This window comes from Giraffa tippelskirchi, chromosome 2, assembly GCF_054371585.1.
Source record: "Giraffa tippelskirchi isolate mGirTip1 chromosome 2, T2T-mGirTip1v1.2.pri, whole genome shotgun sequence".
Taxonomy (NCBI): Eukaryota; Metazoa; Chordata; class Mammalia; order Artiodactyla; family Giraffidae; genus Giraffa; species Giraffa tippelskirchi.
In genome coordinates this window covers 231,406,416-231,478,504 of record NC_137276.1, presented here as the reverse complement: position 1 = coordinate 231,478,504, position 72,089 = coordinate 231,406,416, and the positions used below count along the sequence as shown (strand labels likewise).

The window sequence follows — 72,089 nt, the reverse complement described above, 5'->3', positions numbered from 1 at the left end:
CTACCCACTCCAGTATTCTGGCCTGGAGAACTCCATGGACTATATAGTTCACGGGGTCGCAAAGAGTCAGACGCGACTGAGCAGCTTTCACTTTCACTATCAACCTCCTGGCAACACAAGGGTCTTGAAACAGGAAGCAAATTTGCTCTCGGGGTTTATGTGAATTTATTTTCAACTCCACTTAATTTTTAATGTATTTGTCATGCTGAATTACTTCTAGTTCATGCTATGCTATGATCTGTCCTCTTAATAATGAAAAAGTGAGTTGGCTAAGGACCATTTGTAACTAGATTAATCGGGAGGGCAGAACCACACAGCGCGAATCTCCAGATGCATTTTCTCATACAGAACAATAAGAACCGCTTAATTAAGCATTGAGAAGAGCTCTATTATCGACCAGCAGCTGAGTGTGCCATTCCTGGACCGACCTGCCTTCCATCCATCCATTGCCTGGATGCCTCCTTTTCACAGGAACCAGTGAGCACTGCTCATTAATTTGCCTACTGCTTCTTGAAAATGTGTTTATGCTTTTAGTATTTGTATGCCCTTGAATTAATGATTTTCTACATTTTGTGTGAAATAGTACTATGAAGGTGAACAAAAATTTTTTTTTTTTAAAAAGGGTCTTGCTCTTTCCAGACATTGGTTCTGTTACTGCATCATACCTGCTCTTAAACTGTATTCTCGGGAAGACGGCTTTGTGTGCGTGCGTGCTCTGCATTCCACAGTAATGGATTACCAGATAAAGTTGTTATTTTTTGAATTGAAGTATAGTTGATTTACAATATGGTTTTAGTTTCATATGTACAACATAGTGATTCAATATATTTATAGATTATACTCCATTTAAAGTTATTACAAAATAATGTCTCATTTCCATGTGCTGTACAATATGTCTTTGTTATTTATTTTATACATAGTAATTTGTGTCTCCTAATCCCATATCCCTATCTCTCACTTCCTTCTTCTCACTGGAAAACAATAGTTCTCTATATCTGTGAGTCTGTTTCTACTTTGTTACACACATATATTTTTTAGATTTCACATATAAGTGATAACAGAGTATTTGTCTTTGTCTGACTTATTTCAGTAAACTTAATACTCTCTAGGTTCATCCACATAATTGCAAATGGCAGAATTCCATTCACTTTTATGCCTGAGTAATACTCATGTATAAATATGAATATACCACATTTTCTTTATCCTCTCACCTTTTGATGGGCGCTTAGGATGCTCCTGTATCTTGGCTGTTGTAAATAATGCTGCTAAAAACTTCAGGGTGCACGTATGTCTCCATATTTGTGTTTTGTTTTCTCCGGGCGCACGCACAGCAGTGGAATTGCTGGAGAATATCGTAGTCCTGCTTTCAGTTTTCTGAGGAACCTCCACATGGATTTTCCACAACAGCTGCACCAATTAGGAATCCCATCAACAGTGTACTAGGGCTCCCTTTTCTCCACATCCTTGCCAACATTTGTGATTTTTAGACATTTTGATGATAGCCATTTTGACAGATGTGAGGTGAAGTCTCATTGTGGCTGTGATTTGCGCTTCTCTTATGATTAAGAGCATCTTTTTCTTATGTGCCTGTTGGCCATGTGTGTATCTTCTTTTTGAAAATGTCTGTTTAGCTATCATGCTAATTTTTTAAATTGGGGTTTTTTTTTGATATTGAGTATCAGCTCTTTGATATGAGCTTTTTTGATATTGAGTATGAACTATACAAAAAAGATCTTCATGACACAGATAACCACGATGCTGTGATCACTCACCTAGAACAAGACATCTGGAGTCTGAAGTCAAGTGGGCCTTAGGAAGCATCACTAAGAACAGAGTTAGTGGAGGTGATGCAATTCCAATTGAGCTATTCAAGTCATAAAAGATGATGCTGTGAAAGTGTTGCACTCAATATGCCAGGAAAAGTCAGCAGTGGCCACAGGACTGGAAAAGGTCACTTTTCATTACAATGCCAAAGAAAGGCAATGGCAAAGAATGTTCCAACTACCGCACAATTGCACTCATCTCACACGCTAACAAAGTAGTGCTCAAAATTCTCCAAGTGAGGCTTCAGCAGTAGGTGAACTAAGAACTTCCATATATTCAAACTGGATTTTGAAAAGGCAGAGGAACCAGAGATCAAATTGCCAACATCCATTGGATCATCAAAAAAGCAAGAGAGTTCCAGAAAAACATCTATTTCTGCTTCATTGACTACACAAAAGCCTTTGTATGGATCACAAAAAACTGTGGAAAATTCTTAAAGAGATGGGAACAACAGACCACCTTATCTGCCTCCTATAAACCTGTATGCAGGTCAAGAAGCAACAGTTAGAACCAGACATGAAACAACAGACTGGTTCCAAATAGGGAAAGGAGTACGTCAAGGCTGTATATTTTCACCCTGCTTATTTAACTTATATGCAGAGTACACCATGAGAAACGCAGGACTGGATGAAGCACAAGCTGGAATCAAGATTGCCAGAAGAAATATCAATAACCTCAGATATGCAGATGACACCATCCTTATGGCAGAAAGAAAAGAGGAACTGAAGAGCCTCTTGATGAAAGTGAAAGAGGAGAGTGAAAAAGCTGGCTTAAAACTCAACATTCAAAAAGCTGAGATTATGGCATCTGGTCCCATCTCTTCATGGCACTGACAGACTTTATTGTCTTGGGTTCCAAAATCACTGCAGATGGTGGTTGCAGCCATGAAGTTAAAAGATGCTTGCTCTTTGGAAGAAAAGCTATGACCAACCTAGACAGCATATTAAAAAGCAGAGACATTACTTTGCCAACAAAGGTCCATCTAGTCAAAGCTATGGTTTTTCCAGTGGTCATGTATGGATATGAGAATTAGACTGTAAAGAAAGCTGAGCACCAAAGAATTGATGCTTTTGAACTGTGGTGTTGGAGAAGACTCTTGAGAGTCCCTTGGACTGCAAGGAGATACAGCCAGTCCATCCTAAAGGAAATCAGTCCTAAATATTCATTAGAAGGACTGATGGTGAAGCTGAAACTCCAATCCTTTGGCCACCTGATGCGAAGAACTGACTCCTTGGAAAAGACTCTGATGCTGGGAAACATAGAAGGCAGGAGAAGGGGATGACAGAGGATGAGATGGTTGGATGGCATCACCAACTCGATGGACATGAGTTTGAGCAAGCTTTGGGAGTTGGTGATGGACAGGGAGGCCCAGAGTATTACAGTCCATGGGGCCACAAAGAGTCAGACATGACTTAGAGACTGAACTGAAGGAGCTCTTTATGTGTTTTGGATCTTCATGCCTTATTGGTCATACCAATAGTTTCTTGCATTCAGAAGGTTGTCTTTTTATTTTGTGGGTGGTTTTCTTTGCTATGCAAAAGCTTTTAAGTTTAATTAGGTCTGATTTTTCATTTTTGCTTTTATTTCTTTTGCTTTTGGAAGATACAAAAAATTATTGGTAAGATAAATGTCGAAAGGTGTTCCACCTATGATCTCTTCTAGGAGTTTTATGGTTTCTGGTCTTACTTTTAGGCCTTTAATCCATTTTGAGTTTATTGTCAAATATAATGTGAGGAAATATTCTAATCTCATTTTTTTACAAGTAGCTGTAGTGTGTACATGTATGTGTGTGTGTGTGTGTATACATAAAATGGAATATCACTTAGCCATGATATATATATATATATATACACACACACATGACTTCCCAGGTGGCACTAGTGGTAAAGAACCCTCCTGTTAATGGGGGAGACATAAGAAATGAGGTTCAATTTCTTGTTTGGGAAGATCCCATGAAGAAGAAAATGGCAACCCATTTTAGAATTCTTGCCTGGAGAATCCCATGGACAGAGGAGTCTAGCTGGCTACAGTCCACAGGGTCGCAAAGAGTCAGATACAACTGAAGCCACTTAGCACGTATGTATATCACTTCTGCTTATTTATTTATCTGTGGATGAATACTTAGATTGCATTCATATCTTGGCTATTATAAATAAAGCTGCCATGAATCTTGGGATGCATGTATCTTTTTGAGTTAGTGTTTCTCTTTTGTTCAGATATATACCCAGGAGTGGCTTCTCCTTGGCTCAGCAGGTAAAGAATCTGCCTGCAATGCAGGAGACATTGGAGACGTGAGTTCGATCCTTGGGTCAGGAAAATCCTCCAGAGAAGGTAGGTGGCAACCCACTCTAGTATTCTTGCCTGAAAAACTCCATGAACAGAGGAGTCTGGCTGGCCACAGTCCAAATAGTCACAGAGAGTCAGACACAGCTGAGTGACTAACCACACACACATATTTATATCTACTCTTGTTTTTATTCTTTTCCCATATAGATCATTACAGAGTATTGAGAAGAGTTCCCTGTACTATATAGGAGATCTTTATTAGTTATCTATTTTATATATAGTAGTGTGTATACTTTGGCCACCTGATGTGAAGAACTGACTCATTGGAAAAGACCGTGATGCTGGGAAAGATGGAAGGCAAGAGGAGAAGGGGACGACAGAGGATGAGATGGTTGGATGGCATCACCAACTCGATGGACATGAGTCTGAGCAAGCTCAAGATAGTGAAGGACAGGGAAGCCTGGCGTGCTGCAGTCCACGGGTCCCAAAGAGTCAGACAAGACTTAGTGACTGAACAACAAGTATGTATACGTCAATCCCAATCTCCCGATTTAATCATCCCCCCACCTTGCTTTCTCACCTGGTACCGTAAGTTTGTTTTCTGTGGGAGTTTTGCTGGAAGAAAGCTTCTAGGAGGTTTCACATGGCACGAAGATAAAGATATGGCTCCTGAAAAGTAATACTAATAGTAGCAAACAATTTTTCAGTTTGGGTCTACCATGAAGCTGATGCTAAAACAGGATTAGCAAGGATTATGCAAGAGATGTATTAGGGGAAAGAATAGGAAAAGGTGGAGATGTAACATAGAAACCAGGTTGCAAGTTTGACACTAAGGAAGGAGAGCAGGAAGAAGAAGGAGTGAGTCAGGAGGAGTCTTGGACTGTAGCACAGTTCAAAAACATTTTGGCCAGGCCCGTGGGGTTCTCCTGTCTTACCCAGTGAGGATGCATCACCACCTGGGACCTGCCTGCAGGAGCATGGCTTCAGGGTGAACACTCCCAGTGGCAGGAGATCTCAACAGTGCATTTCTACAGTGGACACTTATGGTAGTAAGCATTTATACAATGCTTACTACATACTAGGCTGTTAATCCTCAATCTTTCCAACAGCCCTGTGACACAGGCACTAGTGATAGGCTCATTTTACAGGCGATTATATAACAGAGAATATAAATGGACTCTTCCTTACTCATTATAGAGTTTATTTTAATTTTGTTCTAACGTTGTTTCTTAATCCTAAAGTTCTTTTCTTTATCATTATCATTTTGTTTCATTTGTCCCTTTCCAATGCTCTTTTTAAGATGCTTTTTTCCCCCCTGAATCAGTATTATCCAGTAGAACTTTTGAAATAAAGGCAAATTTCTGTATCTGTATTGCTCCAGACAGTAGACGCTGGCCACACGTGGCTACCAAGTAGTTGAAATACGGCAGCTTTTAGGTGAGTTGAAAATTCAGAATCTGATTTGCCAACACCTCAAGAGCAAATATGGGCTTCTCAGGGAGTGTAGTGGTGAAGAATCTGCCTGCCAATGCAAGAGACAGGGTTTGATCCCTGGGTCAGGAAGATCCCCTAAAGAAGGACATGGCAACCCACTCCAGTATTCTTACCTGGAGAATCCCATGGACAGAGGAGCCTGGTGGGCTACAGTCGAAAGGATCACGAAGAGTCAGACACGACTGAAGCCACCTAGCAAGCAGGCATGCACACAGTCATGCTCACAAGCTGTGTGCATCTCCCAGGTGTGAACTCACAATGATCAGACTCAGAAGAGTGAAGTACAAAACCACAGGGCCATTTTAATTTATAACAGAAAACATCGCCATGGGGTAAGTGAAGCTTCTTGAGTTAACATGTTCAGCACAGTCCTTCTCTAAGCTGTCAGTGCTGCGTGCTCAGTCACTCAGCTGTGTCTGACTCTCTGCAACCCCATGGACTGTAACCCATCAGGCTCCTCTGTTTATGGGATTTCCTGGTGAGAATACTAGGGTGGGTTGCCATTTCCTACTCTGGGGACAGGGAAGCCTAGTGTGCTGCTGTCCATGGGGTCGCAAAGAGTCAGACACGACTGAGTGACTGAACCCCAACCCTCCAGGGGACCTTCCCGATCTAGGGATCGAACCCCATGTCTCCTGCATTTGCAGGTGGATTCTTTACCACTGAGCCACTTGGGAAGCCCTGCACAGCCAAGCAACTGCCCAGGAATTAAATAATTAAAAAGAACTTATGAAACCCAATCCAACCTCAGTACTCCAACCCTGAATCAATCCTTGGATACAGAGTTTTGGATGAAATAAAAAGGAATAGCTTTACTGCTTTGGCAGGTGAAGGGGGCCACGGTGGGCTAATGCCCTCAGAGCTGTGCGTCCTGACCTGGAGGGAGTTGTGAGGATCAGGGTTCAGCTTGTGGACGTTCTTCTGATTGATGGGTGGTGAGATAAGTGACAGTCAGCATCATCAACCTTCTGGTTCCAGCGGGTCTGGGGTCTCCCTGCGTATGGGCGGTATACTTCTCCCAGCTGGTGGGCGTTTCTGTATCTGCAAAACAGCTCAAAGATATTGATATGTGTATCCCTTGAGGGGGCAGGAGACTCTGCTCCAGCTCTGCACTATTGTTTCCCTTGACTGTTCCTCCCCTTGTCTCCGTATCCCCTCCCTTCCCTAATTAACCTCTTCCCTAATTAACTTGCCCTTTGGAACTCAGGGAATGTTTTGGAGCCTGAATGAAGCCTGTCTCCTGTAATTAAGAAAATGGGGGACACAGAAAGGCTTTTTGTACCCCGGAGGCCCATGGGGTCCTGCTCAGTATCACTTACACAAATCTACATTAAGAAATTTAAAAGATCAAAAAGGGAACAGACATTCCTCCAAAGAGAACATGCATATGTGCTCAGTCGTGTTAGACTCTTTGTGAACCCTGGACTGTGCAGCCCCTAGGGTTCTCTGTAGCATTTTCCAGGCAAGAACACTGGAGAGAGTTGCCATTTCCTTCTCCAAGGGATCTTCCTATTCCTAGTCCAGGGATCAAACCCATGCCTCCTGCGTCTCCTGCTTTGTTACCATTGAGCCCACAGCCAATAAGCACATGAAAAGGTGTTCAAGTTCACTAACCATTAGGGAAACAAAAAGAAAAACCGCAATGAGATACCACTTCACATATATTGAGATGGCTATTACCAAAATAAATCAATAAACAAACAAAGGAAAAAGAACAAGTACTGGTGAGCATGTAGACAAATTGGTATCCTTCTGCACTAGTGGTGAGAATGTAAAATGATATCGGTGCTGTAAGACATTTTGGTGGTTGATCAGAAGTTAAACGTAAAATTATCATGTGATCCAGCCATCCTAAGTGTATACCCCAGTGAACTGAAAGCACGGACTCAAACAGAGGACACCAGTGCTCTTACAGCATTGTTCACAATCGCCAGAGGGTGGAAATAGCCCAAATGCCATCAACAGATGAGTGAATTAACAAAATGTTACTTGTACATACAATAGAATGGTATTCCGCCTTAAGAAGGAAGTTCTGATACATGCTCCATAAAGGATAAACACTGAAAATATTATCCTAAATGAAAGAAGTCAGAGATGAAAAGATATATGTATTGCATCTTCCTACTTACCTGGGATATCTAGAAGAGGCAAGTGGCTTCCCTGGTGGCTCAGACGGTAAAGAATCCACCTGCAAGGGGGGAGACCTGGCTTCAATCCCCAGGCTGGGAAGATCCCCTGGAGGAGGGCATGGCAACCCACTCCAGTATTCTTGCCTGGAGAATCCCCATGGACAGAGGAGCCTGGCGGGCTACAGTCCCTGGGGTCACAAAGAGTCAAACAGGACTGAGTGTCTAAGCACAGCACAAAGAAACAGAATGTAGAGTAGCGGGTACCTGAGGCTGAGAGGCAAGGGAATCAGAATTAGTGCTTGATGGGCACAGAGTTCCTGTTTGAGAAGATGAAGATGCTCTGGGGATGGATGGGGATGATGGTAGCACAACCCTGTATACTTACTGCCACTTAAAAAAAAAGTTGAAGTGTTAGTCACTGAGTCCTGTCCAATTCTTAGTGACCCTGTGGACCATAGCCCACCAGGCTCCTCTCTCCATGGCATTCTCCAGGCAAGAATACTGGACTAGGTTGCCATTTCCTTCTCCAGGGGATCTTCCTGACCCAGGGATCAAACCCACATCTTCTGTGTCTCCTGCATTTTGCAGATGGATTCTTGACTGCTGAGCCACCAGGGAAGCTCCCACCCAGCAGATCAGCCTATCTCTTTAAAGAGATTTGCCTCTCTGCCTTGATCTGTTTATTGCTTACTTCATCAATTATAATTCCTTGTTTAGGGGGTCAGAGGATGAGTTTCTACAAACCCTTTTAAGAGCAGGAACCACAAGAATCTGTTGCCCTCATGATACGATTCTAAGGAGTCAGAGCCACCTGCAACTTTGCTTCTGTGGGAAAAGAAGAAAAGAAGTCAAAGAAATCATTTGAAGAGCTTTGCCTATCACATAATTGATAAAGTACCGTACAAAAGATAAGAACAGAATTATTGCCATTAATAAATAAAGATAAAACAACAGGGACAGACCTAATTTGCTCAGCCCTGCTCCATACATCTTTCAGATCACTTATGCCTTATCTTCTAATCAATTTATGATTCTAATGGTTTGAGCATTGTTCTTGCCACTTATCATGGACTGTTACACAGAGCCTGGGGAAGGAAGAGCTTGAATAGGAGAAAGTTCTTGTATTTGAAAAAAAAATGTATTTTCCTCTCAGGACTTTGCATAGATAGATTAAATCTAGAGTAAGCTCCAGAACTCTGATTTTTTTTTAAGCCAGAAGGCAAATGTGGTATCATTTACAGCAGAAGGATGTATATACTTTCATATATATTGTCATTTTTACTTAAAATGACTCTTTCCCATACTTGTGCAACCAGTAGTGCCAAAGTATAATCTGTGGTTTGAACTTCTAGAAAAACCCTTAGACTTCCTGTGTATGATGATTAATTTTTTATACACTGTGAGAATGAAGTGAAAAGTTACACTTATATCCTCAACTAACTCTTTATATTAGTTGAAAGAATGACTGTGCTATTAGTGTACTTTTTAAAGTATAATGAAAAGACTGTTCTATTTTTAATTAAGGTCATTGGTGATGACTGCAAGTAATTGGTTCTATGCAAACATTACAGGGGACTGAAGTTTTTTGGTGTTTTATCATTTCACACTCTTTCGAGTTTTGTAGCCTCTGTTCATTAACAGTTTCACGCAATGAGACAGCCAGTGACATGACTCTGCAAATACCTGTTGATGTTGTTGACACAAAGCCCTTAGAGAGCTCAAATCCTTTCTGAATACAAGTGGGGAATCGAGGGCTGTAACCGCTGCTAGGAATTTTAATGACATTTGACAGAACAGCGGTCCTTTGTACTTATGAGGGATTGGGTCCAGAACCCCCATAGATACCCAAATCCAAGGGTGCTCAAGTTCATTATACAAAATGGCATATTGTTTGCATATAACCTACATTCTCCCATATACTTAAAGATTACTTATAATATTTAATACAATATAAATGCTGTGCAAATAATTACCTTTTCATACTGTCAATGGGGTTCTCTAGGCAAGAATACTGGAGTGAATTGTTGATGCTTTCAAATTGTGGTGTTGGAGAAGACTCTTAAGAGTCCCTTGGACTGCAAGGAGATCCAACCAGTCCATCCTAAAGGAAATCAGTCCTGAATATTTATTGGTAGGACTGATGCTGAAGCTGAAACTCCAATACTTTGGCCACCTGATGAGAAGAGATGACTCATTTGAAAAGACCCTGATGCTGGGAAAGATTGAGGGCAGGAGGAGAAGGGAATGACAGAGTAAAATATGGTTGGATGGCATCACCCACTCAATGGGCATGGGTTTGGGTGGACTCCGGGAGTTGGTGATGGACAGGGAGGCCTGGTGCGCTGCAGTCCATGGAGTCGCAAAGAGTCGGACACTACTGAGCAACTGAACAACAACAAATAGTACTAGGACACAGCAAATTCAAATTTTGCTTTTTGGAATCTTCTGGACCTCTTTTTCTTAAATATCTCTGATACAAATTTGGTTGAATCCACAGATGTGAAACCAGATGATATGAAGGGCCAACTATATAATGATAGAGATTACAACCAAACACCTAAGATGTCTGGCTCCTAACCTGTCCTTCACCCCTCTTCCAATGGCTCCCCAAAGAAGCTCTTCATCCAAGAATAATAGCCGGTGAAAATCAGAGCATCGTGTTATTAACAGCTGCTGAAGCTATTCCTGATGACCAAGGGTGAAGATGTGTTGGAGATTTGGGGGATCTATGTCTGCAGATCCTGGTCTAGCCTAGGATGCAAAATTATAACTGAGGCTTGTCCATATATGCCTTTTGCTTTTCTTTCTTCTAGGTCAGCTTCATGCTCAGCCAGCTTTCTGCTGTTGGAGGCCAGTAGAATCAGGTGTACATATCACCTGCTTAACAATCATAAAAGAAAGCATTCTTTTTCCATACGTCCAATGAATGGTCTGGGAGTAATGCTGATCTGGATCACATGCCCCTTCCAAACCTTTCACTGGACAAGACTGTGGAGTATGCTCAAGGTATGGCCATATTAAAAAGCAGAAACATTATTTTGCCAACAAAGGTCCATTTAGTCAAAGCTATGTTTTTTCCAGTAGTCATGTATGGATGTGAGAGTTGGACTATAAAGAAAGCTGAGTGCCAAAAGAATTGATGCTTTTGAACTATGGTGTTGGAGAAGACTCTTGAGAGTCCCTTGGACTGCAAGGAGATCCAACCAGTCAACCCTAAAGGAAATCAGTCCTGAATATTCATTGAAAGGACTGATGCTGAAGCTGAAACTCCAATACTTTGGCCACCTCATGCAAAGAACTGACTCACTGGAAATGACCCTGATGCTGGGCAAGATTGAAGGTGGGAGGATAAAGGGACGACAGAGGATGAGATGATTGGATGGTATCACCAACTTGATGGACATGAGTTTGAGCAAGCTCTGGGAGTTGGTGATGGACAGGGAAGCTTGGTGTGTTGCAGTCCATGGGATCGCAAAGAGTCGGACATGACTGAGTGACTGAACTGAACAGCCTTGTTTATGTGTCCATACCAGGGTCAAGCAACACTTAGAAGAGTCAGGTGGTCCAGGAGTGGAGAAAGGATGGCTCCTCAGGGGGAAAAAAAATGTGATGTAGTTCCAGGAAAAGCATGGGGGTTGGGGGACAGGAAAAAAACAGGTGATATCCCCTTTCTCAAAATCCAAATGAGGCAAGCATGCAAGAGAGACACTAAGAAAGGCAGAGAGAGACAGAGAGAGGAGAGAGAGTCAGAGGCACAGGAAGCGCTCAAAAAACACTTGTGGAAGGTATGATGTCCTTTCTCGGTTCTGGTGCTTCGCCTGCACCCCTGCACTCATAGGCATGGTGTGTTCTATCATCTCTAAGAACCTCACATAGAAACTGATCCTAGTGGGCACTCAGGAAGGGCTGTGGAATGGAGTTTCAAGGAGATGTGAGGTCTGCATGAAATACTCTTCAAGATGTTTGCCTTAAAATGTAGAAAGGGATCCTGGGAAAAGTTAGCAATTCTGGGCTCTCTCTCAAAGTAGAAACTGACAAGCATCTTAGCACAGTGTAACACCATGCAGTATTATAGGCATGTTTTCCTGCTGCAGCTTCAGTTCAGTTCATTGCTCAGTCGTGTCCGACTCTTTGCAACCCCGTGAACCACAGCACATCAGGCCTCGCTGTCCATCACCAACTCCCGGAGTCCACCCAAACCCATGTCCATTGAGTCGGTGATGCCATCCAACCATCTCATCCTCTGTCATTCCCTTCTCCTCCTGCCCTCAATCTTTCCCAGCATCACGGTCTTTTCAAATGAGTCAGCTCTTCTCATCATGTGGCCAAAGTATTGGAGTTTCAGCTTCAGCATCAGTCCTATCAATGAATATTCAGGACTGATTTCTTTTAGGATGGGCTGATTGGATAACCTTGCAGTCCAAGGGACTCTCAAGAGTCTTCTCTAACACCACAGTTTAAAAGCATCAATTATTCGGCACTCAACTTTCTTTATAGTCCAACTCTCACATCCATACATGACCACTGGAAAAACCATAGCCTTGACTAGACAGACTTTTGTTGGCAAAGTAATGTCTCTGCTCTTTAATATGCTGTCTAGGTTGGTCATAACTTTTCTTCCAAGTAGTAAGCATCTTTTAATTTCATGGCTGCAATCACCATCTGCAGTGATGTTGGAGCCCAGAAAAATAAAGTCAGCCACTGTTTCCCCATCTATTTGCCATGAAGTGATGGGACTGGATGCCACTATCTTCGTTTTCTGAATGTTGAGCTTTAAGCCAACTTTTTCACTCTCCTCTTTCACTTTCATCAAGAGACTCTTTAGTTCTTCACTTTCTGCCATAAGGGTGGTGTCATCTGAATATCTGAGGTTATTGATAATTCTCCTGGCAATCTTGATTCCAGCTTGTGCTTCCTCCAGTCCAGTGTTTCTCATGATATACTCTGCATATAAGTTAAATAAGCAGCTACACACTCTGAATAAAGCCTCATCGTGTGAAGGAGACAGTGTGTCTCAGTGGGAAGAATGCGAGTTTGGGCATCAGATGGCCTCTGATCCCAGCTTCACCATTTAGCAGACCTTGGGAAAATCACTTCACTCTGTCACCTTGTGGTCTCCTCTGTGAAGATTAGTATTAATAGCATCTTCCCTGGTGGCTCCGTGGTATAAGAAAAGAGTGGGGTAGCTATATATATACTTTTCAAGCCAGGCAATCTAATGGGGAAAGAAGAATCTGACAACCAGTCTCTTCTACGGGAAAAGAGCAAAACAAAACAATGAAACCAACCAGTGAACTAAAGCAGTTGGACACTTGATCTCACAAAACAAAACTTTTTATTCCATTTATCCATGACTCATATGCCAGTGCTAATCCCCACCTAGACCTCTTATTCTCTGTGATAGCTTCCTTGGGGGATCGTCTCCCCATTCTACCTCCTCTATTAATTCAGACTCATCATCACAGCCCTTTTATTCCCCTATTACCTTTGTGTGATTTCACCCCCCTAGCTTCTCCTGCCTAATTTTTTTCCATTTTTTTTCCAATTTATTTTGTGCTCCTTCCATATGAGTCATATAGTGGAGTATAATTAATACGAAATTGGGCTTTGTTTCAAGTACTGACTGGCTGACACTTCCAGAGATGTCCAGAATTTGGTAGAAAAGTGTTCATTATGCTTTCACGTGTAGAAGCTCTGCCCTAGGTGTTTGTGGAGAGAACACGCTGAAAATGGAAACAGGATATGAATGGACCCCATTGCCACAGGAAGATCTGATTACAGGAGTGTGGTCAAGCCACAGATGTGGGTATGTCTGCGAGGAGATGAAAAACTTTCTGAAAGACCCGAAGCCTTCCCTCTCACATTTATTGGTCTTATCTAGATAAAGGACAAGGCTTCTCGGGTGGCCCAGTGGTAAAGAATCTGCCTCCAATGCAGGAGATGCAGGTTCAGTCCCTGGGTCGGGAAGATCTCCTGGAGAAGGAAAGGGCAACCATTCACTCCACTATTTTTGCCTGGGAAATCCCAGGGACAGAGAAGCCTTGGGGGCTACAGTCCATGAGGTCTCAAAGAGTCAGACATGACTGAGCAACTAAACAGAAAGAGCAACATGAAGGACTGTATTGGAATGAGCGAGTGGCTCTAATTCCAGTGATCTTTGTGCATGAGAAAATGAAGGTACAATTTAGGAGATCAGGTTGGGTGGGAGGAGGTTGCTTCACCCCCTTAGAACTCAATCAAGGGTGTTACAGAGCCCAGAGGGTGGACCTGGGTACAACACAAGCTTTCTCAGAGCTGCTGGGCTAGCTGTCTAATTCTCACAAAGCTCCACCTCAGTCTCCCCAGAAAATTCTCTGTGATTTTGCTTAAAGAGGTGAAAGTGAAAGTGAAGTCTCTCAGTCATGTCCAACTCTTTGCAACCCCATGGACTGTAGCCTACCAGGCTCCTCAGTCCATGGACTTTTCCAGGCAAGAATACTGGAGTGGGTTGCCATTTACTTCTCCAGGAGATCTTCCCAACCCAAAGATTGAACCTGGGTCTCCTGCATTGCAGGCAGATGCTTTACCATCTGAGCCATGAGGTCACTGCAAACATTCAGCTAGCTCACTCTGTAGCCGCAGCCCTCTCTTCCTCTCTGCCATCTGACCGGTGGCTGGTTGTACAGTCTGATCCCAAATTGAGCACCTGCTAAGAATTCCCAATGATCCTTAGAGTGAACCCATTCAGACTACAACTGAGAAGCTCTAGGTCTTTTTCATCATCATTATCTTCTCTCCTGAATTTTCAGAGTGAATCAAGTGGTAAGTTCAGTATGAAGTTCATGAAAACCTAAATCTTAGGTCCTGTTGGCTTAGACATTAACGTGACCAGCACTTTTGCATAAAGTGTGCAAAATCTCCTCTATTATCCATTCACAAGGGTTACCCCTGACCTAGAGAGAGGTAGTGATGAGGGCCAGTCAAGGAATATCAGGAAAAGCAAGATACAGAAGGCCTTTCTTCTACAGCACACACTGGGATAAACTACAGACCCCACCACACACGTTGACTTTTCCTGCAAAATTTGCTACAGCTCATGTAGAGTGCTTTGGGTAAAACCATACTTGTTTCCAAGAAGCAACAGTTTGGACCCAGGCTCAGAACTTACCTGAAGCAAGGGTGTGGTCCACGTAGGAAGGAGAAGCAGCCCCCTTCTCAGGGGACGTGTATGGTTTCTGCCCAGTAGGATATTTGTAGGTTAATATTTGCATGTGCAGAGATGCGACATGTATTTCTCCATAGCAGAACACAGCACACTCAAGAGCCCTTGTTCCCTCTGGTGATAGGAAAAACATGTGATCCTGACTCTCCCAGGAAGCTAGGTCCCTTCTGGTTTAAAACTTCTGGGCAAATGCTCAGACAATTCAGAATCTTGGTACTTAACCAATAGCTGCCTATCATCAAGCCTGTTTTGATAAAGGAATCTGCTGTTTCCAGGGGACTCACTACCTCATTAAGCAAAGCCCTTTCACATCAGTACATACTGGAAAAGGATGCACCAAGCCACTGGTGCTGAGGTGGGGGCTGGGAGGGGCTGCTCTGTGAAGATCACACCTGAGGGAGGAGAGTAGAAGGAGCAGAAAGGGAGTCCCTCGGCCTTACTTAAGCTGTCGCAGGGTGGTCTTCCCTCCAGAGGCCCCAGGAGAGGGTCTGTCCCTGGCCTTTTCTAGCCCTGTGGCCACAACTCTCCAAGTTTCGAGGCCAGCACTGTCAAAGCTGTCTCTGTGTTCTTTCTTCCTCAAGTCCCCTTCTCCTCCGCTCATTGTCAAATCTCCCCTCTCCCTCTCTTTTAAGAAGAATACGCTTGATCACATTTAGGACCAACCTTGACAGTCCAGGATAGCATGCCCTTATCAATATCCTTAACTTCATCATATCTGCAAAGACCCCCTCCCACACACTTTGTTACACATGGCAACATTCACAGGGGTTAAGATATAGATACCTTTGGGGGAGCTATTTTTCAGAGGCTCCACCCTGAGGTCAAGCCTATGTTTATTCAAAGTTTCCCAGAGGCCATGTATTTGAGTGGGCATCAGTCCCTTTCTTAATCCGTTAATAGTATTTTAGCCTCAATTTGGAAAGTTCAGTTCAGTTCAGTCGCTTAGTCGTGTCCAACACTTTGTGGCCCCATGGACTGCAGCACGCCAGGCATCCCTGTCCTTCACCAACTCCCAAGCCTATTTAAACTCATGTCCATCAAATCGGTGATGCCATCAAATCATCTCATCCTCTGTCATCCCCTTCTCCTGCCTTCAATCTTTCCCAGCATCAGGGTCTTTTCAAATGAGTCAGTTCTACACATCAGGTGGCCAAAGTATTGGAGTTTCAGTTTCAGCATCAGTCCTTCCAATGAATGTTCAGGACTGATATCATTTAGGATGGACTGGTTGGATCTCCTTGCAGTCCAAGGGACTCTCAAGAATCTTTTCCAACACCACAGTTCAAAAGTATCAATTCTTCAGCACTCAGCTTTCTTTATAGTCCAACTCTCACATTCATACATGACTACTGAAAAAACCATAGCCTTGACTAGACAGACCTTTGTTGGCAAATTTGGAAAGTAATCTGTGTCTATACTATGCTGACCAAAATCCTAGCTTGAGGGAAAATCTTAGGCCTAGAATTCTTTATCTGATTTACTTGGCTGAACCACAGAAGGCTCTACCTATTAGAAATGGCCATCGGCTGTAAATAAAGTTAGTTTTAAGAACTGTCAGGTTATTGGTGCATTCCTAAGATGTGTGTCATAAGAAGTGATAACTGAAAGACCACTGCTAGAATTGTTTTCAAACTTTCACTCCAATGACCTAGAAATGAATTTTTCTGGAACAGGGTCCCTCTGAATGTTGAGGGCTGTGAGTATTCCAGAAATGAACTTGCCCTAGTTAGGGTAGAAAGGAATTCTGACGACATTTAGAACAAGGTAACAGTTCTCCAAGAGCCAAGTCAAACTGAAAGTGGGAACAGTCTTTTATGAGCTCAGAGAATGCCAGGTGGTAGACTAAGGACACTAGTTGTCAAGTCTTTGTAGGTGATATTCTCAGTGTCAACTTGTCTGTGAAATCCCTGTTTTATCTCACTGGATCTCTGACGTCTGAAGCACATGTCTGAGTGTCTCTCGTTAAAATCGGTGAGACAAACACATAACATCTTTCCTCAGAACTTTCCATTACAGAAACCCCAGTTGACCAATGCTTTCAATTTTTTTTGCCATTTGTCTAACTCTTAAAAAATTTTTTTTGGTTAAAAATGCATAATAAATTCTACAATAGCCAGGACATGGAAGCAACCTAGATGTCCATCAGCAGACGAATGGATAAGGAAGCTGTGGTACATATACACAATGGAATATTACTCAGCCATTAAAAAAAATACATTTGAATCAGTTCTACTGAGATGGATGAAACTGGAGCCCATTATACAGAGTGAAGTAAGCCAGAAAGAAAAACAACAATACAGTATACTAATGCATATATATGGAATTTGAAAGATGGTAACGATAACCCTATATGCGAGACAGAATAAGAGACACAGATGCATGGAACAGTCTTATGGACTCTGAGGGAGAAGGTGAGGGTGGGACGTTCTGGGAGAATAGCATTGAAACATGTATATTATCATATGTGAAACAGAACACCATTCCATGTTCGATGCATGTGACAAGGGCTCAGGGCCGGGGCAATGGGATGATCCAGAAGGATGGGATGGGGAGGGAGGTGGGTGGGGGGTCCAGGAAGGGGAACACATGTAAACCCATGGCTGATTCATGTCAATGTATGGCAAAAACTATTACAATATTGTAAAGTAATTAGCCCCCAACTAAAATAAATAAATTTATTAAAAAAAAATGCATAATAAATTCTACCATCTCAATTATTTCTAAGCATACGGTTCAGTAACGTTGAGAGTATTCAAACTGTTGTGCAATCATTCTCCAGAACTTTCTCATCTTGCAAAACTGAAACTCTGTCCCCATAAAACAGCAACTCTACATTCTCACCCTCCCTCTCATGGTCCCTGGCACCCACTGTTCTATTTTCTGTCTCTACAGATTTGACTATTCCCTGGAGGCTTAGATGGTAAAGACTCTGCCTGTAATGTAGGAGACATGGGTTCGATCCCTGGGTCTGTAAGATCCCCTGGAGAAGGGAATGGCAACCCATTCGAGTATTCTTGCCTAGAGAATCCCATGGTTGAGGAGCCTGGCAGGCTACAGCCTATGGGGGTCACAGAGTTGGACATGATTGAGTGACTAACAGTTTCACTTCCATATACCCTATCTAGGTGGAATTATGCAGTATATTTGTCCTTTTGTGAAGGGCTTATTTTACTTAGCATATTGTCCTGAGGTTCATCCATGTTGTAGCATGTGTCAGAATACCCTTCCTTTTTAGGCTGAATAATATTCCACTGCATGTTTTTTATTCATTCATCCATCCGTGAACACCTGAGATGCTGCCCTATCTTGGCTGTGAACATGGGTGTACATATATTTATTTGAGTGCCTGCTTTCAATTTGTTTCATTAAATATTTAAAAGTGGCATTCTGGATCATATGGTAATTTCATGTTCAATTTTTTGAGGAACTGCCAGACTACTTTTCAGAGAGGCTACACCATTTTGGGGCTTCCCAGGTGGTGCATTGCTAAAGAATTCTCCTGCCAATGCAGGAGACACAAGAGATGCAGGTAGGATCCCTGGGTCAGGAATATTTCCTGGAGGAGGAAATGGCAACCCACTCCAGTATTCTTGTCTGGCAAATTTCATGTACAGAGGAGCCTGGCAGGCTACAGTCCATGGGGTCACAAAGCGTCAGACATGACTGAGCAACTAAGCACAGCCTCATAACCTTTTTTAGGTTGGCTTCTTTCATTTAGTAGGATGCATCAAGATTCCTTCATGTCTTTTCATGGTTTGATAGATTTTTTTTCCTTTTCATTGCTGAATAATATTCTATTGTCTGGATATACTACAGTTCCATTCACCTACTGAAGGACATCTCAACTGCTTCCAGTTTTGGCAACTATGAATAAAATTGCTATAAACACCATGTTCAGGTTTTGTGTGGACATAAGTCTTCAGCTCCTTTGGATAAATACCAAAGAGTGGAGTTGCTAGATTGAGTGGTAAGAGTATGTTTAGTTTTGAGAGAAACAACCAAACCGTCTTCCAAAGTGGTTGAGCCATTTTGCATTCCCATCAGCAATGAATAAGAGTTCCCATTGCTCAACATCTTTGCCAGCATTTGGTATCTGTGCTTGGATTTTGGCCATTCTAGTAGGTATGAATTATGACATATGATGTGGAACATCTTTTCACATGCTTCTTTGTCATTCATGTGTATTCTTTGGTGATGAGGGCTTCCCTGGTAGCTCAGCTGGTAAAGAATCCACCTGCATTGTGGGATACCTGAGTTCAATTCCTGGGTTGGGAAGATCCCCTGGAAAAGGGAAAGGCTACCCACTCCAGTATTATGGCCTGGAGCATTCCATGAACTGTATAGTCCATGGGGTCACAGAGAGTCAGACACGACTGAGCGACTTTCACTTTCACTTTGGTGATGAGGTCATTGGCCCATTTTTTAAACTGAATTGTTTTCTTGTTAGTTTTAAGAGTTCATATGTATTCTATCTGAATCACTTTGCTGCACACCTGAAACTAACACAACACTGTAAATCAACTATGCTCCAATATAAAAAAAAAACTCTTTTGAAAAGTTTATATACATCCAACGTTAGTACTTTATCAGACATATATTCTATAAATATTTTCTCCTAAGCTCTGTCTTGTCTGCTCATTCTCTTGACACTGTCTTTTGCATAAGAATTTTTCACTTTAATGAAATCCAGCTTATCAATTATTTATTTCATGAACTGTGCCTTTGATGTTGTATCTGAAAACTCCTCACCATACCCAGGCTGGTGCTTTTCACAGTTTATTTTGCATACAACTCTTGCACAGACTGTGCAAAATGCTATATTCTGGCTGAGCAGATTATAGATGGGAACCAAGATTTGGCATTTCTAACAGGCCCCTGGATGATGCCAGTGCTGCCTGATCACACAGATCACCCTTTATGAGTCAGGTTCTTAGATGTAGACAAATCTCACCAACACCATTAGCCATAGGATATTAAGTGCTTGTCCTTCTCCAGATGTTGTGCTGATTAAGCCCTTAACAAAATACAATTTCAGTTTAGTTCTCCTGACTCTAAAGTGGGTATTTCAATTAGCAACTACATTTTTAGCTCTAGTGATGGAAACTCAACCAAAACTAAAAAGGAATTTTAAAGACATGTATAACAAGAGAGTCTAGAGATGCAGGCAGCCTTGGGGGTGACAAGGGTCTCGTGCAGGGTTGTGAGTCTGGACCCTGTTCCTCTATCTTGCTTTCACTCGATCTTTCCTCCTCCCAGTTATGCTAGGTTCTGTTGGTCTATTCTTTCTTACTTCAGACAGTATTTCCCCTGTGTGATAGGAAACACAGCTGCCCAGAGCTCTCTTTAGTTTTTGATACAAGGAGAAGGACTGGGTTTGTCTCTCTCACTATAAATAAGACCCCCTAGAAGGACTCTGATTGACCTCACGTGAGTCACATTCCTGGCCTGAGGCTGGTCCCTGTGGCCAAGAGCTTGGGTCACTGACGTTGGCCAAGCCTGGGCTACACAACCACCCCTGTGGCCAGAGAGATGTATCTTGTGAGTGACAGCTTCTCTAGCACCAGATGGTGTAGGACCATTCCCCCAGGAAAGAGGGGCTGAGCAGACTAAACAACAGAAATCCACACCATTGTCTATGGGAAAACTCAGGTCAGCAATTTGCCCGAGGACACATCTAGCAAGAGGAAGAGGCGGGTCTTCCCAAACAAGTTTGACAATGCCGTTCAGATGCGTGCCAGTAAACCTTGTGTGTGCTCAGACTCTCGGGCTTGTCTGACACTTTGTGACCCCATGGGCTGTAGTCCACCAGGCTCCTCTGTCCATGGATTTCCCAGGCAAGAATACTGGAGAAAGGTTGCCATTTCCTTCTTCAGGGGATCTTCCCGACCCAGGGATCCAACCCACATCCCCTGAGTCTCCTGCATTGGCGGGTGGGTTCTTTACCACTGCACCCTCCCTCTCTCTTCCTTGTGCTGTGTTCACCAAAATTTACTGGACAAATTTGGCTCTGTTGGAAGAATCTTATTACAGCAAAAGGGCCTCACAATCACACTATATTTGTTATTAAACAAACTTATCTTGGCTTCCTGCAATTGATGATGAAGATAGAAAATTTCTCTCCTGGCATGTGGAGAAAAGGGAATCCTTTGGCACTGTTGGTGAGAATGTAAACTGATACATGGAAAACAGTACTGGGGACCCTTTAAAAAACTAGCAATAAAAGGACCATATGACACAGCAATCCCACTACTGGGCATATACCCTGAGAAAACCATAATTCAAAAAGACACAAGTACCCCAATGTTCATAGCAGCACTGTTTACAATAACTTGGACATGGAGGCAACCTGGATGTCCATTGACAGATGGATGGATAAATTTGTGGTACATGTATACAATGAAATATTTCTCAGCCATAAAAAAGAACAAATTTGAGTCAGTTGGAGTGAGGTGGATGAACCTGGTAGAGCTTGTTATACAGAGTGAAATAAGTCAGAAAGAGAAAAACAAATGTTGTATATTAACACATATGTATGGAATCTACAAAAGTGCTACTGAGGAACCTATTTGCGGGGCAGGTAGAGATGCAGATGTAGAGACAGACTTGGGGACACAGAGAAGGAGAGGGTGGGAAGGATTGAGAGTGGCATTGACATATATATACTACTATGTGTAAAAGAGACGGCTGGTGGGAAGCTGCTGTACACACGGGAGCTCAGCTGGGTGCTCTGTGATGACCTTGAGGGCTGGGATGGAGCTGGGTGGGAGGGGAGATATGTATATATATGACTGATTCATGTTCATGAATAAAAAATGTAATAGTTCTAGGGTAATAAAAATGCTTTTTGAATTAGTAGAAACTAGCACAATATTGTAAAGCAATTATCCTCCAATTAAAAATAAATATGTATGTGTAGATAGAAGGAAATTTGTCTTGTGACACGGGATCCCCTATTGAGAAAAGACCTAGCACTGAAACAACCTGTGTTGGAAAAAGAAGGATGCAGAATAGAATAAGGATTCAGGGACATGTGAAGCAAAGGAGTCAGGTCAATAAAGAAGACATAGATCTGGACTCATGGATCTCAAGGCCACATTCTGGGAAAAGAGGAAAGGGGTGAAGGGTGTAGGAGAGAAAGGGGCTTAGGTTAACAATACTGTCTGCAGCGATGTGAGTCTGAAACAGCACCTGAAATGTGGAAGATAAATATGGGATTTTCACTGTCTTGAGTGACCGACTCTCCCCAGGACGTCTCCCACTGGTTCCTAAAATATCAGCTTAAAGCTCCCTTCCTCACTGGGAACCTCCTTGACCTTCTTAATCACACCAGCCGCACCCTCCAGTTTAGCCTTTCACCACCTGCTGTGTGCTTTTATCACACAATTATCACAGTTTGTAACAACATCTGGCATGATCCTTCATGAAGGACTGCCCCTTCCACTGAACTGTAGGTTCTTGTGGGAGCAGTTTTGTTCCCCATGTTTTCCTATGTATCTCTTATGCCTGGTACATAATAGACGCTCAGTTAATAAATCTGTAATTAACAATTATTTTAAGAGGAATGCTCTATGAGATTTTCATCGGTAAACAAAACCTAAAAATAGTACATAATATGACACCCACATAACCAGTTATATAGAACTATAAACCAAATCGGGCTTCCCTAGTGGCTCAGCTGGTAAAGAATCCACCTGTAATGCGGGAGACCTGGGTTCGATCTCTTGGTTGGGAAGATCCCCTGGAGAAGGGAAGGGCTACCCACTCCAGTATTCTGGCCTGGAGAATTCCATGGGGCTCCAAAGAGTCAGACACGACTGAGCAACTTTCACTCACTCACTCATTCATAAATCAAATTATTGATAATGATTTTTAGTGAGTGGTGGTATTAGGGCAATTTTTGAAAACATTTTCTGATTTTTATACAATGAAAACTTTATTACACGATGTCTGTTGTTGTTATCTAGTCACTAAGTCATGCCTGACTCTTTTGCAACCCCATGGACTGTAACCTGCCAGATTCCTGCGTCCATGGAATTTTCCAGACAAGAATACTGGAGTGGGTTGCCATTTCTAGTGTAATAAAAATGACAAAGGAGGAACAAAAAACCTTCTGCATTCTAAGTCCCTGTGTTTAAAAATAATCAGAAGTTTCCAGACATTAATGCAACACAGAGTTACCAGCATTCCCGATGCTTAATGCATCCATTATATTCACAGAAATGTGCACTCCGTTTGGTGAACACAGATGGTCAAGGGCGCCTGCCTCCTGAAGCTTGCATTTACATGCGTCATTTGCATTTATGTGTGTCATTTTCTAAAATGTTACTATAATTTCAACAAAGTCTAAATTGTTCCTTGAATCACTTCACCAAGTGAAAAAGTGAGACAAGATGCCTCCGGTTTTGCGCTTCCTAAGAGGCCAGCTTCCGACTGTGACAAGTTATTAAAAAAGAGCCTGAGAAACGTCTGCTTACCTTAAACCGTAATTAAGCTTGCAAGACAAAACAAATGAGAGTGTCAAGAACAAAGGTAAAGATCAGCCCAGGGAAAGATGGGGAGGCTGGAGCTGGGGGGAGGACATTTTTCATTAGAATTGGCAGAGAAGAATGGACGTACACAAAATGGGCCATCCACCCACTTACAATTCCATAGAACTCTTCCAATCATCCTGTGAGTCCCCAGCTTGTTTATTATCTTCAAACACCCTTTCACCTGGACAAAGAGCACAGTCCATTGGAGGCTCTGTCTCTATGGCTTGTTTTGCCATATTAACATATATTTCAATGTTCCTCACCATTTTTTTAAGGGTATTGATTTATTTTGACATCATGTAAACACAAAGCTTAACTTGATTGACAACGAGTGAAAGAAAGCTGAGCAAACCTGGAGAGTGAGAAACAAGACTTGGGTATTCTCCTTCTGCTGTTGTTGTTGTTGTTTAGTTGCTAAGTCGTGTCTGACTGTGACTCCATGGATTGCAGCCCACCAGGCTGCTCCGTCCGTGGGATTCTCCAGACAAGAAAACTGGAGAGGGTTGCCATGCCCTCCTCCAGGGGACCTTCCAAACTGGGATCGAACCTGTGTTTCTTACCTCTCCTTCATTGGCAGGCAGATTCTTTACCACTAGTGCCACCTTGGGAAGCCCTCTCCACTCCTCAGTACCTGTATTAGTATCTGAGAAAGCATGAAGAACATCAGAGCCATTTCACACAGGGCTGCGGAGATTTGTAGGGAATGAGGACAAGACTAGATTTGAACCTGGCTGATGATAGAACATGATTTACATCCTCAATCATCTCAAATCCCTTTGAGAAGTAACTGGCGGATGTATCGTGAGTAATAAACAAACAAGTGCACCAGGATGTTCAGATGTACCCCCAAGGTGCAGCAGATGTGCAGTTCCAAACTGAAAGGCCTTGGATTTAGCCCCCAAACCACAAGCAGATGCAACACTCATGAACCTCCCAGCGCCACAGACATGGGAAAGTAGGAGCTAGGGAGGAGACAGGAAGGATTTGATGAGAATTTCTTAGGAACGAGCTACACTGTGAGTTTCAGTCCAAGTGGGAAGGGTGAGGAGTGGGGGACCCTCACCTAGAACTGAGAGAGAGGCCAGAGAGGTCGGGAGAGAAAAGCATGCCTTAAACTGGACACCTGTGCCTGGGGTGCCGTTGCGGGGAACAGACACATGTCTGACCCCTCCTGAGCCGTCTGAAGTTCTGGAGACTGGCTGGCTGGCTGCTGACAGAGGATTCCAAGGAGAGGTGGCCCCACTGGGATCGGCCATCACTCAGGTTCAAGAGGGATAGTGCACCTGAGTGTGAGAATCCCATGGACCCTGTCAGGCTGGCGTGCACTGGGATAGATCCAGTGGGAGGGAATGTCATCCATATGGCAGGGATAACTCAACAAAGGAACAATGTCTGAACAAAACCAACTAACTAAAGAAAGGCAAGGATGTTTCCAAACTGTGGTGCTGGAGAAGACTCTTGAGAGTCCCTTGGACAGCAAGATCAAGCTAGTCAGTCCTAGAGGAAATCAGTCCTGAATCTTCATTGGAAGGACTGATGCTGAAGCTGAAGCTCCAATACTTTGGCCACCTGATCCAAAGAGTTGACTCACTGGAAAAATCCTGATGTTGGGAAAGATTGAAGGCAGAAGAAGGGGATGACAGAGGATGAGATGGTTAGATGGCATCACTGACTTAACGGGCATGAATCTGAGCAAAGTCCAAGAGATGGTGTTTGCAGGGAAGCCCTGCATGCTGCAGTCCATGGGGTCACAAAGAGTCAGACACGACTGAGCAACTGAACTGAACTGAGAGAAAGGCATTAGCTTCCACACTGCCCAGCCCCGGAGAGCATGCTGGCAGCCAGCAGCAGGACTTGGTATGAAGATTTTTGCTGCCCTCCTTTATCACTCTTCTCTGCCCACTCCCCAGGCTCAGAGGGGCCATGCCGCAAGTTTCACAAAAGAGGAAGCAGAATCATAGAGAATAAAATTTATCCAATCTCCTTCCCAACTCAAAGGTTCTCTGCTGCACTAAGATCTAATGCAGAAATAACTATAATTTCTAAAGAAGGTGGACTCCAAGACTCTTAAACATCCTTCTAAGACACTCATCCTTCTAAGTACAAAATTGAGACTGTGACTAAAATGGTTGCAATGTTTTTTTTAATCCCTAAAACAGACCAGAAATATGCAATGGCTTGAATTTTTCTGCAAGGGCAAGAAGAACCAAACAGAGTTGAAGAGGTAGAGGAAGAATCAACTGAATTACCCTATTTAATGTTCCCATTACAGTAACAAATAACTGCTGCCACCTCCAACCTCAAAACGAAAGAGAAAGCAGTTCATGGCAGTTCCACTGGCCAGTCAGCCTCTGGCATCCACAGATACTGGAATCTGGAAGTGTACAGGCCTCTGAGAAAATTCTGGAACTAAGGCAATTTTCCCTCTGGTCTAGTCAGTCTGTGAAGTGAATCTAAAAAGACACTTCCAATCATCACAGAGCACTTAGTGCCTGTGAACAGAAGAGCCTGATGGACTGGTAGTCCTTGGGACTACAGACTACAGGCTACAGTCCATGGGACTACAGGCTACAGGCTACAGGCTACAGTCCATAGGACTAGAGGCTACAGGCTACAATCCATGGGACTACAGGCTATAGGCTACAGACTTCAGGCTACAGTCCATGGGACTACAGACTATAGGCTACAGACTACAGGCTATAGTCCATGGGACTACAGATTACAGGCTACAGACTACAGGCTACAGTCCATGGTGACAGAGTTGGACATGACTGAGACTAACACACACACTTATATATATATATATATATATATATGAGTTGTGCATGCTTAGTTGCTTAAGTCGTGTTCAGCTCTTTGCAACTCCATGGACTATAACCCGCCATGGTCCTCTGTCCATGGAATTGTCCAGGCAAGAATAGTGGAGTGGGTTGCCAATCCTTCCCCTGGAGGATCTTCCCAACCCAGGGATTGAACCCGGGTCTCCTGCATTGGCAGGTGGATTTTTTACCATCTGAGCCACCAAGGAAGCCTATATATAAAATACATATACTGTGAATTATAAAAAGAGCTTTTGTTAATGGATTTGGCAAAGCCTCAGCTAACTAACTTGGTGGGTTTGCCCAACAGCCTCTGACACAGCGCATTTAAAGTTGCCCGTGAGTCTCAAGGGTCTACGCACCATCACCCTCACCCCCCTTGGGTGGGTGCAGCACATCCAGCACATTCAGCCTCTGACTGAGCACCCTGCCTCCCCACGCAGCCCCTTCCAACGTAGGCAAAGCCGACCTGCTCATCCCCCATTGGGTGGACAAGATCTCACTGCCATCTCACACCCATTCACTCCGGTTCACTTTGCAGTCACAGGTAACAAGCCTGGCTTTCCTTTCTCAAGGAAGCTCTGGCCATTTGCCCAGGTATCAGCTCCCCATGAGTCCTTTTTTCTTTATCATGTGACCTGAGTTTATCTTCCTCACTGACCTGAAGACCCTCCTCTAATGCTTTCTGAGTAAAGCATGGCTCCAAGCTATAAAAGACATACTTCAGACATAGGATGGGGGCTCCATCCAAGGACAGGGAGAAAATCCCGTCCTTGTTCTAAGTTCCTGCTAGTTCTAAGTTCCTGTCATTGTTCTAAGTTCCTGCTCCTTTTAAGAATCAGTACTTATCAATGAAAGAGATATGTACAAATATGATATTATATAGAGATTTGTGATTTACAAGCACTTTCTCATATGTTGTCTCCAGCTTTTAGAGCAGAATTAATACCTACATCACTTGTATGTACACAAGACGTTGTGTATTGATTTGTGGTTTACAAAACACTTTCCCCTATACTATCTTGCATTTGTAGCAGCCAAACCAACACAGTAGACTCACTTCAAAACTGCCAACAATTTGACCTCTGGCCTTTGTGTAGTTGTGGATACTAAATACCAGCTCTCCTTTCTGTATTTTGCGCAGGGAGTTTTAGAACATGGGTGTAGTTTTGTTAAGAAGTTAACTGTGTTACTTTTCATTTCACTACATTCTGATCCTATTTCAAGCCTGTAAATATTTTCATAGATGTCCCTTTCTCTAATCCTGTCTGAATTTTAATCAGATGGGAGATTACAGACTCCTATAAAGACTCTGGGCAGTGGGACCAGAAAAACTGGGTCCAGATTTTGGCTCCAATGTTTCGTGATCTTGGGTATATTTCTGTTCTTTGCTTGTTTGCTTATATAACAAAAGATTCATCATAAGACTTGTCTCCTGTGGGTATTAACTGAGACCATCATATACAATGATAACCACAAAGACTGGTACAATGTTAGCTCTTATTTGTTGTCACTTGTGTTTATTATTGTTACTTGTGATGATACTTTAAACATCATCGATTTCCACTCCCAGAGCATTTGTTGTCAATATTGAAGGCAAGCACTGTAGCTCACTGAGAAGTTCCCCATGGAAACATGAATTCATTCATAAGTCACTTAATATAAAACTACCTTCCCTCATTTATTTTGAACATGACCCATATTTTCATTTTTCTCTAAACAACAAGCCTAGTGATATCTTCATTTTCAAACTCTTGAAAAATTTCCAACTGTTTTGTTTTCATCACAAACTCATAACTTACTAATGAAATCCTAAAATAAATATATTCCTCAAATTGGTTTTTTTTATTATGACAATCAAAGTAGGGTTTCAGCCAGCTATCAATTATTGGGTCCAAAATGTCTTAGTCAAAACACAAGTGTGTGAATAAATAAAGGGAGAAAGAACTCTTTCTACTTTCTAGCCTGTCAGTAGCCTGGGCATATACTGGAGTATATTCTTCATGGTTGGACTGATGACTTAAAAGTCCACGTCCAGTCAGAAATGAAAAAACAAATATCACACATTAACACATATATGATATGTGGAATCCAGAAAAAATGGTATAGATGACCTTATTTGCAAAGCAGAAATAGAGACACAGATGTAGAGAATAAATGTAGGAATAGCAAGGGGTCAAGGAGGGGGTTAGCTGAAGCTCCAATATTTTGGCCACCTGATGCAAAGAGCTGACTCATTTGAAAAGACCCTGATGCTGGGAAAGATTGAAGGCAGGAGGAGAAGGGGACAACAGAGGATGAGATGGTTGGGTGGCATCACCAACCCAATGGACATGGGTTTGGGTGGACTCCGGGAGTTGGTGATGGACAGGGAGGCCTGGCGTGCTGCAGTCCATGGGGTCGCAAAGAGTCAGATACGACTGAGTGGTTGAACTGAACTGAAGGAGGGGCTGGGAGGAACTGGGAGATTGGGATTGACACATATACACCACTGATACTCTATAAAAATAATACTAGGTGTACTATGTACAAACTGATGAGAACATACTGTGTAGCACAGGGAACTCTACCGAATGCACTGTGATGACTGAATAGGAACAAGTCCAAAGGGGAGAGGATATATGTATACACATCACAGATTCATTTTGCTGTACAGGAGAAATGAACACAATGTCATAAAGCAACTATACTCCAATAAAAATTAGCTTAAAGAAATCCCCATCCACATGCTGGAGTTAAAAGAAATCTTAAAATTCACGACAGACTTAACGAGGTTAAACGGACTTAGGAATTGATTTTGATAAAGACTGTAACTAAGAATGGTTTCAACTCAAATATGGAGGAATGGAAAATAAGGATGTGCCTGCGCTTACAGGGCTCTTAAGCAGGAAACAACTGTTAAGCCCAGGAACATGGGAAAGAGACAAGCCCAGACAAAGACAAAGCCGGCATCCAGAGGAGAGGATGCCCAGCATCCTTCTCAGCATGGCCAATGCAGTGATGCCAGGACAGCTCTTTCTGCAGCAAAGATCTGAGCATCCCGATTCTAGAAGTCTAGCAAAGCGCTGACAGAGCTGCCTTGAGACCCAGCATTCACCAGGAATGGCAGGGGAATCGTAGCTGCATGTTAAAACAGACGTGGTATTTTCCCCCCCTTTTTTAAAACTCAAAGTCTGATTTCTGTCTTTGTTCAGCTCTGCACAGCTGATGTGGCCAATAGCATCTAGACCGAATGACACAAACAGTGGGAGCTCAGTCGCTTTTAAAGTCTGTTTCAGGATACAGACCTCCCTGCCCACTTTCTGTTTCCATTTACATTGCCATCATCTCTTGCAAACTGCTCCTCTATTCAGGCCTAGGGGGGATTCACAGTAGCCTGCACTGTGGTTGCTCCAGGCTGTCACTCTGTCCTTGAGGGTCTCCTTCAACTTGCCCTAAGCTTTGCAAATAGGGTGTCTTACTAAAGTGTGCTCAATCACCCCATCCAGGCAGGTCACCTGTTCCCTTCTAGGACTCTGCTGATGCAGCTTCATTTTCTTCTTATTATAATAATATAGAATGTAAAAAGAGGAATAACAAAATCATTTTGGGCTTCCTAGGAGGCTCAGTGGTAACAAACTTGCCTGCCAGTGCAGGAGATGCAGGAGACTGGGTTCAATCCCTGGATGAGGAAGATCCCCTGAAGAAGGAAGTGGCAACCCACTCCAGTATTCTTGCCTGGAAAATTCCATGGACAGGGGAGCTGGGGGGCTACAGTCCGTGGGATCACAGTCAGACACAATTGAGAAACTGAGCATGCCAAAATAAATTCAAGACATCTAAGAATTCAGTTGTACCAGGAATAATATGTGGGTTTATTCAATAAAGATGATGATACAGTAAATAAGCTACAAGGATATATTGTACAGCACAGGGTATATGGCCAATCTTTTATAATAACTACAAATGGAGCATTACCTTTAAAAGCTACGAATCACTATGCTCTGTACCTGAAATTTAAATAATATTGTATATCCACTATACCACAATAATTTTTTTCTAAAAACGATGACTATAATCATTATGAGGAAAGTCTATTGGATTGTATCTTAGTTATTCTGCTTAAACTACCACACATAAAAGGACACACTTGATAATCATAGGAAGCATTCTTTCACAGTAAGCAGATGATTTAAGTTATGTATATATAAATATTGGGCTTCCCAGGTGGCACTTGCAGTAAAGAACCCGCTTGCCAGTGCCCAAGACGTAAAGAATGCAGGTTCAATCCCTGGGTTGAAAAAATCTCCTGGAGAAGAGCATGGCAACCCACTCCAGTATTCCTGCCTGGAGAATCCCCTGGACAGAAAAGCTTGGAAGGCTACAGTTCATAGGGTTACAAAGAGTCAGACACAACTGAAGCAACTCAGCAAGCACACATATAAATATAAACTATTGAATTCAAGAAAAAGACATAGAAAACCTAAGATCTTCAGTAATGCCACTGGAAAATGGATGTGTAAAGAGATATTGTAGTTATCTGAAATTAAGTGAAAGTGTTAGGTGCTCAGTCATGTCCGACTCTTTACAACCCACCAGGCTCCTTTATCCACAGAATTCTCCAGGCAAGAATAATGGAGTGGGTTTCCATTCCCTACTCCAGGGGATCTTCCCAACTCAGAAGTCAAACTTGAGTCTCCTGTATTGGAGGCAGATTCTTTACCATCTGAGCCACCAGGGAAGCCCATCTAAAAGTAATCCTATGTTCAAATAAAATCTGTTTCGTTTAGTTCATAGTAATGGACATGTTAATTTCTTAAATTTGCAAATGTACTGTGGTAACATGAGATTATAGTGTTTCTGTTAATGGTAATAGGAAAGAATATGTTAATTAGGGGAAACTAAATTTAGGTCTAGAAGAGAAGCGAAAGGCAAAGGAGAAAAGGAAAGATATACCCATTTGAATGCAGAGTTCCAAAGCATAGAAAGATAAGAAAGCCTTCCTCAGCAATCAGTGCAAAGAAACAGAAGAAAACAACAGAATGGGAAAGACTAGAGATCTCTTCAAGAACCAAGGGAACATTTCATGGAAAGATGGGCACAATAAAGGACAGAAATGGTATGGACCTAACAGAAAGCAGAAGATATTAAGAAAAGGTGGCAAGAATACACAGAAGAACTATATAGAAAGAAAGGTCTTCATGACCGAGATAACCACAATGGTGTGATCACTCACCTAGAGCCAGACATCCTGGAATGCGAAGTCAAGTGGGCCTTAGAAAGCATCACTAAGAACAAAGCTAGTGGAGGTGATGGAATTCCAGCTGAGCTATTTCAAATCCTAAAAGATGATGTTCTGAAAGTGCTGCACTCAATATGCCAGCAAATTTGGAAAACTCAGCAGTGGCCACAGGACTGGAAAAGATCAGTTTTCATTCCAATCCCAAAGAAAGGCAATGGCAAAGAATGTTCAAACTACGGTACAATTGCACTCATCTCACACGCTAACAAAGTAATGCTCAAAATTCTCCAAGTGAGGCTTCAATAGTATGTGAACTGAGAACTTCCAGATATTTAAGCTGGATTTCAAAAAGGCAGAAGAACTAGAGAACAAATTGCCAATATCCGTTGGATCATCAAAAAAGCAAGAGAGTTTCAGAAAAACATCTACTTCTGCTTCATTGACTATGCCAAAGCCTTTGAGTGTGTGGATCACAATAAACTGTGGAAAATTCTGAAACAGATGGGAATACCAGATCACCTGATCTGCCTCTTGAGAAACCTGTATGCAGGTCAGGAAGGAACAGTTAGAACTGGACATGGAACAACAGACTGGTTCCAAATAGGGAAAAGAGTACATCAAGACTATGTATATTGTCACCCTGGCTATTTAACTTACATGAAGACTACATCATGAGAAATGCTGGACTGGAGGAAGCACAAGCTGGAATCAAGATTGCCGGGAAAAATATCAATAACCTCAGATATGCAGAGGACACCACTCTTATGACAGAAAGTGAAGAAGACCTAAAGAGCCTCTTGATGAAAGTGAAAAAGGAGAGTGAAAAAATTGGCTTAAAGCTCAATATTCAGAAAACTAAGATCATGGCATCTGGTCCCATCACTTCATGGCAAATAGATGAGGAAACAATGGAAACAGTGACAGACTTTGTTTTTGGGGGCTCCAAAATCACTGCAGATGGTGATTGCAGCCATGAAATTAAAAGACACTTGCTCCTTGGAAGAAAAACTATGACCAAGCTAGTCAGTATATTAAAAAACAGAGACATTACTTTGCCAACAAAGGTCCATCTAGTCAAAGCTATGGTTTTTCTAGTAGTCATGTGTGGATGTGAGAGTTAGACCATCAAGAAGTCTGAGCACCAAGGAATTGATGCTTTCAAATTGTGGTGCTAGAGAAGACTGTTGAGAGTCCCTTGGACTGCAAGGAGATCCAACTAGTCCATCCTAAAGGAGATCAGTTCTTAATATTCATTGGAAGGATTGATACTGAAGCTCCAATACTTTGGCCACCTGATGCAAAGAACTAACTCATTGGAAAAGACCCTTATGCTGGGAAAGATTGAAGGCAGGAGGAGAAGGGCCGACAGAGGACAAGATGGTTGGATGGCATCACTGACTCAATGGACATGATTTTGAGCAAGCTCTGGGAGCTGATGTTGGAGAGGGAGGCCGGGCGTGCTGCAGTCCATGGTGTCGCAAAGAGTTGGACACAACTGAGGGACTGAACTGAACTGAAAATTAGGTCAGAGGTATCCAGGGGAACACTGTCTTTGCACTTTTTCTGTAAATATAAAATTATCTCAATTTTTTAAAGTTTATATTTTATAAAAGAATCCTATAGAAACACAGAATTTTCTATTTTAATAATTTTTATCATAATTCATTTAATCTATACTCACATATTGATGTCTAAGAGTTTTCTGAACAAAATTTGATTTTCAGAAATGTGATGAAAGAATGCTTCTTATAAATAGCCACTAGTCTCTCTTTCTCTTCTGCTTTGTGTTAAGGCTACATTTTAGGTTTTATACAATAAAGGTGTATTACTCATATGATATTATATTTTATGATAAAACGTGTTTTTGTTTTTGTTTAAAAAGCTAAACTGGTACAGAGAGATCCCTTCAGCCCACAGGGAAGCTGGCAGAGGTTTGGGGTGTCCACAGTTCCCAGGTCTGTGGCCAGCCTCCCGTATCTTTAGCTCATTCCTGCTGTTGCCGGCCAAGATCTCGGCCTTCTCTGCCCACCGAAGATGAATGAAAAATTACAGAGACAGAGTTTGGAGGAAAAAGCAAGATGGCTTTAATTCTTAGCCGGTGGAGACAGGGACACAGGGGGCTCACACCTCAAGCACCGTGGCCCCCTTCCATGGGGAGTCTTGGGACTTGGATCAGGCAAAGGCTCTCAGTCGGGAGTCAGTGGTGTGGGCCAAAGGTGAGAAGATCTTCCTTTCTTCTTCTTGCGTTGTTTCAAAGACAGTCATAGGCTGGCAGCAGCAACCGAGGCATGGAGTCTGGTAGTTGGGTGGCTCTGCAGCCTTCTTTCAGATGTGTAGCTACAAGGGGAAGGGTGATGAAAGGGTAAACAGCAGATAAGGGATCGGTTTAGCAGAGAGTCAGAGGAACATAGGTGCGAAGTGTAGCATCTGCAGAGTTAAGGGGCAGAAAAGTAAACTTACAGACATGCAGAGTTAGGAGCAACTAAGGTAAAAAAAAACTAGGAATCGTTCAGGCCTGCTCACTGTTCTCTTTACCTTCTTTGTTCCCAGGAAAGGAAAAGAGAAAAACTCATTCCTATTTTTCTTTCCTTTTCACTGCAACAATCCAGGTTATCATATAAAAACTCTCATTTTCTGTATAGCACATGATCCAAAAATTGTTGAGACGTTCCTCCTGAGATGGACCCCATGAGGGTCCCTTGCGGTTGGCCACCATGTGGCTCTGCAGCTGGGGGTGGCCCACCTTTGCAGCCAACTCGGAGCCACTGTGGGATCCACTGGTGGCCCCTGCTCTCTCTGCTTCAAAGTCACGAAAACAGCTCCAACCCCAACACCTCTGCTTATCAGCTGTGTGGTCCTGAGCCTCTTTCCTGGGGGAAAGGACAGAAATAGCATCCATTTTCAAATCGCCCTTTGAATGAGCGAGGGAGCGGAATGCAGCCCGCACGTCAATAGTTGTGGATCTACCACAGACAGGCCGTCTCCACTCCCAGCCTCACTCTCTGCTCCTTGCTCTCTTCCTGCCAGATTTCATCTCTTTCACTCAACTTGCTTTTTCGTTTCTGGTGGTGTCCGACATTTTTAGCAATTTTTAGCCAATGAGAATGCTAGCTAGGGAGCTGATTGCACTGTGGCATCTTTATTCCCCATATTTTAGATTTATCCTTAGACCATCTGGCCATTTTTCATACAGCCCACATGAGAGTGAGTTGAATGGTTAATATTTCCCACATTACATTATATTTCATGAGGTCTTAATAGTTCGAAAACCAGAGCAGGAATTCTACGGTTAAATAAATTTGATAAATGCTGCATTAATCCAAAATAAAAAGATTTCCTTCGTGCAGAATTTCTCAGAACTTTACAAGGCTAAAATGCACCAGGACTCACCAATGGAGCCATAGTTTCACAGAAAATAGTGTTTAAAACACTGTTAAATATTGCTGTTTCATTTCTTTAAAAAAAAAGTTAAAAATAGAATTACCATATGATCCAGCAATCCCGCTTCTAGATAAACACCAGAAATTAGTGACATTGGGGACTGGAATAAATATACCAATGTTCACAGTGGCATTATTCATAATAATCTAAAGGTAGAATTAGCCCAAGGTGCCTACTGACAGATGAATAGATAAACAAACCGTGGTACATCCAGAATATGAATATAGTGGAATATGAGCATGAAAAAACATTATTTATTCTTCAAAGAAGTGAAATTTTGACACATGCTACAACATGGATGATTCTTGAAAACATTATGCTAGGTGAAAGTGGTTGCAAATGGATAAATATTGTATGAGAGAGAAAGTGAAATAGTGATCGCTGGGTGATGGGGGAAAGTCATCATTCAGTCATTCAGTCATTCAGTCATGTCCAACTCTTTGCGATCACATGGACTGTAACCCACCAGGCTCCTCTCCCCATGGGGATTCTCCAGGCAAGAATATTGGAGTGGGTCGCCATGCCCTCCTCCAAGGGATCTTCCCAATCCAGCAATTGAATCCAAATCTCCCACATTGCAGGCTGATTATTTACCATCTGAGCCACCAGGGAAACCCAAGAATACTGGAGTGGGTAGCCTATCCTTTCCCCAGGGGAATCTTCCTGACCCAGAAAACAGTAATAATATACAAATAATGTACACATAAACAATATTGCTATTGCATATTGATATTTCAGGGAATTGCACAAGAAAAGTTACAACAAATAACTGATTGTAACTCATATAATTAAAAGTCATATTTCACTTTCCTTGAAAAAAAAAGTGAAATATGACTTCTTCATTCTTCAGAGAAAACCCAAAATTCACAACCAGCTGAGCAAACAAGGATGTAGAATGGAATGCTTCAGGTACTGAATAAAAGCTCAGAGATCTTGGAGTTGTTACTGCAGCATAACCCAGCCTAGCCTGACTGATAATATTACTAAAGTTGGATCTGCTCTCCAGCACTTGGTAGAGTGTTTTAACATGAAGTAAATCCTTCAGTGTAAGATGACTGTCAAAGAAGAGGTTAGGCTTCTGGCATTGGAGATACAAAGTCTGAAAACTCGCTGTAATTACTTTTAAGAGCCAGCAAGGACAACACAACCAATCCCGTGCTGAACAGCTACAGGCAGGGATGGCCTGAAAACAGAGGACCACCAGAATAGTACCCATGGATAAGAGGAGTTTAGACTGGACTAGAATAAAGGCTAGCTCCTCAATCATGCTAGTTATCATTACGGTTAACCCAGGAATTCCTGTTCCCAAAGTAAGACTGGAGACAAATATAGACATTTGGATCACAAGAATTTTCCTTTTTTGTTCCTTCTCTTCTCCCTTGCATATCAAAATCATACTCCAGGTGCTTCCAAAGTGAAGATATCCACAAGCATGACCATCTCTATACTTCATATTCAACCTGGAGTCCTTCTATGACCACCTCAAAATGATTAGGAATATTCCTGTAAGCTATTCAGTAAGGCTAAGTGCTTTTACAAAAGATATGAATACCTGGTGACTAAGTATTGTCTCGCCCAACATATAGAGGGATCTGGTTAATCTAAATCTATGAAGTGCAGAAAGTATTTTAATCAAAGATCTGAGTGGGACATAGAAGAGAATTATCTTTTTGTCCTCAGGAGCTCTTTAATACAGCCTGTTGACATTAGTAGCTCCGTCTAGAAAGTAGTAAATGATATAACTATTCACAACCATGGCTTCCCTGGTGGCTCAGATAGTAAAGAATCTGCCTGCAGTGTAGGAGACCCGGGTTTGATCCCTGGGTTGGGAAGATCCCCTGGAGTATGGAATGGCTACCTACTCCAGTATTCTTGCCTGGGAAAACCCATGGACAGAGGAGACTGACGGGCTACAGCCCATGGGGTCACAAAGAGTCAGACATGACTGAGGACTAAGCACGCTTCATGTGCATTAATCAACATATGTAGGAAACATGAAATATTCTCTTGACTCATACAGAATTATCAACATTCATCCTTTCTGACCTACATAAATGCCACTTTTTTACAATTCAACCTAACAGTTGATCAAAGTGATTCAGCCAGTGGGTTTGAACACCACACCTCATCACTTCGGCTCTCACCAGTTCTTGCCGCAGCTGATACTCGGCAGACGGTTCTAGGGGCTGTGCTGATGAGCCAGCATTGGGACAAGTGTGTAAACCCATGCTCCTGCCTCCAGCATCCACACGCATCCTGTGGATTTTGTCTGAAGTTTCCCCATCACTCCTCCAGTGACTGATCTGGCAGTTGGAAATGAAAAGTAGCCCCTCCTCCAAGAAAGACCACAGACCCTACAACTGGAGGCATAAGAAAATGTGTAATAAAGAAGAAACACCTGCTTAGCTACAATAAAAGTGAGCAGAAAGTGAGGAACTTGTAGCCTCACCAAGTAGGTACCACCATTAGCATCATTCTCATTTTACAAAGGGGGAAACTGAGGCACAGAGCAATTAAACAGTAGTCAAGGGAGAAGCTGAGATTTCAGCAGAGACAGCCTAGCTCTAAGACACCAACTCCTCAGTTCTGGGCTAGAGAGAAGGTCATTTGCAATTCTTACAGGTGGGATATCTAGCATTTCCAAGAAAAAGAAACAAAATCTAAATTGAAGAAACATTTTCACTTAATAAAAATATCACCTGGCCACCTTACTTGCTCCCTCTGAAGGAAGAGCAGGTAGTTAATACCCAGTGCAGCCTGAATATATGTAATGGTTCTAAGGTGTCTCCTTGACAGTCTCAAAATATATTGAACCCAAACATCTGTGAAAAAGCCTGTCTAGCCACTTTGTTATCTGCTTCCTTGTCATAATTAACAGCAGTCTCCCTTCTTCCTGATTCTCCTTCCACATGGTCATAATAACCGTGTTTGACCCTCATTATTACATCTTATTTTCCAGGCAATCTTTCATGTGCCTTGTTTATCATCCCATCACCAGAGGAAGACATCGGTCTTTCTGGTAGATAATCTTGCACAAGAGAGCCATTGCTTTATGATCTGGAACAAAATTGCCTCACTTATTCTTATGATCAGTCACAAGAGGACAAAGTATTTTCCCCATAGCCTTTTAAACAGAAATTGTTTTCTGCCTTTTCCAACCTTATCTCCCTCTCCACCTCCAGGGGAAATTGACTTTAGCCGCAGTCATATATTTTCTGCCTCTTGAAACCACAGGGTTTCCTGAGGTTCCCTCTGTCTTTTCTGAGTCTCATCCTCCTCCTCCTTTCAGGCCTGCCTTGGGGGGCTGGATCTGAATTCATACGTTGAATACAGGAATTGCTAGTTAAGGTTCTTGCACTGTCTCTTCGGGTGTTGTTGGAACACTTAAGTAAAGTCTTGCAGTGGAGGGGGAGGGTGGGCAAGATGGCAGGGTAGGAAGACCCTGAACTCACCTCCTCCCAAGGGCACACCAAAATTGCACCTATTTACAGGGCAGCTGTCTAGCAGAATGACCTGAAGACGAGAAGAAAGGAGTCTCCGCAAGTAAAAACATGGAGAAGGATGCACAGTGAGGTGAGTTGAAGGGGTGGAGTTACGGCAAATCTCCCTGGGTAGGTGACCCACAAACAGGAACATAATCCAATTGCCAAGGTTCTCCCCAAGGAGGGAGGGGTCTGGGCCCTACACCAAGCTCCCCAGCCCAGGGGTCCTATGCCAGGAAGAAAAGTCCCAGAGCATCTGGCTTTAAAGGCCAGCAGGGCTTGTCTCCAGGACAGCCAGAGAGGTGGGGGAAATCAGGCTCTACTCTGATAAGGCACACACAAAATCTTACATGTTCTGAGTCCCAGTGCAGAGGCAGCAATTTGAAAGGAACCTGGATGAGACCCACGTGCTAATCTTGAAGAGCCTCCAGGAGAGGTAGGAGGCGACTGAGACTCACCTTGAGAACACAGATGCTGATGGCAGCCATCTCTGGGAGCACATTCTTCCTTGAGGACACTGGTGCTGGCAAGTGTTATTTTGGAGTCCTTCCCCTAGTCTGTTACCTCCAGGAGCTTACCTGCAGACCAACAGGCCAGTAGCAATCATGCAAGGAAGGACCTGCCAGCCAAGCAGAACAAGGCCAGCCCCACCTACCAGCATGCCCAGAATAGTCAATCCCACCACAAAAGAAAGAACCACACAGCCCACACAGTGGGTGCTCCTGGAGCACGTGACTTTAATTACCAGAGGGGAGTGTGCTCCTGGTCCCCTCACAAGTCTCCCATCTATGGACACTTCTCCAAGATCAGGAGACTGAACGAACCTACCCAATATAGAGAAACCAATTCAGCACGTAGGCAAGATGAGGAAACAGAGCAAAACACTTTAAATGAAGGAACAAGACAGAACCCAGAAGAACTAAACAAAGTCATCATCAGCTCAATGGACATGAGCTTGAGCAAACTCCAGGAGATGGTGAAGGACAGGGAAGCCTGGCGTGCTGCAGTCCACGCAGTGGCAAAGAGTAGGACACGACTGAGGGACTGCACAACAAAACCAAGATAGGTAATCTACTGGATAAAGAGTTCAAGGTAATGATCATAAAGATGCTCAAGGAACTTGGAAGAAGAACAGATGAAGGCAGTCAGAAGATTAACACTAGAGGAGAAAGTAAGAAGAACCAAGCAGATCTGAAGAATGCAATAAAAATAGAATAAAAGATATAAAATAAAAAACACACTGGAAGGAATCAGCAGTAGATGAGACGACACAGAGGAATGAATCCACAAACCGGAAGACAAAATAGTGAGACTCTCTCAAGCTGAACAGAAAAAAGGAAAAAACAATTTTTCGAAATGAGGATAGTTTAAGAGATCTTTGGGACAACATCAAGCCTACTAGCATTTCATTATAGGGGTTCTAAAAGGAGAAGAGAAAGGTGGCAGAGAACTTATTTGCAGACATAATAATTGAAAGCTTCCTTAACCTTGGAGAGGAAACAGATATCCAGGTCTAGGAAGAAAAAAAGAGTCCCGAACAGGATGAACCCAAAGAGTGCTGAGTCACTCAGTCCTGTCTGACTCTGTGTGACCCCACGGACTGCAGCCTGCCAGGCTCCTCTGTCCATGGGATTTCCCAGACAAGAATACCGGTGTGGGTTGCCATTTCCTTCTCCAGAGGAGCTTCCCATGCCAGAGATAGAACCAGTGTCTCTTACATCCTCTGCCTTGACAGGCAGGTTCTGTACTGCTAGCGCCACCTGGGAAGCCCTTTGACCCAAAGAGGTCTGCACCAAAACACATTTTAATTAAAATGGCAAAACTTAGAGAATCTTAAAAAACATCAAGAGAAAAGCAACTAACTGCTCACTAGAAAACTCTCATAAGACCAATAGCTGACTTTTCAGCAGAAACTTTGCAGGCAAAAAGGGAGTGGCACCATATGTTCAAAGTGATGAAAAGGAAAAAAATCTATAACCAAGTATAATGTACCAGGCAAAAGTATCATTCAATTAGAAGGAACAGGCGAAAGAGTAAACAATATCTGAATATAGTAGAAGGACAGAAATCATAAATATCAGGGCAGAAATAAATGAAATTAAGACCAAAAAAAGAGAAAAGGTTAATGAAGTTAAGAGCTGTTTCTTTGAAAAGATAAGCAAAATGGATACACCTTTAGTCAGACTCATCAAGAGAGAGCACCTAAATAAATAAGAAATGAAAGAGAGGTTACAACCAACACCATAGAAATACAAAAGATCGTGAGAGTACACAAAGAACAATTATATGTCAACAAAATGGACAACCTAATATACATGGATAAATTCCTATAAAAGTACATTCTCCCAAGACTGAATCAAGGAGAAAAAGAAAATGTGTACAGAATAATTACCAGTAATAAATTTGAATCAGCAATTTAAAAAACTTCCAATAAACAAAAGCCCAGGGTCAGATGGATTTCTATGTGAACTCTACTGAACATTTAAAGAAGAGTTCACACCAATTCCCCCAAACTATTCCAAAAAGTCAAAGAGGAAGGAATGCCTCAGAACTCACTCTGTGAGGCCAGAATCACCCTCACACCAAAACCAGAAAAAGATACCCCTCCTCCCCAAAAAAGTACAGGTCAGTATCACCAATGACATGGATGCAAAAATCGTCAACAAAGTTCTAGCAAGCCAGTTTTTAAAGTCCATTAAAAGGGTCATACACCACAATGATATGGAATTTATTCCAAGGATGCAAGATTATCTCCAAATCCAAAAAGTCAAACAAAGTGATGCATCACATTAACAGATCAACAAATGAAAGAATAAAAATCATACGATCGTCTTAGAAACAGGGAACCAGGAGGAATTCTTATCCTTGGAATATCTCTGATGCTTTATCTGCTACATCTCTCCTCTGCTTTCAAAGCAGAAAGTTCTCCACTTTGAAGGGCTCATGTGACTAGAAGGAAACCACTCAGATAATCCAGGATAATCTTCCTTTCTTAAAAGTCAGTGACCTTGATCACATCTGCAAAGTGTCTTTTGCCAGGTAACACAACAGTTCACAGGGGTTAGAGCATGAACACCTTTGGGGGCAGGGGTGGACAGGGGTGCCCCTCGTTATTCTGCTTCCCACCTGAACTATGTTTTAAGTTAGGGACAAAGCACTCTGGTTGCACTGCCAAATGCAACCATGGCACCCTGGGAGATTCTCAGTTGCCTGCAGTATGGTTCTTGAACAAAAAGGACAGCTGGTTCCCTCCAATAACAAAGGCAACACTGTAGCAAAATCTTGACAGAGTTGTTCAAAGTTGGGCAGCCTTTATGTAGGCATGGGGAGAAGGGAATGGCAACCCACTCTGGTATTCTTGCCTAGAGAATCCCATGGACAGAGGAGCCTGGTGGGTTCCAGTCCGTGGGGTCGCAAAGAGTGGGACATAACTGAGCAACAAACACTATGTAGGCATATCTTCATTTTACTGTCTTGTCAAATACCTTCAGTTTACAGATAACACCGATACCCACTTCCCCTTTGTTATCTTCACAGGAAACCCTCACTTATGAGTAACGTTCAGTAATCTATTCATTTCCTTGGAACCATGTTGGTTAAATGCTAAGTGAGTTGATCTTTTCCAAACATTTTTTACATGTAAGTTATGTATAAGGAAGTCCAGGAAACAGATGATGCTGGAAATGGGTTCCTTTGAGGAAAGTTCATAGACAAAGGCATTGTTTGCATAGCTGCAGGGAGAACTGCAATGCAAAAGGGATTTGTGAGTTGGGTTGCTGAGATTTTCCTGAATTATTCAGGTGGCTCGAAATATGATCACAAGTGTCCTTGTAAGAGAGAAGAGGGAGTGTCAGAGTCAGAGAAGATGAGATGATGAAAGCAGGGATCAGAGAGCCAGAGAGCCAACGCTTGAGTAGGAAAACCTCTAATTGATGAATCACTGGTGGCTCAGAGGGGACAACTCTGAGAGTTAAATACTCTAAGTGGGCCTAATGGACTATTACTCAGCACTAAAAAGAAATGAGCTATCAAGCAGTGAAAAAATACAGACAAAGATCAGCTGCACATTGCTGAGTAAAAGAATTCAATCCCAAAAGACTACATAGTATATGATTTCAACCTTATGGCATTCTGGAAAAGATAACATAGTGGTGAAAATGAAAAGATAGGGGTTGCTAGGGATTGGGTAGGAGAAGAATGAACAGGCGAAGCAAGGAGTATGTTTAGGACACAAAATACTCTATATGACACTATAATGGTGGATACATGTCAGTGTACATTTGTCAAAACCACAGAATGTATGGACTCCCCCAGTGACTCAGTGGGTAAAGAATCTGCCTGCAATGCAAGAGACACAGGAGACACGGGTTCCGTCCCCGGGTCGGGAAGATCCTCTGGAGAAGGGAAATGAAAACCCACTCCAGTATTCTTGTCTGAAAAATCCCACGGACAGAAGAGCCTGGTGGGCTACAGTCCAAAGGGTCGCAAAGAGTCAGACCCAACTAAGCAGGAACGCACAGAATGTATAACCCCAAGAGTGAGCCCTGTTATAAACTATGGACTCTGGGAGGTGGGAATGGGTCAGTGCAGGTCACTGACTGTAACAAATGTACCTTTCTGGTGGGAATGTAGATAGATAGGGAGGGTTTGAGTGTGTAGGGTCAGGTCGTCTATGGGAAATCCCTGTACTTTTCAACCAATTTTGCTGTTCACCCAAAAGTACTCTAAAAATAAAGTTTACATATTGTGTGCATGCTTCAGACGTGTCCAACTCTTTGTAACCCCATGGACTGTAGCCTGCCAAGCTCCTCAGTCCATGAGATTCTCCAGGCAAGAATACTGGAGTGGGTTGCCATGCCCTCCTCCAGGGGATCTTCCCAACACACGGTTCAAACCCATTTCTCTTATGTCTCCTTCATTGGCAGACAGGTTCTTTACCACTAGCACCACCTCCTGTGTTAATATTAAACAATTATGAACTCTGAGGATATGAGCCATGAGAAGAAAAGGGCTCATGGGCTGAGTCAGTAGGAGATACATATCCCTTCGACAGAGGTTAGAGTCGACCCTCCACTGCAGTGATTCCCCACCTTGGCTGTGCATCGGAATCATGAGAGGATTGTGGAAAAAATGCAAAGATCCAGGCCCCCCAGGAGAGCATCTGGATCAGAGTCTCCCGGGGTGGGGGGGCCCAGATGGGAGATGCTACTACTGCCTTGTCTTCCTAAGGGGGTTGTCTTCCTAGGAACCCTCTTCTGGGCACAGATATTTCATATTTTTAATTTATTTAACATTTTCTATCTTGGGGCTTCCTTGGTGGCTCAGATGGTAGAGAGTCTGCCTGCAGTGCAGGAGACTGGGATTCGATTGTGATATAGTTGTTTTATGATGTTGTACAACAAAGTGAATCATATACCCTATAAATCATATAAACTATATATAAACATATATCCCCGCCATCTTGGTCCTCCTTCTCACCATCCCCACCCACTTCTCTAGGTCACCATAGGGCCCCGAGCTGAGCTGCCTGTGCTACGCAGCCCACCTCCTAGAGTAATGAAAATAAAAACAAACATAAACAAATGGGACCTAATTAAACTTAAAAGCTTTTGCACAGCAAAGAAAAAACCATCAGCACGATGAGAAGACAATCCTAGGAATGAGAAAATATTTGCAAATGAAGCAACTGACAAGAGATCGATCTTCAAAATATACAAACAGCTCACAAAACTCAATATGAAAAACAAACAACCCAATCAAAAAATGAGTGGAAGACTGAAACAGACATTTCTGCAAAGAAGACTTACTTGTCTCCTTATGTCTTGAGACTCAGTGTCTTGCTTCACTAGCAAATGTCCTCTGAGTTCAGGGGATGAATCATTTGTTTACAATTCACATGGACATTGCATCACTTGAGCTTTGCATTAGAGTGGCCTCTCGTAAAAACGATTTTCAAGAACAGTCTCTTGATTCTACAGTAAATCGGAGGAGCTGTAACTATAACCCAAGCATACTCAGTGTTATGTTTATCCCACGGATCACTTTATTGGGAACTTCTCAAAACCAAGCTAGATTATATTTGGCCTTTATGAAGGTTGGATCATCATAACCAAAAATGTGATGTCTTCACACTGGTTAAACTGGCAAAACCGTGGTGTTTCTCCAACTGTCCATGGCTGCAGTTAGTTTTCAATTTCACTCTCATGGTCTACCTTTCTCACTAGGATGTAGTTTTATTTTTTAACACCACCGAGGTTATGCAGGCACCCATGAAGCACCACTAGAATTGTCTAGGGCACGCTAGGATGATGACCACCCTTGCTTTTAGTACCCAGACCTAGGAGGCACGGCGCCAAGGGCAGGAATTTGCTGCACCTTCACTGTCCACATAATCAAGATACAGTTTCATTCTGGCCATGTTCAGATGATGGAATTAAAAAGTCTACTCTGGCTGCTGGGAAGAGAGGGGAGACAAGAAGCATGGTGAAGTGGGTTCCAGGAGAATGGACGCTCACTGGAATGACAGTGACCCAAGGGAGACTGGTGGTTTGCCCTGGAGGCTGGGGTCTGAAACTGAGAGAAATCAGAGGGCATTTGAAGGAATATTCTATGGACTATGTGATGGATTGGATTAGGGGGTGAGGAACAAGGTGAAGTCAGGAGGGGGCCTCTGGCATCTGGACTGAGCAAGAGGGTGGATGTGTGGTATCTTCTGACACAGGGCACTCTGGAGGTTTAAGCAGGCGGTCCCCAGCTGTCTTCTCCAAGGACCATCACAAATGTGTGGTTCACTGTGCTCCTCTGAAACAGGCCGTGTCCTCAGGACAAGGTTAATCCATGGAAGATGGGAGCCTCTGAGATGACAATTGGAAGCAGGACTGTGGTTCTTGAGCAAAAAATGATAGCTGATTCTTTGCAATAAATTAGTTCTGCCAGGCTCTTCTTCAGTCTAACGCTCTCCCAACTGAGCTATTTCGGCCACTGCTGCCAGGCTCTTGATGCCTTTGTGGGTGTTCCTGGGCTGAACTTTGCCAGAAATGTCCCTGCTCCCTTTATCTTTCCTTCACTCCTATTCCATAATTATCTGAAGATCTTTTCTATTCCATGCCTGGTCCATGGAGCAGTGCAAGGTCCCACCCAAGACCTGATGAATCAGGATCTTTTTTGTAACAAGATCTCCAGTGATCCATACACCCCTACCAGTGTGAAGAGAGGTGTAGAGAACTCCTATTCATCCTTCAGTATTCGGCTCAAGGGCACTTCCTCCAGAGAGCCCTCCTGGATCCTCCCACTGTGGTTGAGCCTGCTGAAGGTAGTTAGAGAGACCACGCCATATTCAGGAGCACTTCTGAACTGTGAGTCTGCCTCTTACATTGGCTGTGCACTCTTAGGGAATAAACGTATGATTCATCTTGGTCTCCCTGTGAGCAGTCTTGTATCCGCTCAGATCAGGCAGTAAATGCTTGACAGCTGGAAATCTTCACTCTGCACTCCAGACCCTCCTGCTCCTGCCCTTGGAACCCTTGTGGTGGGAGCACCTGAGAGGTGGGACCACCTGATTACAAGGGCCTTCTGGGATGGCGGAAACCACGTGGAGTCCACGTGGGCCTGCCTTCACCTCACTCTACTCCTCAGAAAAGCAAGCTTCCACTGGCTGAAATACATCTGCACCTTGATTTCTTTTTTAGGATTCTCCAGGAGAGATCTTACTATGGTTTAGAAAGAAATAAGAAAGAAAGTGAAGTCTCTCAGTCGGGTCTGACTCTCTGCGACCCCATGGACTGTAGCCCATCAGGCTCCTCCATTCATGGAATTTTCTAGGCAAGAGTACTGGAGTGGGTTGCCATTTCCTTCTCCAGGGGATCTTCCCAACCCAGGGATCAAACCCGGGTCTCCCACATTGCTGGCAGGTGCTTTACCGTTTGAGCCACCAGGGAATCTCTATGGTTTATTTAATGCCAAATAACCCGCCGGGTGATTACAGAATTTCTGAGTTGTTCTTCATTCTCTTCCCTGACGCTCAACACGGCCCCATCCGTCCTCAGTTTCTGTGGCAACCACCCCAGGGCTCCATGGAAACCTCTGTGAGGTCCCCTCCCCAAACCCTGACCCACCGTCCACTCTCTGCACGGCCACTGAGATCCGTATAGAACACAGATCACCATCACACCGTGTCCTCAGCCTCCAGCATTCTCCCCTCGGGCCCGCCCCCTCCCCTGGGCTCAGCACACTGCATTCAAGAGAGGTCTACGCAGCGGGCCAGCTCCCTGCCCACTTTGCCCTTAACAAATACCTTTGCCCCCTTTCCCTTGCCCAGGTTCCCAGTTCTCAGGTTTTTATACTCCTGTCCTCTCTGCCTGGAACATTCTTCCCTTTAACTTTCCCGGGCTAACTCCTCCTGCCTTCTTGGTATCAGTTATCAATGTCTCCACCTCGTGTTATACAGTCACTCTGGTTACCCGTTTCCCTATCGGAATTGTCTGCAGACAAGTATCACCATCCTCTGTCTCTTTATTATCTGGCCTTGCTCCTCACTAGAATGTAACTCCTGGGGTCTACAGGCCTCACTTAACTTCTTTTTCTCCATCACTGACTTCCAGTCACCAAGAATGGTGTGGAAGATTGTAGAAGCCCCAGATGTGTGAAGTTGCTTCAGTCGTGTCCTACTCTTTGTGACTCCAAGGACTGTAACCTGCCAGGCTGCATGGAATTTCCCAGGCAAGAATACTGGAGTGGGTTGCCATTTCCTTCTCCAGGGCATCTTCTCAACCCAGGGATCCAACCCATGTCTTTTACGTCTCCTGCGTTGGCAGGATGGTTCTTTACCACTAGTGCCAAAGATAATTGCTAAATAAATAAATGTGAATGAGGCAATAAAGTGCATGTGTGCGCATGCACACACACACACACACACACACACACACACACACACACACACACACTTTGGATGGAACATGGTCAAATGTGCTGGTTGTTTTCCAGAATGATTTGGGCCCTGTCCTGGCCCACTCTGAGCCCGAGGCTGCCCCCATGTCTGCACGATCAGGCCCTCTGGGTGGCAGCTCATTGCTCCGGCAGCAGATGGAAGGACAGGACAGGTGGGCAGGACTGCCGGTCCCCTGACAGCCCCTCACTGAGCTCAGATGGCACCACTCCCCCCTGCACCCCCAGCATCCCTGTTGCTCGTGCCTTGGAGCCCCATCCTTGCTCCTCCCCTCATCCCTGCCACAGCTCAGGAAGCTGCTTCACCTGCATCTCCGTTGGGATGAAGTATTTCTAGCTAAAATCTTGTCTGATGTACCAAGCAACTTTCCTTCTCTGTATATGATTTAGGATTCATGTGCATACAGGCGGTGGGGGAATGACCTTTTTCCTTCAGTTTTTCCATTCATTTATTAGTTTTCAAATTTGAATACATCTTTTACCTTTTTTGATTAGATAAGCATATGATTAGATCTAGTTTATAGTCAGTGGAGCTTAGTTATGGTAGGCAGATTCAGTTTAGTTCAGTTCAGTCACTCAGTCGTGTCCGACTCTTTGTGACCCCATGGACTGCAGCACACCAGGCCTCCCTGTCCATCACCAACTCCTGGAGCTTGCTCAAACTCTTGTCCATCTAGTCAGTGATGCCCTCCAACCATCTCATCCTCTGTCATCCCCTTCTCCTCCTGCCCTCAATCTTTCCCAACATCAGGGTCCTTTCCAATGAGTCAGTTCTTTGCATCAGGTGGCCAAAGTAGTGGAGTTTCAGCTTCAGCATCAGTCCTTCCAATGAATATTCACAACTGATGTCCTTTAGGATGGACTGGTTGGAGCTCCTTGCAGTCCAAGGGACTCTCAAGAGTCTTCTCCAACACCACAGTTCAAAAGCATCAATTCTTCAATGCTCAGCTTTCTTTATAGTCCAACTCTCACATTTGTACATGACTACTTGTAAAACCATAGCCTTGACTAGATGGACTTTTGTTGGCAATGTCTCTGCTTGTTAATATGCTGTCTAGGTTGGTCATAGCTTTTCTTCCAAGGAGCAAGCATCTTAATTACATGGCTGCAGTCACCATCTGCAGTGATTTTGGAGCCCAAGAAAATAAAGTCTGTCACTGTTTCCATTGTTTCCCCAACTATTTGCCATGAAATGATGGGACTGGATACCATGATCTTAGTTTTCTGAATGTTGAGTTTTAAGCCAAATTTTTCCTAAAAATACACACATATGTGCATGAAACATACCTGCCATGCATGGGCCAGTAATAAAATTGCACCATGAACTACAGAATGTAATTTAGCCACTTCAGAGGAATTAGTACCCAAAAAATGATAGATAGATAGATAGATAACAGATGAATATGGATGACAAAAGAGTACATATGCATATATATGTGTATATATTTAGACATGAATATGTTATTACATGACATTTAAAAGTAGAATTTTGGGGACTTCCTTGGTGATCCAGTGGTTAAGAATTCATGCTTCCTTTTCAGGGAGCCCAGGTTGGATTCCCGGTCAGAACTAAGATCCCACATACAGCACAGCATCACCAAAAAAAAAAAAAAGTAAATTTTTAAAAAATAAAGACAACTAAAATTTTGAGCAAGCTCTGAGAGTTGGGAAGGGGGAAGCCTGGGGTACTGCAGTCCACGGAGTCGCAAAGATTCGGACATGACTGAGCTGAAAATTTTAAAAATACTCTAGTAGTATTCAGAGACATGAAATACAGCTAAATTTAATGAAATGTGTATAGGATCTCTATAGTGAAAACCTATAAAACAATACTAAAAGATATAACAGAAAACTTAAATAAATGGAAATATATACAATGTTTTAGGACTAGAAGACAACATGTTATAATGCCATTCTCTCCAAATTTATCTGTAGATGCAATGCAAACCCAAACCAAACCCCAGCAGGGTTTTAAAAATAAAACTGACAAGCTGATCCTAAAATATATATGAAAATTCAAAACACCTAGAATAGCCACCACAATCTTGATAAAGAACAAATGTGGAGAAACTACACTAACTGACTTAAAATTTAATGTAAAGCCACACTCATCAGATCAGCCCTGTGCTGGTTAAAGAATAGGCAAAAATAGACCAAGAGAACCAAACAGAGCTTCCAGAAATAAACCAAACATAAATGATCCAGTAATTTTTCAACAGAGATACCAAAGCAATTCAAAGGGAAATTTTGTCCAAAAATGATGTGGAAACAAGTCAATTTGGGGAAATAAAAACGTATCTCAATTCCCACTTCACACCCTACACAAAAATTATTCCAGGCAAGATCTAGGCCTCATCATAAAAACGAAAACTATAAAGCTCTAGAAGATAAACCAAAGGGAATAACTTCATGACTTTGGGGTTGGACGTAAATTTGTAAGAAAACCAAAGAAAGTAACAACCATTAAAAATTATTTTGGTAAATTGGCATTCATCATTAAAACTTCTGCTCATCTAGTAAATTTTATTAGGAAACTAACAGACAAGCCACAGGCTGATAGAAGGTATTCATATATGTCTGTTATGGAACTTCTGTCAAGAAATAATTTTTAAAACTGCTACAATACAATAATAAACATATAAACATTTCCTTCTCCAGGGGATCTTCCCTACCCCAGAATCGAACCCAGGTCTCCTGCATTGCATTGCAGACTACAAGGGAAGCCCCCCAAAATATAAACAACTCAATTTAAACCTGAGAAAAAGTCAAAATATCAATGACATTTTTCACAAAACTGTAACATCAGTTGATGACCTTGTGGGCTGTTACTACAAATAACCTTGACTCTGTGGATAATGCTGCTATGAACATTTGTGTATGAGTTTCTACTTGGACATAGGTTCTCATTGCTCTTGAATATATATCAAACAGTGTAATTGTTGGATCATATGGCAATCTTATGTTTAACCTTCTAAAAACTTTCAGGTTGTTTTCTAAAGAAGCTGCAACACTTTACATTCCCATTAATAATCTTGGAGAGTTCTGGTTCCTTTATATCACTGGTAGCACTTTACTACATCTCTTTATCATTATAAGCATTCTAGTGGGTGTGAAGTGGTAACTCACTGTGGGTTTGATTTGTATTTCCCTAGTGATTAATAATGTTGAACATTTTTTTCATGCTCAACATCATTAGCTATTAGGGAAATGCAATTTATATCAGCCATTTGTAGAGCTTCTTTTTAGAAATATCTCTTCCAATCCTCTGTTCATTTTTAAATGGATTATTTACCCTTTTATTATTAACATGCAAGAGTTCTTTGTATATTCTAGCTGTAAGTCCCTTATCAGATTGGCAAGCATCTTAACCCATTTTGTCTTTTCAGAGCCCTTCTACACATGACTTGTCTCTCCCCTGGCATCCCTTCTCATAGAGAAGGCTGTTAGGAGAGCTTAGATTCATTAAGCACCTATACTGTTGTGTCCCCTCCAATCTGACCATATCTCCTACCACTCAGCTTATTCCATCTGCTCCAACCACGTGGGCCTCCTAGACAGTCCTCCTGCCTCTGAGCCACTGCACCTGCTAGTCTCCCCTCACCCACCAGATACTTGCCAGGGTCCCTCACCTCCTCCAGGCCTTTAGTGCAGATAGCAAATAAATGAGAGGGTCTCAGAGGAGTCTTCCCTGCCTACCCCCATTTTATTGCCAATGACCTCTCCACCCAGGACCACCTCATCCACATCTTGGCTTGTTTTTTCTTGTAGAGCTCGTCATCTCAAGATACTGCCTTTCACTTATTTATCTGTCCATTTCCAGCTCCCCTGACTAGACTGTTACTCCACATGTGCCTAGCCGCTCAGTCAGGTCTGACTCTGTGACCCCAAGGACTGCAGCCCACCAGGCTCCTCTGTCCACGGGGATTCTCCAGGCAAGAACACTGGACTGGGTTGCCATGCCTTCCTCCAGGGAATCTTCCCAAACCAGGGATCTAACCCAGGTCTCCCACATTGCAGGCAGACTATTTACCATCTGAGTCACCAGGGAAGCCCATAAAGTTGGGTTTTATCTATTTTGTTCACTGCTCCATCCTCATCACATGTAACAGGCAGAAAGGATTGGGAGAAATAATTACGCTTCTGAAAACCTACAAGGAAATCAAAGTTTCAATGTTCAACACATTTTAAGTTCAATCAAGAAGCAAATTTCTTAAAGTAAATATGTACTTCTTGTTACATATCCTTAGAAAAAAGGCTCTTCCACACCTATCTCTTTTTTTTTTTGCTTTATTTTCCACAGAGGGCAATTGAACCACCCAAAGTGGGCAGTTATTACAACCATGAAAATGGAGAAGGAAAGAAATGAACATACAGGACAGGGAAGGACTCTTCACTTTTCCTGAGGCTGTTGAGAAGAATGGTGGTGTTATGGTCCCAGACAACCCAGAAAACCAATTATGAAGGTAAACACAAACGGTTTTCTGCCTCATGGTTCAGAAGCACCTCTGTGTGTTTGTTCACTAAGCTGATGTGCTGCTTTTCTTTCCATAATTTGGAAACAAAGCCAAGAAAGCAATTCTATCCTCTCAAATTACTTATGCTGCTTTCCGCCATCAGTTATAATGAACTCAGCAACTGGATTAACTCTGTAATTTTATGGTAGATGGACAGCTGCAATCCTTTGACTAGGACTCCAGTTTTTTCTCTCTGTTGCATGTAAATACACAGCATCCCGCTTGTAAGCCTGTATCTCCTCTCAACATGCCTTGATCCATCTTGTTTTATTCACCCAGATTCTCTCTAGCTCTACAACCAACCTTCATGTTATTTCATCTCCCATCTCTCTTCCAAGGCACTGGGAGAAATCCTTCAGCTCCCCGCCTCCACTGTGATCACCTCGTCCCAGATGTTCTCATTTCTTGCTGGACTATTGTAATAGCCTTCTAACTGGTCCCCCTGGTTTCCCTTTGTCCTGAGCACCAGTGAGTAAGCAACTCAACCCCACAAAACAGTCGGAGTGATCCTTCTAAAGGCCAAGGCACATCATGTCACACCTCTACCCCAAACTCTCCCCACTTCATTCAGATAAAAAGCCATCACCCACCATCCCCACTCATATCCAGCCCCTCTGGTCTTGCTGCACCTGGGATGTGCCTGGCACACTCCCACCTGAGTCAATGCACTTGAGGTCCCTTTGTCTTGTACATTGTTCTTCCAGAAATCTTACTGACCCACTTCCACGACTCCTTCAGGACTTCATTCAAGCTATACCTTTTCCCAGCGATGATCTTATTTAAGATTGCAAAATCTCCTCTGACCTCCACACCCCTATCTAATTCACAGTATTTTCTACTTACGTAGTTAATGGGCTTCCCAGGTGGCTCAATGGTCAAGAATCTGCCTGCAATTCAGGAGATGTGGGTTCGATCCCTGGGTGAGGAAGATGCCCTGGAGGAGACAGCCCACTCCAGTATTCTTACCTGAAGAATCTCATGGCCAGAGAAGCCTGGCGGGCTACAGTCCATGGGGTTGCAAAGAGACAAACACTGTGGAGAAAAAGGAACCCTCCTACACTGTTGGTGGAAATGCAATCTAGGACAGCCACTGTGGAGAGCGGTGTGGAGATTCCTTAAAAACTGGAAATAGAACTTCCATACAACCCAGAAATCCCACTGCTGGGCATACACATCGAGGAAACCAGAACTGAAAGAGACATGTGTACCCCAATGTTCATCGCAGCACTGTTTACAATAGGCAGGACATGGAAGTAACCTAGATGTCCATCGGCAGATGAATGGAGAAGAAAGTTGTGGTACATATATACAATGGAATATCACTCAGCTATTAAAAAGAACACATTAGAGTCAGTTCTAAGGAGGTGGATGAAACTGGAGCCTATTATACAGAGTGAAGTAAGTCAGAAAGAAAAATACTGATACAGTATATTAATGCACATCTATGGAATTTAGAAAGATGGTAACGACGACCACATGTGCAAGACAGCAAAAGAGGCACAGATATAAAGAAAAGACTTTTGGACTCTGTGGGAGAAGGTGAGGGTGGGATGATTTGAAAGAATAGCAATGAAACATGTATATTACCACATGTGAAATAGATGACCAGTCCAAGTTCGATGCATGAAACAGGGCACTCAAAGCCAGTTCACTGGGTCAACCCAGAGGGAGGGGATGGGGAGGGACTAGGGAGGGGGGTTCGGGATGAGGGGACACAGGTACACTCGTGGCTGATTCATATCAATGTATGGCAAAAACCACCACAATATTGTAAAGTAATTAGCCTCCAATTAAAATAAATTAATTTTAAAAAAGTAACAAAGAAAACGAGTCAAACACAAATGAAGTGACTTAGCGTGCACACGTGCACATCCTTCTCCGCAGTGCCTTGTAAGGTAAATGAGGGCATGGTTTTTGTCTACTTTGTTCACTACTGGTTCCCAGGACCTTGCATACAGTAGACATTCAACATTTGTTGAATTAATGAGTTACATGAATGAATGCTGGTTGACTGCCTACATGGGTTACAGTTTTAATGGCTCCTGAAGAGCTGTTCTAGCATATGGTAGAGGACTTGTTCTCATTTCTCTAGGGTTTACACCTGGGAGTGGAATTGTTGGATCATATGGTAATTCAACATTTAACTTTTTGAGGAACTTTTGGACTGGTTTCCAAAGCAATGGCACCATTTTATATTCCCATCAGCAATCTATGAGGGTCCATATTTATCCATATCCTTGCCAATATTTATTACCATCTGTCATTTTGATTACAGCCATCCCAGTGGGTATGAACTCATATCTCAATGTGGTTTTTATCTGCATTTCTCTAAGGACAGACATCTGCTAGACCGACATTGAAGGAACACAGAGACTTAATCAGAAGAGCCTCTAGGAGCCTAGGCTCATCTCCAACTGAAACATGAGACAAAGGTGACCATGAAGGGGCCAGACGATAGCCCCTGATTCTCCACTTGGCATCTTCAGAAACACCCTGGGGACTTTCCTGGTGGTCCACTGGCTAAGACTCTGCACTCCCAATGCAAAGGGCCCAGGTCCATTTCCGGGTCAGGGAACTAGATCCCACATGCTGCAAATGAGCCTGGTGCAGCCAAATAAATATTTATTTAAAAAAAAGAAGAAAGAAAACACCTGTGGAAGATAAAGGAGACCCAGCTGGGGTGGCAGGCCCACATCTTGGTTATTTCAGGCTTCACCTCCGGCAGTTGGGTGGGTTGAACACACAGGTTTATTTAAAGGTCTTCCAGGAAACAACTCCTATCTGAATGGTGGGAATGGCAAAAAGTTTTCTTGAAGATAAATCTCTTAAGTATTTAAAAGTCCAGTCTGACGGTTGTACTTTGGCCTCACCAATCTTGTCGTGTTTTAGAAGTTTTCTCCAATGAGCACTGAGAAGCCCATAGTGGGCTTCAAAGCTAAAATGACAAGGAACTGATACTTGGGTTCAGTTCAGTTCAGTCGCTCAGGTGTGTCCAATTCTGCGACCCTGTGGACTGCAGCACGCCAGGCCTCCCTGTCCATCACCAACTCCCAGAGCCTACTCAAACTCATGTCCATCGCATCGCTGATATAAGGTGATATTAGGGTTAATATCCCTAATGTGCCCTGAAGCCACTTAACCACAGAAAAGAGCCATCAGGATTCCCTACAACCCCTGCTGTTTCAAGGAAACCACCTTTGCCTTCCTGGTTGAGAGGGCACTTCTGTCCTGCTTTGTGGATGCTAGACCTCAGGAAGGGACCTTCCAGCCAAGATGGTAAATTGAGTATCTCAGAGTGGAGCCTCCCCACCGGGTTAGAAGCAGAGCTCCCTGAATGAGCATCTGCCTCCATAACAGCTGATGGCAGACCACCCATCCCATGGCTCCCTCAGCCTCCCCACCACCCCCTACCCCGGAGAGGACAAGAGCTGAGAAAGGAGGGCGAAGTTTAGGAATGAGCGCAAGCATCACAGGTCTTACTTGACTCTGATCCTGAAAGTCAGTGCCACCTGCTAGGGTGCCGTGAGCCAGACCACCCCCCATCCAGGTAACCTCTGGCCCGTCCCTTCACCGTCTAACCATAATATCCCACTGTGTTTTTATTTGGCTTGCCTGAGACAACATCTTCTCTCCCTAGTGAGCTTGGAAATTCTTCAGGGTGTTCATATCCTTCAGACATCTTGTCATTTCATGCTTTTTTTTTTTCTATTAGAGTGCCAGCCAGACCCAGCGCCAGCACCCTAGTGGGTGTCTGGCCGATCCGTGATGAGTTAAACCCACCAGGGCCATTTTCTGCCTCCCTCTGTACGCTTCCCACTCTTTCAGATCCACCCGCAACAGGCCCTAGAAATGGGCGGCAGGGCATGCAGAGTTAAAGAACAGCATCCTTTCACATGAAACCTGTGAAACACATGAGAAGCTGAGGCAGCAGTTCATTCCCCTTGGGTAGAGTCCTATGTAGCTGTTTTCCAGACACTTTGAGCATCCCTCCATTTCTAGAGAGCAACACAAGGTAAGTTCCCAACTTCTTGCCTTCAAAGAATCTGAGACTCACGGAAGCCATATCATTGGCTTAATTTCAAAAGGCAAAACAGCAACAACAACAAGCCAACTTGGTTTAGAAGCTGACACAGGGTTTTAGCCTCCTCACTTCAAGTCTGCCTCCCTGGGCCACATCAAAGTTTCTTTTCTTTTTTTTGTCTAAACAGCCCTATACTTCCTTTCAAAAGTCTAACCTGGCACTGAGGAAAAAACAAAAAAAAAACGCAATTCAAAAATGAGCAAAGGACTTGAATAGACATTCCCTCTGCCCAAAATATATACTGAATGGCCAGTTAGCACATGAAAAGATGCTCAACATCAGTAATCATTAGTGAAATGCAAACTGTAAAGAGATAGCACCTCACCCATTAGGATGGTTATCATAAAGCAGAAATCAGAAAATAGCAAGTGTTGGCAAGGATGGGGAGAAATCTGAACCCTTGTGTACTGTCAGTGTGAATGTAAAATTGTATAGTCACTATGGTGAACACAATGACAGTCTTTCAAGGATTTATAAGTATAATTACCGTATGATCCAGCATGTGATCCAGGTAAATACTCAAAAGAACTGAAAGTAAATTCTAGAAGAGATACATGTGCACCCATGTTCATAACAGCGTGGGTCACGATACGTAAAGTGTGGAAGCAACCCGAGTGTCTATTAACTGATGAACAGATGAGTCAAATGTGGTCTACGGATACAACGGAATGTTATTCATCCTTTAAAAAGGAGGACATTCTGACATATGATACTGACACACCATACTGGGAACTTTCTGCTAAATTGAATAAGCCAGACACAAAAGGCCAGAAACTATATGGTTCTCCTTATCTGAGGTACCTAGAGTAGTCAAACTCTCACGGACAGAAAGGAGATCAGCAGGAGCCAAGGACTGGGGAAGCGGGGTCGGGGAGTGAGGGGGTGAGGCCACAGAGGGTTTAATAGGAATAGAACTTCCTGTAGAGTAGAATTTTGCAAGATGAAAAGAGTTATGGGGATGGATGATTGTGACGGTTGTCCAACAATGTGAATGTGTTTAATATCACTGAACTGTACACTTAAACATGGTTCACACGGAAGATTATATACATATATTTTACCATGATTTTTTCACTTGCGGAAAAAGTCTAACTTGGCCTTCAAAAGCTGTCTCTTTCCCATTCACACTAGCATCCCTTCCCCTTATGGTCTGCAGTCTGTTCACCAGACCCATGGAGTGAACTCAATCAAAGTGGTGAACACATAAAAGCTGCTGGAGATCCGGTGGGGCAGGAGTCCTACGAGAACACACAGATTAGTCATGACAGGTAAGCACAGCACTCGCCCAGCGCCCACGACAAGGAGCCGGGCCCTCAACAGATCAGAAGAAGCAGCCCTCCCCACGATTTGTTTTTCTCCCCCAGGGTCCTTCAGTTATATTTTCCTTCTCTAGTTTCCTTTTATTCCCTAGATTTTGTTTCTTGGGGAACTAAACTACACCTATGGTCCTTGAACTGACTGCCTTCCAGGTCATAACATTTTTAATTTTTCAGCTAGATATGATATTCCCGAGAGCATGTTTTAAACAGACAGTCACTCCGGGTCTGACAAGAGGCTGATGGTGGTTTCCACGGAGCCGACTGTGCTGGTGGACACGACACCAGCTGTCAACCGTTCTGTTTCACATTCAGTCGAAGCCCTCAGCAGAAAGCCTGCCAGCCCCTCGCCTTGGCCGGTCCTGTCCCTGGGCAGAGGTCCTGTGTCCCCAGGCCCAGACAGAACATGTACCAAAGGAGAAGTCTACCAGGAGGGAAGACAACAGCTTTATCTGAAGGCTTTGCCAAGTGGAAGTTCATCTTATGGTGCCCACATCTTATGACCCAGAAAATCCAAGATCCCACGACAAGCAATCACACCGCATCCTACTTTTGAATTTGATGTCAGTCCATACATTGTTTAAAAATTAAAAAAAAAGCAGAGTTGCTGTTTCTGTCACTTCTCTGGGGAGATCTTCAGATGAGAGGCATTTTCAAATCACAGTTCTGTCTTTTCACAACCAGAAGCATAAGCACTGCTAACATGGGAGAAGGTTCATTAGGCTTGAGCTGCATCCCAAGGGCTGGCTGGCTCAGCCATGCACTAGAGTTTCTCTGAACCTTCCAAGCGTTCCCAAGCTGGCTGCCTGACAGCCTCAAAGGCCACTTGCATCCAACTCAGAGCATCTTGGTAAGGATGCTTTCTCTGGTTTACAAAGTAATTATTTTTCTCTCTCTGCTCAGCCTGCCAGTAAGTTGCCTGCTGCAGCTGGCTCTCGGAGCAACTTGTTCTTGATGTTAGATTCCCTCCATGACACACATGTATATAAAAACAGCCACTGCATCAGCCTGGCCGCGAGGGGAGTTCGGGGGAGAATGGATACATGTATATGTATGACTGAGTCCCTTTGCGGTCCACCTGAAATGGTCACAACATTAACATTCTTAATCAGCTATTCAATACAGAAGAAAAAGTTAAAAAACCAAATGAGGAAACTTCTGTATTAGTACCACAAACTGAGTAGCTTAAAATAATAAACTGATTGTCTCTCTCTCTCTCTCTCTCTCTCTCTCTCTCCGGAGAAGGCAATGGCACCCCACTCCAGTACTCTTGCCTGGAAAATCCCATGGACGGAGGGGCCTGGTAGGCTGCAGTCCATGGCGTCGCGAAGAGTCAGACAGGACTAAGCGACTTCACTTTCACTTTTCACTTTCATGCACTGGAGAAGGAAATGGCAACCCACTCCAGTGTTCTTGCCTGGAGAATCCCAGGGACGGCGGAGCCTGGTGGGCTGCCGTCTATGGGGTCGCACAGAGTCGGACTGAAGCGACGCAGCAGCAGCAGCAGCAGCAGCAGCTCTCTCTTTCTCTCTCACACACACACACACACACAGCCAGTGCAGCTCAGCATGACCTCTCACTGGATGAGACACTTGAAATCAAGTACAGAGGACGAGATGGTCGGATGGCATCACTGACTCAATAGACAGGAGTTTGAGCAAACTCTGAGAGATAGTGAAGGACAAGGAAGCCTGGTGTGCTGCAGTCCATGAAGTCGCAAAGAATCTGACGTGTCACAGCGACTGGACAACAACAACTGATGGCTTTGCCGCATCTGAATTTGGGATGTGAGCTCTAGAAGAGGCAAAACTCAAAACTTTTGGTAAAGATGCAAAAGCATTTCAGTGGAAGGAGGATGGTCTTTTCAACAAAAGGTGCTAGAGCAACTGGGTATCCACAGGCAAAAGAAAATGAACCTAACTAAAATCGCAACTTATACAAAAACTAGATCAAAGATTTAAAGGCGAAATGTAAAACCATAAAACTTTCAGAGGATAAGAGTAAATCACCTTCATTACCTATGAATTGGCAAAGAGTTCTAGTTGTTGTTCAGTTGCTAAGTCATGCCTGATTCTTTGCATCTCCATAGACTGCAGCACACCAGGTTTCCCTGTCCTTCACTATCTCCCAGAGTTTGCTCAAATTCATGCCCATTGAGTCGGTGATGCCATCTAACCATCACATCCTCTGCCACCCCCTTCTCTTTTTGCCTTCAATCTTTCCCAGCATCAGGGTCTTTTCCAATGAGTTGTCTCTTTGCATCGGGTGGCCACAGTATTGGAGCTTCAGTACCAGTCTTTCCAATGAATATTCAGAGTTGATTTCCTATAATATTAAAAGCATAATGCACAAAATAATGAATCAATAAATTGTACCTCATTAAAATTCAAATTTTTTATGTTGTGAAAGGCTCCATTAAAAGGATGAAAAGGCAGGCTGCAGTCTGGGAGAAAATATTTGCAAACTAGGTATCTGACAAAGGATTCATATTTAGAATTTATAATGGGCTATCAAATTCAATAGTAAAAAGCAAATATTCCGATTAGAAAATAGACAAAAGACATAAACAGATATTTCACCAAAGAAACTCTTCTGATGGCAAATAAGCACATGACAAAATGTCCACTATCATTAGCCAGCAGAGAAATGCAGATTAAGACCCTGATGACAGACCAATACACACCTATCAGAACAGCTAAAAGAAAAGTAGTGACAAAACCAAATGCTGGGGAGGAGATGAAGTAATTAGGTTGCTCATACATTGCAGGTAGGAATGTGAAATGGTACAGCCATTCCAAAAATGTAATTTAGCGGTTTATTAAAAAACATACACTTTCCATAAAACCCAGCTGTAGTTCTCCTGGGCATTTATCCCAGAGAAATGAAGACTTGTGTCCACAGAAAAGCCTGTGTTTGAATTTTCACAGCAGTTTTACTTATGATAGCCCCAAACTGGAAACAACCAAAATGTCCCTCAATCTGTGAATGGTTAAACTGTGGTATGTCTGCAACCAAGGAGGACCCATGGGGCCTTCCCAGGACAGACCCCACCACCACAGTGTCCTCTGCCTGCCTCATTTGCAGAAAACCTGTAACACCCAAGACCTTCTGCAAGTTCTAAAGAACAAATTTAATCAGACAAGTGAGAAAAAGCAGAAAGAAAGGAAAATAGCCAAACAAGACAAAATAATAACAGTTTAGCCATTAAACAATGTCAAGACCTTTAGTTCTCCTTCGAGGGCTATAGGTGATATCCTGAGCCATGTCCTTTGAGATGCTTTACAGATGCTGAAACCAACAGCAGGTGGAAGAAGTTAACTGCATTCTGACCACAGGCATCTAGACCCCAGGCCAGTTGGAACAATAAGGGTGATGATGTTGACTCACTAAATAAATACCACCCTGTTATCTCACCACCAACTAATCAGAAGGATGTCCACGAGCTGATCATGTACCATGCAACACTCTCCCTTGCCCTGTCTTTAAAAGCTTTTCCCTAAAAGCCATCAGGGACTTCTGGCCTTTTGAGCACCAGCTGCCTGGACTTCTTGCCTGGTGTCCTGCAATAAACATACTTTGCCTCATTGAAATTCAGTGTCAGTAGATAGGTTTTACTGTGCACAGGTGAGCGAATCCAAGTTTGGTTCCATAATAAACCCACAGCACAGAATATTCTTCAGAAATTAAAAGGAGTTGAAATATTGATATTTGGATGGATCTCAAGGGCATTATGCTGACTGAAAAGAGCCAGTTTGAAAAGGTCTTATGGTGCTTAATTTCATTTATGTAATTTTCCTGAAATGAGAAAATCACAGAGATGGAGAACAGATTAGTGTTTGCAGGGTTAGGAATGGTCCAGGTGGTGGTGATGGGTATATGACTCTGATGAGATAGCATGAGGGAAGGCTTTGTGCAGATGGAGCAATGCTGTATCTTGATTGCAGTAGCAGTTACAAGAACTCTACACATGGGATAAAATGACAGAAATTCTTCCACACATTGTATGAATGCCACTATCCTGGATTTGATACTGAACTATAGTTATATAAAACATAACCCTTGGGGTTCCTGGCTGATGGGTACATGGCATCTCTTTACACCATCTTTTCAACTTCCTGTGAGTCTCTAGTTACTTTGAAACTAAAATGTAAGAACAAATAATCCCAAATGAATGGATAAAGAAGATGTGGTACATATATACAATGGAATATTACTCAGCCATAAAAAGGAATGAAATCGGGTCATTTGTAGAGACGTGGATGGACCTAGAGTCTGTTATACAGAGTGAAGTAAGTCAGAAACAGAAAAACATATATCATATATTTACAAATATATGTGGAAGCTAGAAAAATGGTCAAGATGAACCTATTTGCAGGTGAGGAATAGAGACTTAGGTGCAGAGAATGGAAGTGAAGTGAAGGGGAGTGAAGTCACTCAGTCATGCCCGACTCTTTGCAACCTCATGGGCTGTAGCCTACGATGCTCCTCCATCCATGGGATTTTCCAGGCAAGAGTACTGGAGTGGGGTGCCATTTCCTTTTCCAGAGGATCTTCCTGATCCAGGGATCGAACCCGGGTCTCCCTCATTGTAGGCAGACACTTTACCATCTGAGCCACAACATATGACAAAGGGTGGGAGGAAGGGGAAGGTGAGATGAATTGGGAGAGTAGGATTGACATATGTACCTTATCTTGTGTAAAATAGCCAGTGGGAAGTGCTGTACGAACAAAGCTACTGGAGGTGATGGAATTCCAGTTGAGCTATTTCAAATCCCCAAAGATGATGCTGTGAAAGTGCTGCACTCAATATGCCAGCAAATTTGGAAAACTCAGTGGTGGCCACAGGACTGGAAAAGGTCAGTTTTCATTCCAATCCCAAAGAAAGGCAATGCCAAAGAATGCTCAAACTACCGCACAATTGCACTCATCTCATATGCTAGTAAAGTAATGCTCCAAATTCTCCAAGACAGGCTTCAGCAATACATGAACCGTGAACTTCCAGATGTTCAAGCTGGTTTTAGAAAAGGCAGAGGAACCAGAGATCAAATTGCCAATATCCGCTGGATCATCAAAAAAGCAAGAGAGTTCCAGAAAAATATCTATTTCTGCTTTATTGACTATGCCAAAGCCTTTGACTATGTGGATCACAATAAACTGTGGAAAATTCTGAAAGAGATGGGAGTATCAGATTATCTGACCTGTCTCTTGAGAAACCTGTATGCAGGTTAGGAAGCAACAGTTAGAACTGGACATGGAGCAACAGACTGGTTTCGAATAGGAAAAGTGTACGTCAAGGCTGTATATTGTCACCCTGCTTATTTAACTTCTATGCAGAGTACATCATGAGAAACGCTGGGCTGGAAGAAACACAAGCTGGAATCAAGATTGCTGGAAGAAATATCAATAACCTCAGATATGCAGATGACACCACCCTTATGGCAGAAAGTGAAGAAGAACTAAAGAGCCTCTTGATGAAAGTGAAAGAGGAGAGTGAAAAAGTTGGCTTAAAGCTCAACGTTCAGAAAACTAAGATCATGACATCTGGTCCCATCACTTCATGGGAAATAGATGGGGAAACAGTGGAAACAGTGTCAGACTTTATTTTTGGGGGCTCCAAAATCCCTGCAGATGGTGATTGCAGCCATGAAATTAAAAGACGCTTACTCCTTGGAAGGAAGGTTATGGCCAACCTAGATAGCATATTAAAAAGCAGAGACATTACTTTGCCAACAAAGGTCCGTCTAGTCAAGGCTATGGTTTTTTCAGTGGTCATGTATGGATGTGAGATTTGGACGGTGAAGAAAGCTGAGCGCCGCAGAATTGATGCTTTTGAACTGTGGTGTTGGAGAAGACTCTTGAGAGTCCCTTGGACTGCAAGGAGATCCAATCAATCCATCCTAAAGGAGATCAATCCTGGGTGTTCACTGGAAGGACTGATGTTGAAGCTGAAATTCCAATACTTTGGCCACCTCATGTGAAGAGTTGACTCATTGGAAAAGACCGTAATGCTGGGTAGGATTGGGGGCAGGAGGAGAAGGGGACGACAGAGGATGAGATGGTTGGATGGCATCACCAACTCGATGGACATGGGTTTGGGTAGACTCCGGGAGTTGGTGATGGACAGAGAGGCCTGGCATGCTGCAATTCATGGGGTCACAAAGAGTCGGACACGACTGAGAGGCTGAACTGAAGTGAAGTGCTGTATAGCACGGGGAACTCAGCTCAGTGCTCCATGATGACCTAGGGGACGGGATGGGGGGAGAAGGGATGTTCCAGAGAGAGGGGATGTATGTATACATACAGATGATTCACTTTGTTGTACAGCAGAAACTCACACAACACTGTAAAGCAATTATATTCCAATTTAAAAAAACTCAACCCTTATATTTCATCACTCTAGAAGCCTCAAGGACCCTTGAATAAAGGTAGAAATATACAAGGAATATGTCACTACTTACATTATCTTAGAAGAAAATTGGAACATCAGAACATAAGAACTCTTCTGCTTGGAGTCCCATAAATTCTAGAAACACAATTCTGCCTCAATAAAGAGTGACAGAGAATGTTGAGCTTTGATGAATAGTGTTCATAAATCCAGCTCTTATTTTAATAGCTGTGGGCTGCAGTCTCCCGGGCGTGGGTTGTGACAGAGTCACAACCGGGGTGTCCAGCACCTATCGGGTATCACCCAGGGAGAGCTGTGTCCTGGCAGGGCCAAGTGAAGTGCTGGGCGAGCTGGGGAGGAACACTCAACACCACAGGAGGTGAGCACCTCTGGAAAAGAGGAGAGGGACAAAAAAGTGAATTCATCAGAATTCATCTCAAAAGGAGTCGCAAGCAGGGTTGAAAGGAACTCTTGCACAGACACTGCGGGGACAGGGAGGTGACGTCACACACCAGGTGACCATAAACTAAACCCCACCGGGTGGCCTGGCTCCTTTCATCCACAGGGCTTTCTTGTACATATCTGGGAGTGTTTGGAACCTTTTATCTCCAGATAAGAGCCCTGGAGACCACTGAGGGGAAGTTAAAGGCTGAAGCAGATGACCTTTCTCCTTTTCTGACCCTTCACCAAGCCCCCCAACCCTAAGGACAGGCCCCCTGATCAGAGGCCACTGGTTAAACCCAGCCCTGGCTTCAAGGGGGAGAGGGCAGAATCCTAAGGGGACCAGTGTGTGTGGCTGGTTCTCTGCATCATTTTTACAGAGCAGGAATGTCTCTGTGATGATGCCACAGGGGAAAAATGCAGGCAATTAACACAAAAAGTCAGGCTTGCAAGTTAGTTATGATTCTCAAAACACACACTTGACATCTGTTGTCTTCCCCTTAAATACTTGCATTTTTGCATGGTTTGGGGCAGTACATGATGTAAGTCATTACAGCGTGGACTGTGGCTTCTAGTCTTTTATACTTCCTCACTGAGCTCCTGTATTTGTTTCCTATGGTGGTTGTAACAAATAACCACAAACCTAGAGATCTAAAACAACACGAACTTATTATCTTACAGTTCAAGAGATCAGAACTCCTCAAATCAAGGTGTCAGTCTGGTGGGGTTCTCTTTGGGAGCTCCAGGAAATAGTCTATGTCTTTGCCTTTTACAGCTTCTAGAAAGCTCTGTAGACCTTGGCTCATGGCCTCATCTCCTGTCTCCAACCCAACAAGGTAGCATCTTCAAATCCTCCTCTGTTTGCACTGTCCCACCTCCATCTGTGACTCTGACCCTCCAGCCTCTTTCTTATAAGGATCCTTGTGATCACTTTGAGCTCACCCTAGTAATCCTGGGTGATCTCTTCGTCTCAAGATCTTTAGTTTAATCATGTTTGCAAAGTCTGTTTGGCCATGTCAGATAACATTCACAGTTCCAGGGGTTAGGATACGGACATATCCTAGCATGGGATCCTTATTCACTATCTTATTGGTGAGAGTGAAAGTTAGTCACACAGTCGTGTCCGACTCTTTGCCATGGACTGTATCCTGCCCACCTCCTCTGTTCATGGGATTCTCCAGGTAAGAATACTGCAGTGGGTTGCCATTTCCTTCTCCAGGGGATCTTCCCAATCCAGGGATCAAACCTGGGTCTCCTGCTTTGCAGGAGGATTCTTTACCAACTGAGCCACTTTGACTTACTGGTAGCTATAGTTTAATAAAAATCTGGGTGAGGGAATGAATTAATGAAATGAGACAAATAGTATTTATGAGGATGTTGTTGTTGTTTAGTCGCTAAGTCATGTCCACCTCTTTTGAGACCCCGTGGACTATAGCCCACCAGGCTCCTCTGTCCATGGCATTTTCCAGGCAAGAATACTGGAGTGGGTTGCTATTTCCTCCTCCAGCAGTTCTCTCCAATCCAGGGATCGAACCTGCCTCTCCTGCATCTCCTGCATTGGCAGGCGTACTCTTTACCACTGCACCACCTGGGTAGCCCAATTTATGAGAAGAGTTCTACCTAAAAATAGGAGCACATCAGATAGCAGAGAATCTATAAGGTTATGACTCCACTCTTGTTTAACGGCAGAGCAGGAATTCTTTTTCTCTTGTCAATAAAGAGTAAGGTATCCAAAAGATAAATGTGATTTAAAAACAAGAAATTTTTAAAATAAATTACTTCCCTATGTCTCATTAATCACCAATTTAAAACCACGTTTGGGAAAAGATTTCAGTCACAATAGCAAAGAAACTTAACATACCAGCTAAGTAATAAGAATTCTCTTTTTATAAATTAATGATGTATGTATGAGACACATGAGAAAAACTTTAAGACTTTATGGAAGATCATAAAAAAGACTTTATATAGATTCTTTACATTTCTGGATTGAAAGACTCAATGTAGTGAGGACGTTAATTCTCTCTCCAAATTGATTTGTACATCACTGCAACAAAAAAGTTTAAGTGAAACTTGAAAATTGATTCTCAAGTGTATATGGAAAAATAGTCATAGTTTTTGAAAAAGTAGTGAAGAACAATTCTTACATTCTATCAGGTATTTGAGAATATATATAAAGGTATAATTTAACAAAGAATGCTTCTGGCTGAAGAATTATCAGACAAATCAGTGAGACAAAGCAGACATCCTTAAACAGTCCTGAATATATAAAGGAGAATTCAGTTTATTATATAAGATGGCATTAAAATCATTACAGAAAGGAAAATAATTATTTGGTGAAATAGTTTCGAACAAATTAAGTATTTAGAGGGACAAAAATGTAGAGTCCCAACCTCATATTATACTTTGAAAGAAATTCCTGTTGGATCAAAAAAATGTAAATAATGATAAGCCTAGGGGAAAATGTAGCTGATCTTGGGATGAAAAAGCAAACTTCTGAGCATAAGAAATGGTGGGAGAAATCACAAATGAAACAAAAAAAATCTCATAAAACTTTGAAATGTCCAAATGTCAAAAAAAAAAAAAAAAAGCAAAATGTTAAAGTATACCATGAGACAAAAAGTATGTCAGAAATAACACAGAGAATCACAGACTAAGAGAATGAACTTACGGCTGCAGAAGGGAAGGATGAGGGAAGGGATATTAGGGACTTTGGGATGGACATGTACAAACTGCTATGAATATATTTAAAATGGACAAAGAACTACTGTATAGTGTGGGGACCTCTGCTCAATTTTATGTGGCAGCCTAGATGGGAGAGGAGTTTTGGGGAAAATTGCTGTTGTTCAGTCGCTCAGTCATGTCCAACTCTTTGCGACCCCATGGACTACAGCACGCCAGGCTTCCCTGTCCTTCACCTGGGGAAAATGGATACATGTATATGTACGGCTGAGTCCTTTCACTGTTCACCTGAAACTGTCACAATATTATTTGTTAATTGGCTATACATGCTAAGTCACTTCAGTCATATCCAACTCTTTGCAACTTGATGGACCATAGCCCTCTAGGCTCCTCTGTCCATGGGATTCTGCAGGCAAGAATACTGGGGTGGGTTGCCATTTCCTCTTCCAGGCGATCTTCCCAACTCAGTTATCAAACCCGGGTCTCCCACATCACAGACAGATTCTTTACCATCTGAGCCACCAGGGATGCCCAACTGGCTATAATCCAATACAAATTTTAAAAGTTTAAAAAAGGAAAAAGAAATGTCAGGATAAAATGTTAACGCTCTGAATGTATTAAGTGGTTACAAACCAATGAAAATGGACAAGAACAGAATCAGAAGAGGAAACATAAATGACTAATTGGCATAAAGCATTCTGACTCACTCAAACTGAGATATCGATTCTCATGTATCAAATTAACAAAGTTTCTTTCAAGGATAATTTTGACAGTTGGTGAAGTTGTAGTGAAATACACAAACATATAAGCTTCTCCCTTCCTAAAGTCAAAACAAATGCATCTAAATGACAGAATTATTTGAAAGGGAGTTTTTGTAATCTTGTATTTGGAAAAATCATGGCTTTGTAACCTAGTGGCTCAGAGGATAAAGCATCTGCTTGCAGTGTGGGAGACCTGGGTTCGATCCCTGGGCCTGGAAGATCCCCTGGAGAAGGAAATGGCAACCCACTCTGGTACTCTTGCCTGGAAAATCCCATGGACAGAGAAGCTTGGTAGGCTATAGTCCATGGGGTCACAAAGAGTCAGACATGACTGAACAACTTCACTTTCTTTTCTTTTCTTTTTTGTAACCAATGAAGAACATTTTTCTGTAATGTGTGGTGTGTGGCAACACCATCTCCAGTTGAGGATGCCAAGACAGAATCATCTCATGATAAAGGCAGCATGGCCTGAATCCTAACAGACAGTGTTTTCTCAGTGCTTATATGATTCTGCAGGCAACAACATTAATAAGTTCACTTATTAATGTTTTCTTATTAACTTATTAACAAGTTTTCATTGTTACCAACCATCCAGACGTGTCATGAATCTGGAACAGGTCAGATCCCAGACATGCTGGAAAATGGTTTATGCTATCCCATGCAAAAACTTCCATCCAAAGGAACTTTCAAAATTAAATAGAAACATTTAAACCTCAGAGCGAAAGCACATCCATTTGCTCACCCCTAAAGACTGTTAGCAAGTGTGCAGAGCAGTGATAGTCTTGGACGTCAAAGCAATTTTTAATTTGTAATCCATTTGTTGGGTTTTGGTTCTTAGTTTGAGTGCCTTGGGAACATCATTAAGCCTAACATGTCAGATAAATAGGAAAAAAAAAAATAGGGTTGAAAATGTTGCAATCCATAGGCACAAGATTATTACAGAGGAATTGAAACAATTAAGACAGAGAGTGAAGAGAAAATAACAATTTTTACTTGGATAGTCTAAGTAGAAGTTCTAAGTGGGGCCCCCAAAGATGTCTTACCCTACTCCCCAGACCCTGTGGATATGATGTGATAATTGCTTCATAGAATCATGTTATGTTACATGGCACCGTTGAGCTTGAGATTGGAAGATGATCTTGGGTTATTTAAGGAGGCACAAGGTAATCCCATAAGTCCTTAAAAGCAGAGAGTTTTCTCCAGCTGATGGTAGAGGAGTCAGAGAAATTCAAATTATAGTAACCAGTGTGGTTTTGAAGTTGGAGAGGGTGCTTGTGCTCAGTCGCTTCAGTCAAGTCAAACTCGTCGTGACTCTACGGACTATCGCCCCCCAGGCTCCTCTGTCTATGGGAACCGTCCAGACAAGAATACTGGAATGAGTTGCCACGCCCTCCTCCAGAGGATCTTCCTGACCCAGGGATCGAACCTGCGTCTCTTATGTCTCCTGCACTGGCAGGTGGGTTCTTTACCACTAGTGCCACCTGGGAAGCCCCCTTAATGTTGTTAATGGGACCATAATATACACAACTTTTATCAGAAGCCCTTGATAGTAAGTTTTAAGAGTCTCTGACCTACCAATTCCGTGTCCAGAAAATTAGGAAAATATTTAAATACAAGTCTCATCAGAGACTCATTTTCAAATGTCAAAAAACTCTATATACCTATCAATAAGTGATTATTTATCCTAGTCATCTTATGCCTATAATCTTGCTTCTCAGTGTGTGGGCCAGGGACCAGTATCAGTTTGGGTTTCAAAATAAAACTTAAATAAGTTATCAATAAAAAAATCAGAAATTCAGAAACCTGCCAAAGGATATCCAAAACCCTTGTAGGATGACCAGTGGAAAGGACTAAAAAGCCCAGGAAGACATAGACACCATATGGAACTGTTGATTCCCATCAGAGGAGGCAGAAAGAGGGTGCATTTGGAATTTAAAATGTAGTCAACCATCCTTGTTAAAGCAGGTGCAAATGGACCCTGCCATAAAACTCTCTCTACCATCAGGGTTCTCCAAAGTATTCAGAGGTTCTCTTCCAAATACCCGACAGTTCTTGGTTTCTTTGCTTGCTTTTGTCATTTGTTTCATTTTCGTTGGGGGGGAATGTACTCGGTCTTCGTTGCAGTGTGCAGTCTTTCCCGAGTTGCAGCACACAGGTGCTTCTCTGGTTGCAGCCTGGGGGCTCCAGAGCGTGTGGGCTCAGTGGCTGTGGTGGTGGGCTTAGTTGTCCCCCACCCCAGATTGAACCTGTGACCCCTGCATTGGAAGGCGGATTCTTCACCACTAAGCCACAAGGCAAGTCTCTGCTTGCTTGTTATTATTATGTTTGACTGTTTGACCTTCTAGTTATAAGCTGTCTTCATCGTCAGGAAGACAGAAGACAGACAGTGAGCTGTCTTAATACCCTCCTTCTTGGTTGGCTTGTGCTGAACCATGAATGTGCCACAGACAAGAGCTGAAACCATTGACATATCAGATTACCGTGATGACCCACTCATGCAGCTCTCAGAAAGCCCCCTTGCCGTGGTGTTCAAGTGATCTCTGAGTGTTCCGCTACCCTTGAAGCAAGACAATTCTGGAGACTAGAAAACCAAGACCAAGGGGTTAACAGGGTTGGTTCCTTCTGGGAGCAGAGACGGAAACTCTGCTCCACGTTCTCGCCCAGCTCCTGCTGGTTTGCTGGCACTCGGGTGTTTCTCAGCTTGTAGAGGCATCACCCTGGACTCAGCCTTTGTTCTCACGTGGTGCTCTCCCTTCCTGGGTTTCAAATCACACGCATTTGCAAAGAATATTCAACGACCTACCTGGAAAATTTTTCAAAGCATAATGCTGAGTTTAAAAATATGCATATGTATGGCCCCAATTTTATAAAAATAATAATCTCTATGTATTTTTTAAAAATTAAAATACCACAAAAACAACACTGCTTATGCATGGGTGTTCTTCTTACATGTAACATTTCCTAAATTTTTCACTAGAGCAAATACTACATTTACAACATGAAAAATAAACAAATGAAATAAAAGAAGTATGGGTAGACAACCTTTAAAAAAGAGGCTCTTAAAAAAAAAAAAGAGGCTCTTGGAGATGTGAGAAATATAAAGAAAATTTCCACTTAATAACAGCAATCACCACAATAAGCACTCCATGGAAGTCTCCAGGCCAGAATACTGGAGTGGGTAGCCTTTCCCTTCTGCAGAGGGTCTTCCCGACCCAGGGGTTGAACCCAGGTCTCCCACTTGCAGGCGGATTCTTTACCAGCTGAGCCACCAGGGAAGCCCCAGTAAGCACTCACCGTGTGTCAACTCATGCTTTCAGGGCTAAAGCCCTATTGTAACCAAGATGGACCCTACGGGGCCTTCCCAGAACAGACTCCACTCAGGGTCCTCCACCTGCCTCTGTTCTGCAGAAAAGCTATAGCTTCCTAGGCCTTCCCCAAGTTTCAAAGAGCAAATTTAATCAGAGAAACGAGAACATGTAGAAAGAAAGGAAAACAGTCAAGCAAGACAAAATAATAAGAGTTTAGCCATTAAACAAAGACAAGGACCTTAAGGTCTGATAGCTGGGCTTCCCTGGTAGCTCAGCTGGTAAAGATTCTACTTGCAATTCAGGAGACCCTGGTTCGATTCCTGGGTCAGGACAAACCCCTGGAGAAGGGATAGACTACCCACTCCAGTATTCCTGGGCTTCCCTGGTGGCTCAGTTTGTAAAGGATCCGCCTGCAATGGGGGAGACCTGGGCTCGATCCCTGGGTTGGGAAGGTCCCCTGGAGGAGGGCATGGCAACCCACTCCAGTATTCTTGCCTGGAGAATCCCATGGACAGAGGAGCCTGACAGGCTACAGTCTGTGGGGTTGCGAAGAGTTGGACACGACTGAGTGACGAAGCACAACCACATCACTGAGTCTATAGACAATCCCCTGAGCCATGTCCTCTGAGCTTTAACGATACTAAAACCCCCAGCAGGTGGAAAGTTATCTGTACGCTGCCCAAGAGCAGGTAGACCCCAGACCAGTTGGAACCAGAAGGTTGATGGTGTCGACTCCTCACCACCAGCCAACCAGAAGAATGTCCACAAGCTAGTCACACCCCCCACAAAGCCCCTCCCTTACTTCCCTGAAAACCTTCAAGGAGTCCAAGTCTTTTGAACAGTAGCTATTTGCACTCCTTGTTTAGCCCCTGCAATAAGTGCAATAAACACTGCACGTTCCTTCACAACAACCAGTGTCTTTGCCATGACAGACAACAGAGTGGATTGACTTTACTTTGAGTGGGCAAATGGACCCAAGTCTGGTTTGCTAACCCTGTGAGGCCAACACCTGCCCATTTTGCAGGTGAGGACAAAGCAGAGTGGTCAGTTAGCAGGTCCAGGCTAATCCAAGGGTCAAGTTAACACCCTCAGGCTCTGTTTACTTGCTAACCCATCTGGTTGAATTCAGTTTTTCAAACTTAGGTTGACTTCAGCACAATGAAGTTCCTTTTATTTGTTTGGTGATGGGCCAGGGAAGGAACTGGTGGGTTGCTTAGTTTTTCACTTGCTTGG

At 43.1% G+C, this 72,089-nt stretch overlaps 2 long non-coding RNA genes across 6 annotated transcripts; one reads left to right on the top strand and one right to left on the bottom strand.

The window, feature by feature from the left end:
* Positions 1–33,565: 33,565 nt before the first annotated feature.
* Positions 33,566–46,480, bottom strand: LOC145532916 (uncharacterized). Of its 5 annotated transcripts, none has more exons than XR_014073710.1 (5): positions 46,348–46,480; positions 45,913–46,137; positions 44,471–45,155; positions 44,236–44,339; positions 33,566–33,842 (listed from the first exon to the last, which is right to left on the bottom strand). It is a non-coding gene; the product is annotated as an uncharacterized LOC145532916 (long non-coding RNA). The 5 variants fall into 5 exon arrangements; XR_014073706.1 differs by lacking the exons at positions 45,913–46,137; positions 46,348–46,480 and adding exons at positions 34,249–34,375; positions 38,399–38,459; positions 38,887–39,006 and having other exon boundaries at positions 44,236–45,548; XR_014073712.1 differs by lacking the exons at positions 33,566–33,842; positions 44,236–44,339 and having other exon boundaries at positions 44,449–45,357; positions 45,411–46,137.
* Positions 46,481–46,574: 94 nt separating this feature from the next.
* Positions 46,575–57,901, top strand: LOC145532913 (uncharacterized). The gene is made up of 6 exons (XR_014073705.1): positions 46,575–46,673; positions 47,029–47,146; positions 51,672–51,834; positions 55,711–55,897; positions 57,098–57,234; positions 57,460–57,901. It is a non-coding gene; the product is annotated as an uncharacterized LOC145532913 (long non-coding RNA).
* Positions 57,902–72,089: the final 14,188 nt, after the last annotated feature.